The sequence below is a fragment of the Triturus cristatus genome, chromosome 9, assembly GCF_964204655.1.
Source record: "Triturus cristatus chromosome 9, aTriCri1.1, whole genome shotgun sequence".
NCBI lineage: Eukaryota > Metazoa > Chordata > Amphibia > Caudata > Salamandridae > Triturus > Triturus cristatus.
In genome coordinates, this window is record NC_140592.1 from 601,402,139 (window position 1) to 601,474,227 (window position 72,089).

A 72,089-nucleotide genomic window follows, 5' to 3' on the forward strand; every position below is an offset into this window, starting at 1 on the left:
ATTGTTCTGAGCACCATGGTTTGGTGCTTAGGTAGGAAGTGGAAACCTGTGAATGTTCCTCAACAGGCTTTGTATTACAGCCTGGTGGGGAACATGCAAAGTGTGCATGACTGTTTGGCCATCCCAAGACGGCGGGTCAAACCGCCATGCGCACTTAAGTGCCCACCAGTCCTTCCCTTGCTGGCTGTGACAACAGCCAAGCTCTGTCCCGCCCCATAAACCCACATGACAACGGAAAAATAAAATGATAATAACATAGTGTTATTATAATTTTCTTTTTCCTTTTTCTACTGCTCAAAATGTAGTGGGATGGTACACATCAGCCTTAGCAGAGGAGCCACCACTGGTTTTGAGGATTTGTCCTATGCCACAAATAATGAAAACTTTTGAAAATAAGACCAGTTGAAATGGTCAAAAGCCTTTGCATTATCCAGCGAGAGAAGAAGTAGTTGGTTATCGTCAATTGATGCTTAATCTATTGCGTTAAATGCCAGGCTGTTATGGTCCCCAGTCTGCATATGCTTGACAAATCTACCCTGATAAGATGAGTTAAGTGAAGGCTAGCAGAGAAGCGTAATTTTTGCTCCACCCTCACAGGTCATAAAAACACAATATGTATGTGCACTTAGCACTACATACTTTGTGCGTCCTATGTTATTAATATAAAGTGTTGGCCTTAACCAGTACTGAAGTGCATTCACTGTAGAACTAGGAATTCATATACACTGTGTGCCTTAACTTTATTAAATTAAATGGGATTAAAGATGGGATTAAATCATCTTCACACTATCAAATGTATTTTCCATAGAAACAAGAAAGAGTAATGTGAACTTGTGCACCAATTGTTTTGCATTAGCATTCATAATGTAGTTCTTAGTCAAACGTATATTCATGCATTTGAAGTTATATTACTTTTTATTGAAATTGCAATGTGAATTTAATGTTGATTTTATGTACTGACATGTGTCATTCATTTGCCATTTTATGTGCACAAATAACATGTATTAATGTGTGCCATTGAATGATATGCTTAAATTGATTTAAGTAGGCCTGTATTTCTTTCTGCGTAAAATACTGCTTTTCCATTTCTGTATGCGTGTTTTTTTCTTTGCTTGTACGTTCACATGGTTTATTAGTTTGAGAATAGATGTAACACTGTACTGGTGATAGAGAGCCTGTAAAGAGGGCCTTGACAAAGAACAAGAAAACCAGAGTGTTAATTGCAGTAATATATCGAGGTGTTGCAGGTGCCCAGGGAAGATGTCGATCTCAGGACTGGCTAGGGAAAATCTGCTGATGTTGCAGCTCGCAACGTGAAAATGGAAAGGACAATGGAGCCCCTGATGGTGTGAACCAAGGGTGTTACCCAGATACTTTGTGTATTATTAACTGGTGTTCGCACAGGTTGATTTTGGCCACTTTTCCGTTGTACTTTGAGAGGTAGAGACCTCTGTGCTTAATCCTTTGATTCTTTGCTGAGTGTGGCTATGGGTAACTCTCATTTCCCTATCCCTAGTAGACTATTGACCTAGCTTCAGAAATGCTGAAACCTTCCCACACTTCTAAATTTACCTGACTTTTTGAGACTCCTTTAGATTAAATCACTTTTAATAATTTTAGATTCTAGACTAGATGATATTAAATACTACTCCTGTTTAAGAGAGAAGATGGAAGACTCTTCTCTGAGCACTAGATTCTATTGTTAACTCTTTGTATTGCTGTGACTAAACTTCTGATGTGCCTAAGCATCTTTAGGAGGTTTGGCTACCATCCAGTTGCTATTCTATACCTTTACAGCATGGTATTGAGATTACTTTGCATGAACCTAACCGCTAACTTGTAATAAACCTTCTTGACTAGATTGACTGATTCCCGGTCCTTATTGTGTAGCCACATGGGTTACACTGTTAATTAGATGTTTGTGGTTAACTCCCTCCACCTCTCAGTCCACAAAGAAAGATCTGTTAGAAACCTAATGGTAAGAGGTTGATCAGCGCTAAATCACTAGCTATTCTTTATCCTTCTTGCCAGCATCCTTGTGAATATCTTGGCATCGCTATTCAAAAGAGTGATTGGTCTATATGTGCCACAAGATTCTTGGCCCTTGTTAGGTTTAAGCATCATTCAACATGCTCAGAGATTTCTGGGTTGGCATAATTTAATTAACAGCCTTAGCTAGAATACGAAGTAAGATATCAATTAAAGTTTTAAAACACATTTAAAAAGCCAACTGGGCATCGGGTTTGTTGTTTGTAGTGATTTCATAACCTAACAAACCTCTACTAACAAAATTGTTTCTAACAATCCACGTCTGGGGAGATTTCGGGGAAATGTACGCCTGTCAGGTATCCATCTTGTTGAAATGATTCACTCGATTCCTTCCTCTATACTAAGGAGTAAAAGTTAACTAGTGTTTCTGTGTTTCTCTGATCTGTAGTATGAAGTGTCCCCTCACTATCCATACCAGCTCATATATAGCTTCTTACCTTGTAAGGGTCAAATTTTATAAGATAGCCTATCTACTTTATCGCCTCTCTCCTACTATTTCTGTTTGCCTTCAGGAGCTTATGGGCTGCATCTTTAGACAATAAAGTTTCCAATTCCCCCTTCACCTTCGTAATTCTGTAGACACCCTTCTAGTGCATCTAGATTTACATTTGTGTTCGAGTCTTGTTATTTCAGCCTCCAGATCCAATTACATGGCTTCAGATTCTCTGGCAAACATAGATGTGTGTTTTAATTATCTTAGCCCCTCCAGGCTGCCTTGAGTGTCTCATACATCACAGACCAAGCCATTCCCTCTGTCCCTATTGTTTAGGCAATTCTCAGGGGTTTTTCTTATGTTAGCTTTCAAAACTGGGTCTCTCAACACCTCCTCGTTCATCTTCCCCGACTGTGTCTGAGGTAGGATTTCTGTAATCTTGGATACCAGTGCATTATACGACAGCACCGGAGACCTAATTAGGTAGATCTTACTATGTGCGAGTATGATCTACACAGTATTTTTTGACTGGAGACCATCAACTTGCCATGAGGAACTACCTGTCCCAGCCTGCATTTGGCCCGGAAGGAGGCGGGGCGCTGGGACGAACAGCAGTGGGAGCGCTGTAAATTGCCTTCAACCTCCGCTGCATGGGATGCGCTATTCTTTGGCTGGAAGCTATCAATTTTCCATGAGGGGGTTACCTGTCCCAGTCTGCATTTGGCCCTGAAGCAGGAGAGGCCCTGGGAAAAACAGCAGCAGCAGTGGGAGTTTATGAAGCACCTTCTACATCAGGGAGCGCAAGATGCACTATTCTTTGGCTGAAGGCAATCAACTTACGCTAGGCAGTGAAAGATCATAAAAGTGCCTTCTACGTACCGCGGCATGGGGTGCACTATTCTTTGGCTGCAGGCCATCAGTTCAGTTCAAAAGCTTTATTCGGTATGTAAAAATACAACCATATAAGCAAAACGACACACATAAAATACATAGCAACCAAAAATATCTTATACACTGAACATGACAGAAGACAATATGTAAAACATTGTTAAAGTGCATAATGCTTCCTTGAACAGTTCAGAATTAAACTTAGTTTATCAACGAAACATATATATTATATTTTTAGCAAAGTGCACGTTCCGTATAAGTGTCTAATATGTGCAGATGTGCAAAAGATGCAAAGCATAGAAACAGAGCCATAAATACGTTGTTCAGAATTCATTTAAACTACAAAATGCATAAAAAAGTCTGGGCGATACCTAAATGTGCAAAGTACATAACAAAATTTAACTAATCAACACAGACTATGGACTTCCTTATATTTATGCATTTAAGCACATAGGATGCCACGAAAAAACAGGTATCAGGACTTTCCAGAGTTGTTAAAAACTTCATTGCTGATTTGGTAGAACGTATCTTGTGTTTTAAAAGGATAGGTTTTAGATAAAATTTCCTAAAATGACAATAAAATTTACAGAACAATAAAAAATGACAGCAGCTTTGTTTTGAAATGTTATCACAAGGACACAGCATACTAGATTTGATCTTCATATCCGGGAATGAGACTAAATGATGCACAATCCCTAGCCTTAAGCGGGTTAGGACAAATCTGTGGGAGTTATAAGTCACAATCGTAAGATATGTCTGAAAACCTCTCCTTAAATCCAAATCAAGGTAAGAAGCAACAGTTATTAAGTTACTGGACTGATTCTCTCTAGCAGCATTCTTATGTGCTAGAAACCTCAATTTTATGTCTTTCTTGGATATCAGTGCAGCTGCTTCAGGGTTCAGACGAATGTTACAATCAAACAGAAGATTAAACCAGTAGTAAATATAACTCAGCCATGGTATCCGAGACAAATTATCAAGATTCAAACAATCCTTGATGATTGTTTGTGTAAATACTGTCTCAGTTTTAGACCAAATGGAACGCCAAAGTAACAATGGACGTAGTGCAGCTAGGTCCATGATAAAGTCAATACCGGCTTCCATATGAGTTAAAATATTGGGAACTGAGGAGGAACATAGCAGTTTCTTCAAAAACTTATTTTCATCATTCTGTAAACTATTAACAGGATGGTGTCCCCATACTCCTGCCCCATATAAGGCAGATGAAATACACCTAGCTTTATAAATGGCCAGCATGTCTTTCATTCTCCTTTGCCCTAGTTTGGCCGCAAATCTAAAAATACTACTGGTATTTCTATTCATCTTTAACCTCACATTCTCGTCCTCGTTAGTCCATTTCCCATCCCTAGAGAATGTTATCCCCAAATAACAGAAACTGTTGACCGGTTGTATCTTAACTTTGTCAATAAAGAAGGAAGAATTAAATTTCACCCTCTTTCCGCAGGTCATAACAAAAGTCTTAGTCTTATTGATTATCAGTTTCCTATCTTTGGTAAATAACACAAATCTATCTATTAGGCGTTGTAGGCCATTCTGTGTTCGTGATAAAAGAACCGCATCATCTGCGTATAATAAAATAGGAGTAACGCTTCCATCAATCACAGGGGCGTCTGAAGGCAATTTACTTAAAATCGAATCAATTTCATTTATAAATAGTGAAAATAAAAACGGAGCCAAGACGCACCCCTGGCGAATACCTCTTGCGACTTTAAAAAAAGGCGTACATTCTCCCATAGGACCATAACGTACTTTACATGAAAGTCCGGAGTATAATCGGGCCAGAAAGTATACACACTCTTTAGGGGCACCCAGATCTAACAGGGTGTCCCATAAGATATTGTGATCTACAAGATCAAAGGCGCTGCTTAGGTCTGCGAAACAGAGGAACAGATTGCCATCCTTAGCAACAGTGTATTTATGTATAAGGAGGTCTAAATTAACACACTGCTCCAACGTCCCCAGACCTTTCCTGAATCCATATTGTGCCTTTGAAATGATCGAAATGTCCTTGGCCCAAGTCTCAAGTCTATTTAGAATAATTCTGCTCATAATTTTTATAGATGCGTCTAATAGGGAAATGGGGCGATAATTACTTGCCTCAGACCTGGAGCCCTTCTTAAAAAGGGGTATGATTATAGACTGGCCCCAGGTACTTGGCATCTGTCCCTCCACTGTTGCGTTAAATAACCTGGTCAGAATGGGGGCCCACAAATGTAACTCAGACTTATATAAATCCAGCGGGACCCCATCCGGGCCAGGCGCCTTGCCACCTTTGCTGTTACTTAGACCCTCATAGACCTCATCCAGGCCAATAGCCAGGGGCAATCTAGGCCAGGTAAACTCATTATCCTGATGGGAATCTAAAATTAACCTATCCGGGTTAAAAATGTTTAAAAAATGATGCATCCATGATTTACAGTCAACGTGAGAAGTTATTTCAGGCACTATATCATTTTTTTAAAAAGGGCTGTTTATAGTATGCCAATATAATTTACTATCATTTGTTTCGGCCGCAAAGCTGAGATTATTCCAGGCCTCCTCTTGGAGAGCTTTTTCCCTCTTAATAAGTGATGTTTTATAAACAGCACGACAATTTTTAATTATTGTACTGTTTCGAGGTTTGGAGCTCAACGCTTGTTTTAAGGCATGGAGAGCCTGAGTACAGCTTGTGTCAAACCAACCAGTCTTGATTTCTTTTTTCCCCTTATATGGTTTTGTAAGAAGATTGTCAATTGTTTCATTAATTGTACATAGGTGGTCAAGTACAACATGTGAATGTACCTCATCGCCAATGCAATAATTTACTTCCATGTTGCATTTTCTTAAGACCTCCTCCAACAATTCATGTGGGACAACCGTTGTCCATTTAATCCTAAACCCATTAGGTCTTACTGCCTCGATGTTATTGATACAATTGTTGGCATCCATATTTTTGTGACCCCAACTATGCAGTGATAAAGAGATACTGTTGTGATCACTTAAAATTTGCTCGTTAACATACAAGTTGGAGTATGCACAATCATTAGACAGTAAAATGTGGTCAATATATGAGTTAGCTCCTCTACCAGTAAAAGTTGGACAGTTTTCATTAGTACTATTTTTCGTACAACTTAAAATATCCAAGTCAAACTTAGCTAGCATCATATTTAGGGCGGTACCATACGCACAATGTGGGAAATGTAAACAATCGTTTTCCTCCGTATTACCGGATTCCCTTCTTAATCCACATAAGTTACTCATGGCTAAAGGACAAGGACTTATATTAAAGTCACCCACCCAAAGGACGATCGACTGATGGCCTGAAACTGCCTGTGTCCTCACAATTTCTTTTTCTAGCTGAATCAGAATTTTACCTCTGTCAGCAGTGAATACATTATTATAAAAATTTATCAGCAACAAATCTTTCCCTTTGTCAAACTCTAGACATAAAACCTGAGAATAGACATCCACTGAAACACAACTTTTAGTTTTGCAGGAGATTAATTTAGTTGATATTAAAATCAAGAGACCACCTTTGGCTCTTCCAGCGATCGAACTCACTGCATTCAAACTGTGTGCTAAATATCCCTCAATAAAAATAGGTTCCTCGCACCAAGTCTCCTGAAGACATATTATATCATACCCTATGTTAATAAAATCCCTCCAGAAAGGGGAATCTAATTTCCTTTTCAAACCTGCAATATTCCACGTAACAACGCGGTAACCTGTATTGGGATCACGGTTTGCCACTATACAATCGTTTACTCGTTCTACAAGACAGGGATCTGAAATTAAAATGGAGTCTGCGATGGAGGGCAAGGTTACAATCTTTGTCCGTTTAGTTCCTGTGCTCACCATAACAGCATCCACTTTATTAGTTTCAAATGGAGAGGGCGAAAGGACAGTCGCTACTATATTAGACTGCTCACTAATAGCTTGTTTATCGTTCGACTTCCTGATGTTATTAAACAGTCAGTAGTTTTCCTCCAATGAGGACAAGGCAGAATATCGATTAAAAAGGGGGAGGGTGTAATCCCTCTGCCTGCTAGCTGGCTCATTTCCATGTATATCCCCTCTATTACAATGCATCGGGACTCTCGGTAGCAAGTTAGGAGGGTAACCAACCCCCCCCCTAGTTAAACCAGGTTCATAATGCTCATCCTGTTGATGCAGTGGTAGTTGTGGGCAATTCAAATAACTATAAAAATAACCCAGAGGTTTAGCAGAGACTGAATTAACTTGGTTGGGTAAGAGGCGGCTTTTAGGAGGACTGTTGCCACATGCTGTGGGTATTTAAAATTAACTATGATACAGTCCCCTCTGGTAGTTTTCCTGCCTTCCCCTATCCAGCCAACTCTGCGGGTAGACAAGATATCGTTAGAAAATGCCAGCGGAAAACCACAGTTTTTGTTGAGCCAGGCAAGTGACTTGTTTTTTAGAGAGTCATGAGTTTCCTGCCTGGAGTTAAGCATACTGGAGTCGACCTCAGGAACATTAATCAAAACCACTGCGTAAGGTGCGCACTGTGGTGGGAGATTAACAATATGATTTCTCTTGTGATTAATAAACCCAGCATCTCCCTCAAATACAGGCTTCTGTACATTCTGTGAGCGTGTGCATACAGGGAAAGATTTGCCTGATGAAGTGGCTAAAGAAGAAGAGGAATGTACTGATGTTGCAGTGGATGGTACATTTACAGGCCGACTTAACTGGCTGCTGTCCCCCGGGTTCGCAGAGGCTCCCTTACTGTAAATATCAGACGAATGCAACGTAGGTCCCAAGGCACAATCTATTAGATTATGGACCCCAAGGGCCGGAACGGCCGGTTTGGGGGTTATCAAGGAAGAAGGTCGATTTTCATAAGAGGCCAAGAGACCCTTTAAACTGTCTACTTCTGCAGAGACTGAATTTAACTTTACCAGCAAGGGGCTAATTAAAGCCTCCAGTTTTGACTCAATGATAGATACCAGATGTCCTATTGAGGCTGTATGAAGGAAAACCCCCTCAGCTTTATCATTAGTCCCCAGTATATCATTTAACGAATCTGGTGTAACCCCCCTGCTTGGTTGGATTGTACCCTGCTTTTTAGGCTTGTGAGGCACTACCCTCTTCACTGGTGCTTTCCTGCACGCCCGCACTTTCCTCAGCATAGGAGAAGGAGTTGGGGTTGTTTTGGAACAGGATGCTGTAGTCTGTGAGGGGGAAGAGTCATTTAAGGAGATGGGTTCGTCAATGCTTTCAACATTAACCACATCAGGGGGTACATCGACGATCACTTCTACAGTCTCAATGTCAGTGTTACCCCTACAACTTTCTAAAATAGATGTTTCAGTATTTGGTGCTAATGTGTCCACTGAGGGTACTTCAGGGCTTGGTCTGCCCAATGAGAGTCTCCGTTCTTTATTGATCTTATTTACAACTTTTACCAAGTAGTTATCCAAAGTCCTCTTTTCTCCTGTACCAGGTTGGTTAGAAGGCTTGGACTTCGACATCATGACGATAAATACAATAACCTGTGAGACAGGTATATGCGTGGAACTGCACGCTTACGAGTCCGAAGATAATCAAAGATCCGTGGCCCTGCCCTGCCTCTTCCTGCCCCGGACGGCCACAGACGGCCCGCCCTCTGCCCGGGCTCAGCCCGGCGTCGCCCGCGCGCGTCCCGCGACGCGGAGGCTGCGTCGCTCTTTTGAGCGCCTCGTGGCGCGAACGGGACGTCCGCGGGTCCGGTGGCGCTTGGGCTGCTGGGAAATGTAGTTTTCCGGCTCTGTCCCCACTCTGCGGCCGCTGATGTAGGTGGCGGCGGCGAGGGACTGCAGGACAGCAAAGGTAGGTCACCAGCAGGACACTCCACGGAAGGTCAAATTGCACAGAGGGACCCGCTCCACCGAGGCTGCGTCGCTCTTTTGAGCGCCTCGTGGCGCGAACGGGACGTCCGCGGGTCCGGTGGCGCTTGGGCTGCTGGGAAATGTAGTTTTCCGGCTCTGTCCCCACTCTGCGGCCGCTGATGTAGGTGGCGGCGGCGAGGGACTGCAGGACAGCAAAGGTAGGTCACCAGCAGGACACTCCACGGAAGGTCAAATTGCACAGAGGGACCCGCTCCACCGAGGCTGCGTCACTCTTTTGAGCGCCTCGTGGCGCGAACGGGACGTCCGCGGGTCCGGTGGCGCTTGGGCTGCTGGGAAATGTAGTTTTCCGGCTCTGTCCCCACTCTGCGGCCGCTGATGTAGGTGGCGGCGGCGAGGGACTGCAGGACAGCAAAGGTAGGTCACCAGCAGGACACTCCACGGAAGGTCAAATTGCACAGAGGGCCATCAAATTACATTGAGGGACTACTTGTCCCAGTCTGCATTTGGCCCTGAAGGAAACAGGATGAAGAGCAGCTGAAGTGCATGAACGCGCCTTCTACCGTGGGCGGGCTGTCCCCGTGCAAAGCCCAAGCCAAGGGAGGGCCCATACTAGCCTGTTAGAGACCAAAGGAGGCCGAGTTGGGCCACTCCATCTCCCCTTCCCCCGGCCTCGTTGGCTGCAAAATTAAGGTACTGTAATGTCCGTAAGTGGAATTCCGCTTCAAAAAAATTCTGTCTTGTGAACACTGCTCGTGCCGAGGAGTACCTCTTCACTCCCCTTTTGATTTTTTTTTTACTGTAAACACTGCTTATAAGCCTAACGCACGGTAAATGCTATATTTGGGTCTTGCCGGATCACTGCGCGCAAAATACTGGAAACACTTTGGTTTTCATATGCGTAAAATTACGGCAAATTGTGGTCTAGAGACTTGTAACTTTTCCATGGACCTGTTCGTAAATTGGACTCTTTGTGTTACGTTCATTCTTTGGTAGTGAGTGGTCCAAGTATGCGTTGACCTCCCTACACCCTATTTACCCACACGTGAAGACCTAGAACAAACTACAGCTTTGTCTATTGCCCTAAGCTCGTTGCTAGGACTGTATTTGTATGTTAATTTAGCAATTAGCGGTGTGTGTTGTGTAATTGAAGCAGCTTTTTATTCCAGTTTTTCTTTTCCAATACATCTTGTCTTTTAGTGCCGCTTTGCTGTTTTGATCTTAATTGCAGTGAATAAACTTCCCTGGAATAAGATATAGGAAATCAAAAAGCTATTGATTCAGTCCAAGGTCCTCTGAAACAAAACACCTACCAGAGGAAACTAGAAATTGCACACGTAGTGAAACCTGTGCTGATTGAAGAGGTGAAAAATAATATCAGCAACAAGAATTCGCCTCATGGGGTTCCATGGGGCCTTCTAATAAGAAAACAAAAACATGTAACTCAAACACTCCCAAACTGATTTAATTCAAATCCATCATGAACCACAGTAGCTAAGACAACACCTGATGTGCGTGCTACGCTATCAATTGCTGCCTCTAATTAGAATTGTTCGGCCCTGTCACCAGAGCCTTCCCTTTAGCCAATCATAGCCTTTGCAAATAGATTTTTGCTACTTGTAGATTTAGAACCATTTCATTGTGCCCTTGAGGCCATACCCGAGCCCGGTGGCCAAAAAGCGACATCCGGGCACAAGTTATCAACCTCAGACCCAGAGCTTGTGAAGGAGCTGAGGACGGATATATAGAGCCTTAATGCTATGGTATTGGACTTAAATGGATGATGAGAAATTTGCTTGCACTGACAGTTGAATCTGAAGATACCAGAATAGACCATTTGGAAAAGAAGAATCCTGAGGGCATTTCTAAATCATGCACATCATCAAGCACTGTGACAATGAGTGGGGAGGCCCTGCGGGATACCGCCTCTTGGTCAGCGCAGGGTATTGCTATTAGTAGGGTCTCTGCGGCAGCCAAGTCACCGTGCAGTTGACAACTTTCCACAATGTGGGTCAACACTATGCAGCTGCATTAGTCCAATTGGCTGCACCCTGCTCGTCCTACCAGCGTGTTATCCCAAGGTATTGTGGTCCATGCAGTAGCATCGGCGAATACGCCTGTGCCAAAATTGTAAGTGAAGGTAAGTGTCGCGTTAGCCATCCCTGGACACGTGTTTCGAGGTAGTTGCCTCTCGTCAGCAGGGAGTAGGTATGTGTGTGGGGTTGCCGCGTAGGCTGCCGAAAAAGTATTCTCAGGTAAAGTACCTCTCATGGCGCGCAGGTGCTGGTCCATGGGCTCGTCAGCCCCACCGGCTCAAGAGAGCCTGAATATAAACAAAAGTCCAATTGGCCGCACCCTGCTCGTCCTACCAGCGTGATACCCCAAGGCATTGTGGTCCATGCAGTAGCATCGGCAAATATGCCTGTGCCAAAATTGTAAGTGAAGGTAAGTGTCGCGTTAGCCATCCCTGGACACGTGTTTCGAGGTAGTTGCCTCTCGTCAGCAGGAAGTAGGTATGTGTGTGGGGTTGCCGCGTAGGCTGCCGAAAAAGTATTCTCAGGTAAAGTACCTCTCATGGTGCGCAGGTGCTGGTCCATGGGCTCGTCAGCCCCACCGGCTCAAGAGAGCCTGAATATAAACAAAAGTCCAATTGGCCGCACCCTGCTCATCCTACCAGCGTGTTACCCCAAGGCATTGTGGTCCATGCAGTAGCATCGGCGAATACTCCTGTGCCAAAATTGTAAGTGAAGGTAAGTGTCGCGTTAGCCATCACTGGACACGTGTTTCGAGGTAGTTGCCTCTCGTCAGCAGGGAGTAGGTATGTGTGTGGGGTTGCCGCGTAGGCTGCCGAAAAAGTATTCTCAGGTAAAGTACCTCTCATGGCGCGCAGGTGCTGGTCCATGGGCTTGTCAGCCCCACCGGCTCAAGAGAGCCTGAATATAAGCAAAAGTCCAATTGGCCGCACCCTGCTCGTCCTACCAGCGTGTTACCCCAAGGCATTGTGGTCCATGCAGTAGCATCGGCGAATACGCCTGTGCCAAAATTGTAAGTGAAGGTAAGTGTCGCGTTAGCCATCCCTGGACACGTGTTTCGAGGTAGTTGCCTCTCGTCAGCAGGGAGTAGATATGTGTGTGGGGTTGCCGCGTAGGCTGCTGAAAAAGTATTCTCAGGTAAAGTACCTCTCATGGCGCGCAGGTGCTGGTCCATGGGCTCGTCAGCCCCACCGGCTCAAGAGAGCCTGAATATGAACAAAAGTCCAATTGGCCACACCCTGCTCGTCCTACCAGCGTGTTACCCCAAGGCATTGTGGTCCATGCAGTAGCATCGACGGATACGCCTGTGCCAAAATTGTAAGTGAAGGTAAGTGTCGCGTTGAGAGGTACTTTACCTGAGAATACTTTTTCGGCAGCCTACGCGGCAACCCCACACACATACCTACTCCCTGCTGACGAGAGGCAACTACCTCGAAACACGTGTCCAGGGATGGCTAACGCGACACTAACTTTCACGTACAATTTTGGCACAGGCGTATTCGCCGATGCTACTGCATGGACCACAATGCCTTGGGGTAACACGCTGGTAGGACGAGCAGGGTGCGGCCAATTGGACTTTTGTTTATATTCAGGCTCTCTTGAGCCGGTGGGGCTGACGAGCCCATGGACCAGCACCTGCGCGCCATGAGAGGTACTTTACCTGAGAATACTTTTTCGGCAGCCTACGTGGCAACCCCACACACATACCTACTCCCTGCTGACGAGAGCCAACTACCTCGAAACACGTGTCCAGGGATGGGTAACGCGACACTTACCTTCACTTACAATTTTGGCACAGGCGTATTCGCTGATGCTACTGCATGGACCACAATGCCTTGGGGTAACACGCTGGTAGGACAAGCAGGGTGCGGCCAATTGGACTTTTGTTTATATTCAGGCTCTCTTGAGCCGGTGGGGCTGACGAGCCCATGGACCAGCACCTGCGCGCCATGAGAGGTACTTTACCTGAGAATACTTTTTCGGCAGCCTACGCGGCAACACCACACACATACCTACTCCCTGCTGACGAGAGGCAACTACCTCAAAACACGTGTCCAGGGATGGCTAACGCGACACTTACTTTCACTTACAATTTTGGCACAGGCGTATTCGCCAATGCTACTGCATGGACAACAATGCCATGGGGTAACACGCTGGTAGGACGAGCAGGGTGCAGCCAATTGGACTTTTGTTTATATTCAGGCTCTCTTGAGCCGGTGGGGCTGACGAGCCCATGGACCAGCACCTGCGCACCATGAGAGGTACTTTACCTGAGAATACTTTTTCGGCAGCCCACGCGGCAACCCCACACACATACCTACTCCCTGTTGACAAGAGGCAACTACCTCGAAACACGTGTCCAGGGATGGCTAACGCGACACTTACCTTCACTTACAATTTTGGCACAGACGTATTCGCCGATGCTACTGCATGGACCACAATGCCTTGGGGTAACACGCTGGTAGGATGAGCAGGGTGCGGCCAATTGGACTTTTGTTTATATTCAGGCTCTCTTGAGCCGGTGGGGCTGACGAGCCCATGGACCAGCACCTGCGCGCCATGAGAGGTACTTTACCTGAGAATACTTTTTCGGCAGCCTACGCGGCAACCCTACAGGCATACCTACTCCCTGCTGACGAGAGGCAACTTCCTCGAAATACGTGTCCAGGGATGGCTAACGCGACACTTACCTTCACTCACAATTTTGGCACAGGCGTATTCGCCGATGCTACTGCATGGACCACAATGCCTAGGGGTAACACGCTGGTAGGACGAGCAGGGTGCGGCCAATTGGACTTTTGTTTATATTCAGGCTCTCTTGAGCCGGTGGGGCTGACGAGCCCATGGACCAGCACCTGCGCGCCATGAGAGGTACTTTTACCTGGGAATACTTTTTCGACAGCCTACGCGGCAACCCCACACACATACCTACTCCCTGCTGACGAGAGGCAACTACCTCGAAACACGTGTCCAGGGATGGCTAACGCGACACTTACTTTCACTTACAATTTTGGCACAGGCGTATTCGCCGATGCTACTGCATGGACCACAATGCCTAGGGGTAACACGCTGGTAGGACGAGCAGGGTGCGGCCAATTGAACTTTTACTATGCAGCTGCATTGCTGAGGGAAACATGTTGATGACATCCCTGCCCTTAACAGAAAGGCCAGGCAGAAAGGCTGGGAACAAGTCAATGCAACTGATAACAGCCGAAACTGCAAAGCCAGTACTTTCTAATTACATCTAAAGTAGCAACAAAAGGGTTGCTCTGCATGCACATACAAGAGTTTTTTCACACAAACCCAGATTATTATGATCAGTTTACCAAACTTTTCCTCACCATCAATGTCTTAAGACAGACTGATTAAAAATAAAGGCCATACATTGGATACAATCTTTTAGAGACTGTAGATCGATAAGGGAGGACATTTTTAGTACCAAAAGGTGCACAGTAGATAGCTCCAGATCTGAATGTATAGAATTAACTCTTGCAAACAGAAACGTAGCCTATAGCTTGGTAGCTCTTCACAGTAGGACAAGCCCTTTAATGAATACATCATTCAGTTTAAATGCTATCAGAGTAGCAAACAAACAGCTAATAATCATTCTGCTCTAAATGTACAATTCACCCTGGATTCTACTGTAGGGGACCCTGATTAACTGTGCAGCGAGGGTTCTCCATCTTTCACAAACCCTGAGCTCCAAAATAGTGATTAAAGGATGACCCAGCACTCCACATAATCAAGCTAACTCAAATATGATAAGAATAAGACTGAATCGCTAGCAATAGTTTCCTGGAATGTGGCAGATCTGAAGTTACGACTCAAGCTGCCGGATTGGAATGCCTTTGATGAGGAGTCAGACATCAGCACCTTTCAGAAAACATGGTGCACCAAGTATGTGTTCAGGGTATGCTAATTAATGGATTCTGGCCTAAACAAATGCTGGTGGTTGGCCTTATAGAGGATTGCTAATATGGTTAGAGTCTCACTAAACTGCACAATAAGAACTCTGGCGGTCAACTCTAAAGTTATATTGGGCATCCAATTAAGAATAGTGGCAGTAATGTCATCTATAATTTTTATACAAGCGGGGTAAAGGGAAAGAAGTTGTCTGAAATGCTCAAGACACTATAGAGATACTTGTAGACTAGAACACAACTAGCGCATGTCATCCTGGCTGGAGATTTGAATACTACGTTTGATCCCTTGGACAGGGATGACATCAATTTAACTAAAGAGGAAGTTGAGAGATGGGATATTTCCCATCTTGATATAGCTCCAGTCAAAAAGTGGACTCAGGCAGCGCTCAAATTGAAGGCCCTCTCACTAGGGCAAGGCCTTAAAGTAGTCAAATGTAGAGCCGAACTATATAATAGGGGGACTTTTACTTTTAATAAAACAAGTTACATGAGCTATATAAACTATATTCTGATTGATCTCTGATTATGCGCCAAAGTTAGGGACATCATAGTTAATGAGAGGATTGAAAGTGACCACACCCCTCTTTGCCTTTACCTGTCATCAATTTGGGAAAAATGTACTACTGACTCCCATTCTTGCAGTATAACTAAGGATGTACAGTTGGCTATTAACAAGCACCGAATCAATTGGGAAAAGATAGTTGAAAGGCCCAACACATTGTGTCCATTCACTTGGATCTATTAAGTGCTACTTCACACTTGTCTGTTGGCCAACAATGATGACAGCAACCTAAAACAAGGCTTTTGCATCCATTCTATTTTCGATGATGAGGTAGGATCCTACTTTAGAGTCAACAGTGCTTAAACCAATCAATCAATAAATCAGGTGTTTGTTGAGTGCGACTACTAACCCGTAAGGGACTCAAGGCTCAGGGGGGTGCAGGTTCCAGTCCATCACGGAGGGGGACTGTCAAAGAGCCAGGTTTTGAGGTTTCTTGTGAAGATGTGGAGCGATGTTGTCTGTCTGAGGTGGAGCGGAAAGGCGTTCCAGGCTCTGACCGCAAGGAAGGAGAAGGAGCAGCATCCCGATCTGGTCTTTCTGGTGCAGGGGACCACGGCATGGGAGAGCTGGGCTGATCATAGGATCCTTTGGGGAGCGTGGAATTTGAGTCGGCTGTTCAGGTATGCTGGTCCGGTGTCATGGAGGGCCTTGTGTGCATGGGTGAGCATCTTGAAGGTGACTCTAGCCTCGATGGGGAGCCAGTGGAGTGTGCACATGTGCTGGGAGATGTGGAAGTGTCTTGGCAGGTTGAGGACTAGTCTTGTGGTGGCGTTCTGGATGTTCTGTAGCTTACGGGTGAGGTTTATGTTTATTCCGGCATAGAGTGCGTTGCTGTAGTCGAGTCTGCTGGTGACCAGGGAGTGAGTGACAGTCTTTCTGTGTTCGAGGGGGATCCATTTGAAGGTCTTATGTAGAAGGTGGAAGGTGTGGAAGCAGGAGGACGAGACGGTGTTGATCTGGTGGTCCATTTTGTGCTCGGAGTCCAGGATGATTCCCAGGTTGCGTTCGTGGTCCGTGGGGGTGTGCGGGCTTCCGAGGGCAGGGTGCACCAGGTGTCGTTCCAGGCTTCGGGGTTTGGGCCTATGATAAGTACTTCTGTACTCTGGCAAATATACTCAGCATAATATCAAGTGGCTCAACAAAGAGTACAGACAGGACAGAAAACAGTTAGCATTGGCCATTAGTTAGAAAGCCCCAGCAAAAATAACAGCCTTGAGGAAGGTGTACAAAGAAACTCAACACAAAGCAAAGAGGGAATATGAGGAGAAGAGATGACCTTTGACCTCTTGGCCAGAGACCTACTCTCTCCTTCAGCAGCTCCACTTTTGTGCCACTGCAGCTGAACTCCCCTCACCTTAGCTGGTAGGTGTTCGAGGCCCTCCTCCACCAGCAGGCTCCTGCCTGTGCCTCATCCTTGGTGGTCCAGTGGTTGAACCTTGCCCTTCTGCTGGTTGGCTGTTGTCTGTCCTGTGTTGTGCCCATCTTTCTGTCTGTCTCTTTTTTTTTTTTGTGCCTTTAAATTGTCTCTTCTTATTTGGTTTTATTTTGCCTGTTTTATACTATTTTTATACTGTTGTACTGTTCCCTTCATTGTGCCCTCCATGCCCGTTTTCACCACCCTTTCCTGCCGCTGCTGCCTCCGTGGCCTCTCTCCCCGGCCGGTTTCCGCTCCTGCCTCCCAGTTGTGCTTCCCTCACCCTCTCCTATTTAATGGCAGCTGCTGCACCGCGCCTAAGGCAATCCAGTCTGCGCCCGACCACAGCCAGTGCCAGGGACCCTGGTTCTCCGACCACCCACTGCTATGACACTGCTGCCCTCCAGAAAGAACAACAACTGCCAGCTGTCCACGCCGAACACCACCCATGGCCAGGTCTCCTTCTGTCACTGCTGCCAAACCTTGACCACCCTCTGCACCCCCACGGCTGCTGCCCCTTTGCTGGACGCCAACACCACCGAAGCCCAGAGGTACATCCTCCTAAACGTACGCTCCCTGCACAGACACACTGTAGAGATCTGGGACCTACTCGACATCCTCTCGCCAGACAATGCCTTCTTCACGGAAACTTGTTCCAACTCCACCTCCGTCCCCGACATCGCCACTGCCATCCCCGAGGGATACAAGATCAAGAGGAAGGACCGCCCCAACTGCCCAGGAGGAGGACTCGCGATCTCACTCAAGAGCTCCCTCCGACTCACGACCTACAGTTTGACCGACAGCCCGCCCACCACCGAACACCTCCACTTCCAGATCCAGACCAGCCCCAAAACAACCCTAAGAAGCACCCTTGTCTACAGACCTTCTGGACCTCGAACTGCGTTCACCACTACCATCGCCGACCTCATCGCGCCACACGCCATCGCCTCCATGGACTACACGCTCATCAGGGACCTCAAACTTCCACCTCAACAATCTCAGAGACCCCAACTCCACCACCCTCCTTGACAAACTCGCCAACCTCGGACTGGGACAACTCATCACCATCCCCACCCAAAAGGCAGGACACACCCTCAACCCCATCTTTACAGGGGGGAACAACATCCAGTTCAGCTACACCACGCAACCCCCCTGGATGGACCAACACCTCCACGCCAACAAACCCACTGCACCCAAACCTGCACCCAGCCCTCCATGAAGGAACTGGAGTAAGGTCACCGAGGAGCAGCATAACTCCGTCAACTGCAATGCCCCCTCTTCCTCAACCGATGCCAACCTCTCAGCCAAAGAACTCCTCAGATGGAGTACCAACTGTGCAGACGAGCTCGCACCCCTACATAACCCCTACCGACATTGCCCCAGAAAGGCCACCTGGTTCACCACCGATCTCCAAGAATCCAGATGCACCTGCAGACGTCTCGAAGTACTGGAGAAACAGCAAATCCTCTGAAGACCGCGCCGCCTACAAAAACACCATGACAGAATACCATCAATGCATCAGATCCACCGAAAAGACCTTCATCCAAAACAAGATCCTCGCCAAGTCCAGCAATTCTAAGGAACTCTTCATCATCATCCAGGAATTAAAGAAAAACCCCAGCAAAACCACAGATATCACCCCCTCCCAGGACCTCTGCAACAAGCTCGGCTCCCACTTCCATCTGAAAATCAAGGGCCTTTATGACCTCTTCAACAACCAGACACCTGACTCTGAAACCACTGCCTCCTCCAGCAACGCCACACAGCCCACCATCTCCTCCTGGACTCCAGTCACCACTGAAGACACCGCATCAACCATGAAAGGCATCCACTCAGGAGCCCCCATAGACTGACCCCTGCCCCCAGACATCTTCCACAGAGCCACTGCCGCCATTGCACCAGAACTACGACGCACCATCAATGCCACCTTCAAAACCGGCATCTTTCCCAATGAATGGAAACACACAGATGTCAGACCCCTACTCAAGAAGCCCTCAGCATATCCCATGGACCTCAAGAGCTTCCGAACCATCTCCCTACTCCCCTTCGCGGCCAAAGCCACTGAAGACAGTCAACGTCCAACTAATGAAATTCATCGAAGAAAACTCCATCCTCGACCCCTCTCAATCTGGATTCTGCTGCAACCACTGCACAAAGACCGCTCTACTCGCTGCCACAGACGACATCCGCACCATCCTCGACCAAGGACACACCGCAGCCCTGATCCTACTCTACTTCTCTGCAGTCTTCGACACCGTCTCCCACCACACACTCACCACCAGACTCCACAATGCCAGCATACAGGGAACTGCCCTTGACTGGCTCCGCTTCTTCCTCACCGCAGAAACCAAAGAATCAGACTTCCACCCTTCCTCTCTGAACCCACAGAAATCAACTGCGGAGTACACCAAGGATAATCGCTTAGCCCCACGCTCTTCAACATCTACATGCCCCCCTTGCCCCCATCGACAGACAGCACAGACTCAGCATAGAATCCTACGCCGAAGACACTCCGCTCATCCTCTCCCTCACCAAGGACCCCATCATCACCAGACTCAACATCCAGGAGGGAATGAAAGATGTTGCATCATGGATGAGCAGCAGCTGCCTGAAGCTCAACTCGAAGAAGACAGAGGTCCTCGTCCTTGGACCCTCCCACTCTGCATGGGACAATACCTGGTAGCCAGCAGCACCCCCATGGATCACAGCCGAAACCTCAGCATTGTACTCAACTCCACAATCTCCGTGACCTGACAGGTTAATGCCATCACCTCCACCTGCTTCAACACCCTCCCCATCCTCCAAAAGACCTTCAAATGGATCCCCCGAATCAAGGAAGACCATCACCCATTCACTCATAACCAGCAGACTGGACTACAGAAACGCCCTCTACGTCAGGATCAACAAATCTCTGCTCCACAAACTCCAGACCATACAGGACACATCACCCAACACCTGTGTAACCTCCACTGGCTTCCCGTTGAGAAGAGAGTAACTTTCAAGATACAAATGCCTCCACAACACCGGACCCCCATATCTCAATGATAGAATCTCCTTCCACGTACCCAAGTGGAACCTGCAATCCGCCAACCTCGCCAAACCCCCACGCATCCAAAGAACAGAAACAGGTGGAAGAACCTTCTCCTACATCGTGGCCAAAACCTGGAACGAGCCCCCCCATCGACATCAGATGCGCCCCCACCGTGCACATCTTCAGGAAGGCCCTCAAGACCTGACTCTTCGACTGACCAGAGCAGCTCCCCCACCCCCAGCACCTTGAGTCCCTCACTGGTGAGTATCACACTTAAAACTCCCTGATTGATTGATTGACTTCAAACATGTACTAGGAAAATTCCACAAAAATTCTGGTCCATCATGGCAACCAGATATAGAATGGTCACTGCAAAGTTCTCAAACCACATTCAACTGCATGTTTGGTTTAACCACTTCTCAGCATTTTACTCTGAACAACAGAACCTCCACTTTGTAGGGTAACCACTGTGTGATGGTCATATTGAGGATGCGAGCATCTGACATTGAACATAAGCAATGTAAACGCTGCCCTTATTGCCATCGTACATGGAAAAGAACCTGGACCGGATAGCATTGCATGTGATATCTTTCTTCATGACAGATATCATGCCAAGTATATCTTGGTATTGGCAGATGCAGTTGAAAGGGGAGCACCAATTCCTTGCTCCTGGAATGAAGCTGAGGTAGTGCCTAACTACAAAGAGTGGGATAGGGATCTGCCTATAAATTATAGACCTAAACGTTTCATTGACACCCTCCAAAAGGTGTTCTGCTGTGCAGTGCTGGAGAAAATCGAAGAATGGATAGAAGACCATAAAATACTTTCTAATGTACAAGCTGGGTTTGGAAAGAAAACTTGCACAACAAACTAGGTTTTTCGGTTCCTGCCTTTGTATTGGAAAACAGTACAGATAGGCAGAGGACACTTATGCTTGGCCTTTACCGATTTGAAATTCGCCTACAATCATACCCCGACAGCAGTTGTGGCTGGTTATATGGGATATGGGGATTCCGTTAAACATTCTTTGAAACTTAATATGGCTCCACAAGAGAAACTTTGCAAGAGTGAGGTGGGGTGAAGAGGGTAAACTTACAAGCCCTATCTCCATCAAAAAGGGCGTCCAACAGGGTTGCGCCTTGACACCTCTCCTGTTCGCTCTATACTTGAATGACGTGGTACAGCACCTATCACTGTGCACTAACAATACCCCTTCTCTGGCTGGAGTAAAAATTCTCACATTACTATTTAGAGAACACCTTATTAGTGTACCAAACACTGAGTGGATTACAGTGCTTGTTGAATATTGTGAGGCACTTTGCACCATGCGAGGACTAGTTGTCAATGCATCAATAACAAAATACATTATATTAAACCAACATAAATCATACAAGGGAAAGATGACAAGAGGAGGGGTTCAGCTAGAATATGTAAATGCATTTAAATATTTAGAGGTCAAGTTATCGATCAAAACATCACAAAAGCACATGTCGATAACAGCTCCTTTAAACAAAAACAAGTCGTGGGCGCACTATTGAAAGAAAACAGTGCATCCTCCAGTATACCATTCACTCCAGTCTTACAACTCTACAACTTGATCCCATGGGCACTGCTCTTTGTGGTACTAAGCTCCGGGGCTTTCACAGCTTATCTGGAATAGCCAGAACTGAGAATACATTTGAAAGGTCTTTAGTGTTCCTCTTTCCTAGTGCTCCATTGCACCAGTTAAATCTAGTTAGGAGTAAACTGATCACTGAAAAAGCAAAAATTGGACGTGGAGGTTAATGCCACACCAGAATTATCTGCTTCTGCTGAGGCCCTCCAAGAGGTAGTAAAGCTAGACAGACTTCATAAAATAGGCTGGCTTAATTACATCAAAAAACTCTGAGTTCTCTGGGCCTATAAGATATTTGGGAAATCTCGCCTAACGTGGGGTTCCCCCTTAAAAAAAAATTAAAGAAATATATTGGTCCTGGATAGCTCAGAACGATGCACAGAATTTAGGCATGGGTTTGTTGTCGATAGAATTTGCTGAATTTATGACCACAAGCACTTATGAACAATATTTGGACCTCATTATATCAATCAATAAATCATGGCATTTGTAAAGCACACTACATACCCGCGAGGGTCTCAAGGTGCTGGGGGGGTGAAGCTGCTACCGTTCGAAGAGCCAGGTCTTGAGAAGTCTTCTGAAGGTCAGAAGGTCTTCGGTCTGCCGTAGGCAGATGGGGAGGGTGTTCCATGTCTTGGCGGCGAGGTGGGAGAATGATCCACTGCCGGCGGTCACACTTTGGATGCGGGGGACGGTGGCGAGGGTGCTGTCTGCGGAGCGGAGCTGGTGGGTGGGGGTGTAGAAGCCGAGTCGGCTGTTGAGGGACATTGGTCCAGTGTTGTGGAGTGCCTTGTGCGTGGGTGAGGAGTTTGAAGGTTATCCTCTTGTTGACAGGGAGCCAGTGCAGGTCTCTCAGGTGGGGTGTGATGTGGCTGCAGCGAAGGATGTCGAGGATCAGGCGTGCGGAGACGTTCTGGATGCGTTGAAGCCGTTTCAGGAGTTTGGCTGGACTCTTGCGTAGAGTGCGTTTCCATAGTCCAGTCTACTACTAATGAGGGCCTGAGTGACCGTCCTTCGGTGGGGATCCACTTGAAGATTCTGCGAAGCATGTGGAAGGTGTTGAAGCAGGAGGAGGAGACGGCGTTGACCTGCTTCGTCATGGAGAGAGTGGAGTCGAGGATGACCCCTAGGTTGCGTGCGTGGTCGGTCGGTGTTACTAGTGCAGTCGGCCACCAGGAGTCGTCCCAGGTCGAGGGGGTGGATCCGAGGATGAGCACCTCCGTCTTGTCCGAGTTCAGCTTCAGTCGGCCGTTCCTCATCCAGTCGTCGACGGCCTTCATTCAACAGATCTGGGTTTGATCCATCACCGTTCTTTAGCCCACTCTGCCACCCCAGTTCAGACATGGCCATATGCAAATCAGTCTGACCCTTTTGTACCGCTTTGTTTGCCATAAGTTGGCAGGGTATGCTCAGACGTTGAGTCCCTTGCTCACTTTGCCACTGGATTTAAGCAAGCCTGGCTGAAGACGGCTGAAATGCCAGAAACCGGTCCTAGGAAGCGGGGGTCTCAGTGGTTGCCGGGATGGTGATGGCGTTGAAGCTGTCGTGGATGTCTGCTATCTTGCGATGGAAGAAGGTGGCCAGCGAGTCGCACAGTTCTTGTGAAGGTGGGATGTCGTTGGTGTTGGAGAGTTCCTTCACGATGTTGAAGAGCTCTTTGCTGTTGTGTGTGTTGTTGTCTAGGCGGTCTTTGAAGGAGGTCCTTTTGGCGGATCTGATGAGGTGGTGGTGTCTGCGGGTGGCGTTCTTGTGGGCTGTGTAGCTGTATAGACCCACTAGAAAGAAAATTATACATCTAATTTAGGTTTGGATCTCTACGTCTCAATGCATTCACAGTTAAATAGCCAGTCACAACTATCTCATCTACTTACTGCCCTGTTTGCAACACGCACACTGAACCCGCAGCTCTTGTCCTGTTTACTTGTGAAGCCTACATATGACCCAGGCTCACTTGGATCAAACCAGTTTGTAGTCAGCTGGTAGCTTCCAACCATGCGTAGCGCTAAGAATATTAACCCCTTGTGTGAGTGTCGGATGGCTCCCAACCTGAGCCATCTGACCCCACAGTGCTTGTGGGTGTCGGATGGCTCCCAACCTTCCACACTCATTTCACTTGAAATCCCTCTATTGCGGGCACCAGAGGGATTTATTTCAGCCCTAAACAGCCTCGGGACCTGGGGAAGGGCTTCCCCAGCTCCAGAGGCTGTTTGGCTTGTTTCAGAGAATTGACGATCAGCGCGCACGTGGCGCTAACTTCATTTCTCTGAAACTGAAATGAGCCAATAGGCTCATTTCATTTTCACTTTCTATGTGCTTGCAGGGCTATATCAGCCCCCTGAGCACGTAGGAAGACAGGAAAGGTATCATTGGAAAGGGAAGTATCTGCTGCTTGGGGATTGCCTCAGGAGGGTGATCCCCAAGCACGGATCCACCCACTGGACACCAGGGAGGACGGAGGGGCGCCTTGGGCAAGGGCCTTTTCTCCACCAATTCTTTTGTGGCATATTCAGTCGTCCTGCCCCCCCTGGGGGCAGATGGGGGCAAAAGCCCCATTCTGCCCCCAGGGGGGCAGGAAGACCCACTAGATGCCAGGGATTAAAAAAAAATTATATTTAGGGGTGGGGGCTGCCTGAGATGGGCATGCCAATGACCCCAACCCCCACAAAATTCCACAGTCTTTCTGCCCCCCGGGAGGCAAATACGGGCAATAGCCCCCGATCTGCACCCGGGGGAGCAGAAATCACACTACGCACCAGGGATTTTTTAATGGTTTTAGCGGTGGGGGCTGCCCAAAATGGGCATGCCATTGGCTCCACCCCCAAAACAATTCTACAGTCTTTCTGCCCCGCAGGAGGCAGATGGGGGCAATTGCCCCTGATCTGCCCCCCAGGGAGGGTCAAAAGCCCACTAGGCACCAAGCATTGCTTTTTTTTACATGAAGGGTCGGGGCTGCCCAAAATGGGCATTTCAATTCCTTCACCCCCCAAAAAAACACCCTAGCCTGTCTACCTCCTCAGGAGGCAGATGGGGGCAATAGCCCCTGATTTTCCCTCTCGGGGGGCAGAAAGTCAACTAGGCAGCAGTAATTATTTTTTTTATACGTATGGGTGGGGGCTGCCCAAAATGGGCATGCCAATGCCCCCACTGCCCTCCAAAACTCCAGTCTTTCTGCCCCCACCAGGAGGGCCAAAAGCCCACTTTGCAACAGGGATTTTTTTTTTTTTATGTATATAGGGGTGGGAGCTGCCTAAAATGGGCATGCCAATGCCCCGCCCCTAAAATAAATTCCATAGTCTTTCTCCCCCCACAGGAAGCAGATGGAGGCAATAGCCCCTGGCTTGCCCCCGAGGGGGGGCAGAAGGCCACTAGGGACCCTGGATTGTTTTTTTATACATAGGGGTGGAGGCTGCCCAAAATGGGCATGTCAATGCCCCCACCTCCCCACTAAAAATGCCCCCACCTCCCCACTAAAAATTCCACAGTCTTTCTACCACCCAGAAGGTAAGTGGGGGCAATAGCTCCTGATCTTCCACTCTGGGGAAGAAGGCCAACTAGGCACCAGGGATTGGTTTTTTTATACATAGGGGTGAGGGCTGCTCAAAATTGCCAAGTCAATGCCCCCTACCCCCCAAAATTTGCCTCAGCTTTTCTGCTTCCCCGGGAGGCAGTTGGGGGCAATAGCCCCTGATCTACCCACCCAGGGGGACAGAAAGCCCACTAAGCACCAGGGATTATGTTGATTGCTTTATACGAAGGGCTGAGGGCTGTCCAGAATGGGCATGCCAAGGCACCATCTCCAGAAAATTGCCTAGTGGGCTTTCTGTCACACCGGAGGGCAGAGTAGGGACTATTGCGCCCCTATGCCTTCCGGAAAAGGCAGAAAGACTGTGGCTAATTTTTATGGGGGGTGGGGACATTGGCATGCCCATTCTCGGAAGCTCCACCCCTACGTATAATAAAAAACATTCCCTGGTGCCTGGGGGGCTTTCTGCCCCCCCCCCAGGAGGCAGATGGGGGCAATAGTCTCTTATCTGTCCCCCAGGGGCAAAAAGTCCACTAAGCACCAGGGACTTTGCTGTTTTTTATATGAAGTAGTGGGGGCTGTCCAGAATGGACATGCTAATGGCCCCACCTCCCAAAAAAAAAAAGAATTGCCACAGTCTTTCTGCCCCCCAGGAGGTAGATATGGGCAATAGAGCTTTATTTGCCCCTTCAGGGAGGTCAGAAAGCCCGCTAGGCCATAGGGATTATATATTTGTATTATACATAAGGGTGGAGGCTACCCTAAATGGGCATGCCAATGCCCCCACACCCCCATAAAAATTAGCCAGTCCTTCTGCCTTCCCCAAGAGGCAGATGGGGGCAATAGACCCTAATCTGTCCCCAGGAGGGAACAGAAAGCCCCCTATGCACCAGGAATGTTGTTATACGTAGGGGTGGGGGCTGCCTAGAATGGGCATGCTAATGCCCCCACCCCCAAAAATGTATCACTGCCCCCCCCCCCTGGAAGGCAGTGATATTTTTTGTCACACCTGCCCCCAATCAGGGCCAGAAAACCACTGGAAAGCAGGGAGAGTTTGTGTGTGTGTAAACTGGAGTTTGCTGATGGTCTGCGTGCACTTGGCTAATGGTGTGGGTGGACACGTGCATCATGACAGTGTGTGTAGGCACTTGCCTGGTGGTGTGTGTGGAGTGATACTGGGCTCGCTGTGGGCATGGATGGTGCTTGGCTGCAACTCCTAGACTGGCCGTAGCGGGCACCATGCATTACTGAGGTGTGCCCGAGGGGTGGAGGCTAGTTTTCTGGCCATGGGGGGTGGTTTTGCAGAAGCACTGCAATATCAGGCCCCAGTAACAAAAGCAGGAGTGTTGCTTTTTACTAGCACCCCTCCCAGGGCCGGTCAAGCAGCAGCCTGCCAGGGCTGGTTGCTGTTCCCAGTCTGGCCCTGCTCAGCTGGTGGTATGGGGGATGGCGCTTGGCTGGCAGAGTGCATGGGTGGCACTTGGCTGACGGTGTGCGTTGATATTTCTTGGCTGACTGTGTGCAAGGATAGCATTTGGCTGAGAGTGTACGTGGATGGCGTTTGGCTGGTGGTGTGCATGGATGGCGCTTTGCTGGTGGTGTGCATGGATGGCGCTTGGCTGGTGGTGTGTGTGGATGGCACTTGGCTGGTGGTGTGTGTGGATGGGTGTGCGCGTACTGACTCTTGGCTGGCAGTGTGACTTACATGGATCCTCCAGCGTTTCCTTACACAGAATCCCCTGAAAACCTCACATTTTCTTATAAAGTCACATTTTCCTCACATTTCTTTGTGGGTAAGTTGTAGCATCACTGTGCAAGCACAAATTTCCTACTACCTGGCATTCCCCTTGGTCTCCAGAGAAAAATGATTCCTCACTTATGTGGGTGCCCAAAGTAGCGTCAGCCTAAAAAAGTATAAACAAATTGCCCTTTTGGACCCGCTGTGGGACCCCCTCCATCTCTACACGTTTTTGGCCCTTCCGTGTCATAGGCACTTGGCCCATCCACACAAGTATGGTATCATTAGGTCTCGCCTAGCATTGCAGCACGAATGTGCTGCCATCGCTTTGCAAGGCATGCAGTATACACTATAGTGTGGAAGCTCCGCCCACTTTCTGGCCCATCTTCTTCATTGCCTTAGGTTATAAATGCTGCCCTCTGATTGGTTTTAAACTTGTTAGTCCCTCCCCATGACAGCCATGTCAGTCATTTGTATCCTTCCATGGCTACTAGCCCCTTCACTGCACGGACTACTTTCTTCCCATGCCCCCTCTCCCCTCCCGCAGTCCGACGCCTTCTCGCAGCTTCCCCCACCCCTCGTGCCTTGTCACTCGGGAATTAGCAGCCACGTGCACGCAATCCCTGCCTTTCAATTTCCAGGCAGCGCGTGTCTTTGGCATTGCTGTGTTATAGCATGCACTTTACAGTGCCCCGGGGGCACTAGCAGGGACCAACTACAGTGCTCCTGTACTAGCACGCAGTCTACTTTACCCCCCGGGGCACAAGAAGGCATATACTTCTGCGTGCCTTTCTTGTTAAAACTGTAGTCGTGTGCAAGGTGTATTCGTTAATGGCAGGTCAGGAGCGTTGTGCCGACCTGGTGGCTCATTGGTGCGTTGGCTGCAGCAATGAGCATTCATTATTAGCCCAGATTCTGTGGCTGGCCGGGGATACCCACTGCATTCACGTGACTTGGTGAGGTCACGTAATTGCAACAAATACTCTATCGGTAACTCTCGCTGATTGCGCGGCAGAGCGAGCACCAGTTTTGTTTCTTTGATTTCATTACTTTGCAGCTGCCCACCACGCCGCAATCATTATTTTGGTTCCCCCGGCCAGACACCGGCGTTCACTGAACGGATCCGTCACAAGAGGCAGCAGGAGCAGATGATTAATAGAAAAGATCCGGGGCAGCTGAGGTGTTATCATGCCACCGCTTGCACCACACATGCTTGCCTTGGCCTGTAAAGCTCACCCGACCCCTCCAGTTTCACCTTCTGCTGACCTGCCGTTGTGAGCCTGCTGCTGCCCTGTTCTAGAGATTACTGCTCCCCACTTACGGGACTTTGAGTCTCGGAATGTGCACCAATGACTACAGCCATACATCTTGTGCAACGCACACAACCACGCAGTCTGACTTGCATCCACTCTGAAGTATCCATTTGAGCACATTTCATGTGCGAAACTAGCTCCCGTTTACATGTTCTAAAGTAAACAGAGCGAGCCCAGCATGCACATGCATTATGCAGGCAGCGCTCAGTGGGTCATCTGTACCAGCAGCGGTATCTTTCAAAGGGGGTTGGAGCTCCGCCCACACACTTTTCTAGGTGTGGATGGTAATTGCTAAGAGCAATTACCATCCACTTAACCATTAAAGCCCTTGCTGCTTTCAGTGCCTGCCTGCCTGGCTCTCGTGATCTCATAGGAAAGTCAGGCAGCCAGACACCTTCCAGATTGTGATGCTACATTGCATTCACCTTTTTTTTCACTGTGAGTAGACTAAGCAGGGCTGACCTAGCGCCCTGACCTGCATTCGGGGGGGGGGGGGGGGAGGGGGGGGGCGGTCAGAGGTCTCAAATACCACTCACTTATGACGCGGCGGAAGCGTCATATTTTCAAGCAGCACCGGCAGTGTAGGGCCTCAGACCTGTATTTCATGGGGCTGCCTGCCGATCACTGCACAGGCCAGCAACACCCTTTTTCAAGTCGTCACAAGGTGACGAGTAAGGAAAGGGTGGGGTTACTACCTACTGCCTCGGGTCACATGCATCCTGTAAAAAGATGCTCTGCTCATGCTTCAGCACGTGCAGAATATCCATTCACAGCATAGATAGCTGCTCATCGTTTTGTACGGAGCCAAACTAGGATGGGGAGCTGAGCCTACCACTTGTCAGGTAAACTGGGCCAGAGGCCTTGTCTGATGTCTGCCAGCCTGTGTATGATTTGTTTTTTAATAGGGCCAATGGGAGAAGGGTGTGAGTGTTGGTGGCAGGGGATATCGTTGTGGCCACAGACTGAATTTGAGGCTGCGGGCTCAGCATCCTATGGTTCTGCTTGGGCCCTGGGCAAATCACTTAATCTCCTCCTGCCAAATCATGCTTGTGACCTTGTGTAATGTAACTGGTGCTAAGGCACGGAACGGTATACAGGGAGGTAGGCCATTAGGATGATGGAACATTTAAAAGAGTGGCGTCGGGAGAGAACGAGGATATGAAAGAGAAGGGCACAGGGGAAAAAAACTAGAAAATGGAACGGGAAAAGACAGGGTGAATTGTGTATGTTGTTCTGGGGATCCAGGGTGCAAAAGCACATGTCCATTATTCATCCGCCCTGAGCCAGGCCGCTAGAGGGTCCGAACAGTCTCTGCACGAGAAGCCCTCATTGAGCAAGACACAGGAGATTTTATTTCTTAGGCCGCACACAAATGACCCTCTTTGTAATGCCTGAGTCTGCCCCCATATCCAGGGAGTGCTGCTTAAGAGGTGACAATTAGGTTTTTCAACACCATTTGCTCACAGCAAGTAGGGTATAAATCTGTATTCCTGAACACAAGCGGCTGTCTCAAGGACGCATGTCACGGGGCCACTTAGGACCTGTGCATGATGAGCTCACACGGGGTCAGCAGCGACTGGATCAGCTTGCTTAACGTTTCTTGTGGTGCTAGTAAGCATGAAGAGCACATGTGCTAATGGACCATGTTGGGCTCTTCATTGTTTTTCTGAAAGATATGAATCATTTGTTAAATGAGCTGACCTTGGTGCTCTTTCATCTCATACATTTGAACAACACTACAATTTTCTGGGGCTGCGATGTTTTGATATTTAAACACAAAAGGTGTCCCTTATTTTGCATGTGGTTCAATACTTGCAAACTTAATTTATTCTTGTGAACTCTGGTCGTTGACTTTACACTTCTCCTGGAAGTGTATGCAGCTATTCTATTGTTTCTACTGGGAAAGTATATTTAATTTTTTACCCATTCCTGTGTTTATGGCCTGACAAATGATTTGCAATGTACCGCCTACGTTTGGCAGCTTTCGGTAAAACGCAGTTTTATCCAGGTTGCAAGGTTGCAGGACATAAACAATGGGTTCAGGCTGTAAACTTCGGGGAAGGAAACCCTGCCTTGCCTCTGCTCTTGTGATCACGGCTTTAGCAGATGTGCAGCTTCCATTCTGAGACTCATGTTGCTGATGGAAAGTTCAGCAGGTACTGACAGCACCATGAGTCCCAGTATGGAAGTGCATCGGTCTATCGTTCTGCTCTGCTATGGAAGCTGAGGTGGTGCTGGAACAATTTACAGAGTAGGGGTGTTGCCATCAATGTTACATAACTAAAATTAAAAGAATTGTGAAAAAAGGGTAGCACAAAAAACAAGTCTCACAAATGCCTTATTAATCTTCTTACTTTCTCAAATTTGCCTTAAAACGCATCATTTGCCATGTCACCATGCCAGTTGAGGTCGCTTACTTGCAATTAACACTCGTCCCCAACTTTTAAGCCTCACCACTTCCAAATGTCACTAGACACAACTGGCACGCACTCTGCAGAACTAGCCCCAGAGGCACATGCTCAGCATGTAACTTGTACGCCAGCCCAGCAAAGGAACGTAGCTCAATGGACAGTGCTACTCCACAAGATCTAGAGCCATACCAGGTTTAACCCTTTCGCTGCGGCGGGAATTCCGCCGCAGCGCTGGGGGGGGGGGTTTGGGGGCAGCGTGGTGGCGCGGTGCTCATGACGGAACCACTCCGTCATGAGCCATGGTTGAGCTGTGCTCATGACGGAGTGGTTCCGTCATGACTCCGCCCACTGCGCTAATCGCCCGCACAGGCGGGGAATTAGCGCCGCGTCGGCGGCGCGGCCGCCGACGGCCGCAGCATGACGGAGCCACACGGCGACCGTGGCTCATGACGGAGTGGTTCCATCATGAGCAGGGGGGGTTAAGGACAACCACTGAATATTAGAATGATTCCAATATTGATGGTTTATATGCACTGCAAATTCAAGTGGATATCATGAAAATCTGGTATAGTTCCGGCCCTCTTTAATCAATTTTGGACACCCGTTCAGAATTATTTTAAGTACTGAACTGACAGCATTTGAAGAACCAGTTGTGCACTTGTTTCCTTTACAGCATCAGCCATATGTGTACAATGTCCACAGCATGATCAAAATGCATGCATACTGTGCAGAATAATCTGTGTTCGTACCTTGTCCACAAGTAGCCTATGTTTACCCTGTGCACATATCTGCATATAGGCACTGCCAAATTGTTTGCAGATTATAGAGTATTTTGCCTTTGTTTAATAAGTCTGGCGTTGGGCAATACCTTTTTGATTCTACTAAATTACACATATATAATATTCTCTTATAGATGCTCTCAGCCTGCCTTCTCATTCTGTTTACACTCCTACACTCCCTCGCCCCATTCCAGCTCTAATTCTCCTTTACCCCATTTCACTTTCGCTGCCCCCTCTTCACTCTTCTGCTCCTTTCGCTCCTCTCCTTTTCCGCCCCTCCCTTACCTTTCTTTCCTCGCTTGCACCCAGGGCCGGACTGGCTACCGGGCATTTTGGTCAGCTGCCAAGCTGGGGCCCGAGTTTACTGCCATGGGGACTGATTTAAGTTGATGGGGACCTGTATTTGCTTCTAAGTAAAGAAAGCAAAACAAATGGTTTTAAAGCATACTTTAAAATCATTTGGTTTTCCATTCTTTACTTAGAAAGGTACTGTAGGCAGTCCGGCCCTGTTTGCACCCCTTTTCCTACTTCCTCTAACTGTGAACAGTGCAGGTGATGGCCGGCTGCATGCTCAGAGGAGTCAGAGCGGGGAAGAGGGCAGGGGGCTTAGGGTGGCGATCCTGCCAGGGGCCCGCATTTACATAAATAACCTAGCAAGTGTGTGTGTGTGTGTGTGTGTGTGTGTGTGTGTGTGTGTGTGTATATATATATATATATATACCAAGCATCATTTCAGGACTGTGAATATATATATATATATATATATATATATATCGCCACAGGAACTCCTCCCAAAAGAAAGAGCAGAGGCCACATCGGGGAACAAGGGAAGCTGCTTTATTTAAATTGTATGGCGAATGCATTTCGGCCTGGTTCGGCCTTCGTCAGCGCCGTGATGTGACAGGGGGCTGTTTCACTCTGTGCTTAAATGTATCTTGCCGCACTGCGATTGGTGCAAAGTCCGCTCCCCCCTTCAGGTGTTGTGCTCACCTGTCACAGATCCTGATTGTATGGACTGCGACTCCCAGGGTGCATCTGGCAGTTCCCAGGTAGGTGGTGCATAGAGTTAACTTAGAGTTGTCCAAGTATCTAGCGGATGGCAGGATATTCCTTCACAGAATTAATAGTCCCCTGCTAATTAAAATACAGTGTGCCGCCTCGAGTCCCCTTCGACCGCTTCAGCCTTCTTGTTGAATTTCGAGTAGGCGGGGGCAAGATGCCGATGCATTTCGCCCTGACCGAGGTGAGTATCCTCGCTGCACCGCTGCGTGTTCATCCAACGCTGAAGGCGTGCCTGGATCCATCAATAACTTGAAGAAAATTGTGCCGAAGCAGGAGCCAGTAACATCCAGGCCACAAAGGGAAGCGGGTGCCTCTGTACCGCGTCTCTGGTTGACGCGTATAACATCGCCACAGGAACTCCTCCCAAAAGAAAGAGCAGAGGCCACATCGGGGAACAAGGGAAGCTGCTTTATTTAAATTGTATGGCGAATGCATTTCGGCCTGGTTCGGCCTTCGTCAGCGCCGTGATGTGACAGGGGGCTGTTTCACTCTGTGCTTAAATGTATCTTGCCGCACTGCGATTGGTGCAAAGTCCGCTCCCCCCTTCAGGTGTTGTGCTCACCTGTCACAGATCCTGATTGTATGGACTGCGACTCCCAGGGTGCATCTGGCAGTTCCCAGGTAGGTGGTGCATAGAGTTAACTTAGAGTTGTCCAAGTATCTAGCGGATGGCAGGATATTCCTTCACAGAATTAATAGTCCCCTGCTAATTAAAATACAGTGTGCCGCCTCGAGTCCCCTTCGACCGCTTCAGCCTTCTTGTTGAATTTCGAGTAGGCGGGGGCAAGATGCCGATGCATTTCGCCCTGACCGAGGTGAGTATCCTCGCTGCACCGCTGCGTGTTCATCCAACGCTGAAGGCGTGCCTGGATCCATCAATAACTTGAAGAAAATTGTGCCGAAGCAGGAGCCAGTAACATCCAGGCCACAAAGGGAAGCGGGTGCCTCTGTACCGCGTCTCTGGTTGACGCGTATAACATCGCCACAGGAACTCCTCCCAAAAGAAAGAGCAGAGGCCACATCGGGGAACAAGGGAAGCTGCTTTATTTAAATTGTATGGCGAATGCATTTCGGCCTGGTTCGGCCTTCGTCAGCGCCGTGATGTGACAGAGGGCTGTTTCACTCTGTGCTTAAATGTATCTTGCCGCACTGCGATTGGTGCAAAGTCCGCTCCCCCCTTCAGGTGTTGTGCTCACCTGTCACAGATCCTGATTGTATGGACTGCGACTCCCAGGGTGCATCTGGCAGTTCCCAGGTAGGTGGTGCATAGAGTTAACTTAGAGTTGTCCAAGTATCTAGCGGATGGCAGGATATTCCTTCACAGAATTAATAGTCCCCTGCTAATTAAAATACAGTGTGCCGCCTCGAGTCCCCTTCGACCGCTTCAGCCTTCTTGTTGAATTTCGAGTAGGCGGGGGCAAGATGCCGATGCATTTCGCCCTGACCGAGGTGAGTATCCTCGCTGCACCGCTGCGTGTTCATCCAACGCTGAAGGCGTGCCTGGATCCATCAATAACTTGAAGAAAATTGTGCCGAAGCAGGAGCCAGTAACATCCAGGCCACAAAGGGAAGCGGGTGCCTCTGTACCGCGTCTCTGGTTGACGCGTATAACATCGCCACAGGAACTCCTCCCAAAAGAAAGAGCAGAGGCCACATCGGGGAACAAGAGAAGCTGCTTTATTTAAATTGTATGGCGAATGCATTTCGGCCTGGTTCGGCCTTCGTCAGCGCCGTGATGTGACAGGGGGCTGTTTCACTCTGTGCTTAAATGTATCTTGCCGCACTGCGATTGGTGCAAAGTCCGCTCCCCCCTTCAGGTGTTGTGCTCACCTGTCACAGATCCTGATTGTATGGACTGCGACTCCCAGGGTGCATCTGGCAGTTCCCAGGTAGGTGGTGCATAGAGTTAACTTAGAGTTGTCCAAGTATCTAGCGGATGGCAGGATATTCCTTCACAGAATTAATAGTCCCCTGCTAATTAAAATACAGTGTGCCGCCTCGAGTCCCCTTCGACCGCTTCAGCCTTCTTGTTGAATTTCGAGTAGGCGGGGGCAAGATGCCGATGCATTTCGCCCTGACCGAGGTGAGTATCCTCGCTGCACCGCTGCGTGTTCATCCAACGCTGAAGGCGTGCCTGGATCCATCAATAACTTGAAGAAAATTGTGCCGAAGCAGGAGCCAGTAACATCCAGGCCACAAAGGGAAGCGGGTGCCTCTGTACCGCGTCTCTGGTTGACGCGTATAACATCGCCACAGGAACTCCTCCCAAAAGAAAGAGCAGAGGCCACATCGGGGAACAAGGGAAGCTGCTTTATTTAAATTGTATGGCGAATGCATTTCGGCCTGGTTCGGCCTTCGTCAGCGCCGTGATGTGACAGGGGGCTGTTTCACTCTGTGCTTAAATGTATCTTGCCGCACTGCGATTGGTGCAAAGTCCGCTCCCCCCTTCAGGTGTTGTGCTCACCTGTCACAGATCCTGATTGTATGGACTGCGACTCCCAGGGTGCATCTGGCAGTTCCCAGGTAGGTGGTGCATAGAGTTAACTTAGAGTTGTCCAAGTATCTAGCGGATGGCAGGATATTCCTTCACAGAATTAATAGTCCCCTGCTAATTAAAATACAGTGTGCCGCCTCGAGTCCCCTTCGACCGCTTCAGCCTTCTTGTTGAATTTCGAGTAGGCGGGGGCAAGATGCCGATGCATTTCGCCCTGACCGAGGTGAGTATCCTCGCTGCACCGCTGCGTGTTCATCCAACGCTGAAGGCGTGCCTGGATCCATCAATAACTTGAAGAAAATTGTGCCGAAGCAGGAGCCAGTAACATCCAGGCCACAAAGGGAAGCGGGTGCCTCTGTACCGCGTCTCTGGTTGACGCGTATAACATCGCCACAGGAACTCCTCCCAAAAGAAAGAGCAGAGGCCACATCGGGGAACAAGGGAAGCTGCTTTATTTAAATTGTATGGCGAATGCATTTCGGCCTGGTTCGGCCTTCGTCAGCGCCGTGATGTGACAGGGGGCTGTTTCACTCTGTGCTTAAATGTATCTTGCCGCACTGCGATTGGTGCAAAGTCCGCTCCCCCCTTCAGGTGTTGTGCTCACCTGTCACAGATCCTGATTGTATGGACTGCGACTCCCAGGGTGCATCTGGCAGTTCCCAGGTAGGTGGTGCATAGAGTTAACTTAGAGTTGTCCAAGTATCTAGCGGATGGCAGGATATTCCTTCACAGAATTAATAGTCCCCTGCTAATTAAAATACAGTGTGCCGCCTCGAGTCCCCTTCGACCGCTTCAGCCTTCTTGTTGAATTTCGAGTAGGCGGGGGCAAGATGCCGATGCATTTCGCCCTGACCGAGGTGAGTATCCTCGCTGCACCGCTGCGTGTTCATCCAACGCTGAAGGCGTGCCTGGATCCATCAATAACTTGAAGAAAATTGTGCCGAAGCAGGAGCCAGTAACATCCAGGCCACAAAGGGAAGCGGGTGCCTCTGTACCGCGTCTCTGGTTGACGCGTATAACATCGCCACAGGAACTCCTCCCAAAAGAAAGAGCAGAGGCCACATCGGGGAACAAGGGAAGCTGCTTTATTTAAATTGTATGGCGAATGCATTTCGGCCTGGTTCGGCCTTCGTCAGCGCCGTGATGTGACAGGGGGCTGTTTCACTCTGTGCTTAAATGTATCTTGCCGCACTGCGATTGGTGCAAAGTCCGCTCCCCCCTTCAGGTGTTGTGCTCACCTGTCACAGATCCTGATTGTATGGACTGCGACTCCCAGGGTGCATCTGGCAGTTCCCAGGTAGGTGGTGCATAGAGTTAACTTAGAGTTGTCCAAGTATCTAGCGGATGGCAGGATATTCCTTCACAGAATTAATAGTCCCCTGCTAATTAAAATACAGTGTGCCGCCTCGAGTCCCCTTCGACCGCTTCAGCCTTCTTGTTGAATTTCGAGTAGGCGGGGGCAAGATGCCGATGCATTTCGCCCTGACCGAGGTGAGTATCCTCGCTGCACCGCTGCGTGTTCATCCAACGCTGAAGGCGTGCCTGGATCCATCAATAACTTGAAGAAAATTGTGCCGAAGCAGGAGCCAGTAACATCCAGGCCACAAAGGGAAGCGGGTGCCTCTGTACCGCGTCTCTGGTTGACGCGTATAACATCGCCACAGGAACTCCTCCCAAAAGAAAGAGCAGAGGCCACATCGGGGAACAAGGGAAGCTGCTTTATTTAAATTGTATGGCGAATGCATTTCGGCCTGGTTCGGCCTTCGTCAGCGCCGTGATGTGACAGGGGGCTGTTTCACTCTGTGCTTAAATGTATCTTGCCGCACTGCGATTGGTGCAAAGTCCGCTCCCCCCTTCAGGTGTTGTGCTCACCTGTCACAGATCCTGATTGTATGGACTGCGACTCCCAGGGTGCATCTGGCAGTTCCCAGGTAGGTGGTGCATAGAGTTAACTTAGAGTTGTCCAAGTATCTAGCGGATGGCAGGATATTCCTTCACAGAATTAATAGTCCCCTGCTAATTAAAATACAGTGTGCCGCCTCGAGTCCCCTTCGACCGCTTCAGCCTTCTTGTTGAATTTCGAGTAGGCGGGGGCAAGATGCCGATGCATTTCGCCCTGACCGAGGTGAGTATCCTCGCTGCACCGCTGCGTGTTCATCCAACGCTGAAGGCGTGCCTGGATCCATCAATAACTTGAAGAAAATTGTGCCGAAGCAGGAGCCAGTAACATCCAGGCCACAAAGGGAAGCGGGTGCCTCTGTACCGCGTCTCTGGTTGACGCGTATAACATCGCCACAGGAACTCCTCCCAAAAGAAAGAGCAGAGGCCACATCGGGGAACAAGGGAAGCTGCTTTATTTAAATTGTATGGCGAATGCATTTCGGCCTGGTTCGGCCTTCGTCAGCGCCGTGATGTGACAGGGGGCTGTTTCACTCTGTGCTTAAATGTATCTTGCCGCACTGCGATTGGTGCAAAGTCCGCTCCCCCCTTCAGGTGTTGTGCTCACCTGTCACAGATCCTGATTGTATGGACTGCGACTCCCAGGGTGCATCTGGCAGTTCCCAGGTAGGTGGTGCATAGAGTTAACTTAGAGTTGTCCAAGTATCTAGCGGATGGCAGGATATTCCTTCACAGAATTAATAGTCCCCTGCTAATTAAAATACAGTGTGCCGCCTCGAGTCCCCTTCGACCGCTTCAGCCTTCTTGTTGAATTTCGAGTAGGCGGGGGCAAGATGCCGATGCATTTCGCCCTGACCGAGGTGAGTATCCTCGCTGCACCGCTGCGTGTTCATCCAACGCTGAAGGCGTGCCTGGATCCATCAATAACTTGAAGAAAATTGTGCCGAAGCAGGAGCCAGTAACATCCAGGCCACAAAGGGAAGCGGGTGCCTCTGTACCGCGTCTCTGGTTGACGCGTATAACATCGCCACAGGAACTCCTCCCAAAAGAAAGAGCAGAGGCCACATCGGGGAACAAGGGAAGCTGCTTTATTTAAATTGTATGGCGAATGCATTTCGGCCTGGTTCGGCCTTCGTCAGCGCCGTGATGTGACAGGGGGCTGTTTCACTCTGTGCTTAAATGTATCTTGCCGCACTGCGATTGGTGCAAAGTCCGCTCCCCCCTTCAGGTGTTGTGCTCACCTGTCACAGATCCTGATTGTATGGACTGCGACTCCCAGGGTGCATCTGGCAGTTCCCAGGTAGGTGGTGCATAGAGTTAACTTAGAGTTGTCCAAGTATCTAGCGGATGGCAGGATATTCCTTCACAGAATTAATAGTCCCCTGCTAATTAAAATACAGTGTGCCGCCTCGAGTCCCCTTCGACCGCTTCAGCCTTCTTGTTGAATTTCGAGTAGGCGGGGGCAAGATGCCGATGCATTTCGCCCTGACCGAGGTGAGTATCCTCGCTGCACCGCTGCGTGTTCATCCAACGCTGAAGGCGTGCCTGGATCCATCAATAACTTGAAGAAAATTGTGCCGAAGCAGGAGCCAGTAACATCCAGGCCACAAAGGGAAGCGGGTGCCTCTGTACCGCGTCTCTGGTTGACGCGTATAACATCGCCACAGGAACTCCTCCCAAAAGAAAGAGCAGAGGCCACATCGGGGAACAAGGGAAGCTGCTTTATTTAAATTGTATGGCGAATGCATTTCGGCCTGGTTCGGCCTTCGTCAGCGCCGTGATGTGACAGGGGGCTGTTTCACTCTGTGCTTAAATGTATCTTGCCGCACTGCGATTGGTGCAAAGTCCGCTCCCCCCTTCAGGTGTTGTGCTCACCTGTCACAGATCCTGATTGTATGGACTGCGACTCCCAGGGTGCATCTGGCAGTTCCCAGGTAGGTGGTGCATAGAGTTAACTTAGAGTTGTCCAAGTATCTAGCGGATGGCAGGATATTCCTTCACAGAATTAATAGTCCCCTGCTAATTAAAATACAGTGTGCCGCCTCGAGTCCCCTTCGACCGCTTCAGCCTTCTTGTTGAATTTCGAGTAGGCGGGGGCAAGATGCCGATGCATTTCGCCCTGACCGAGGTGAGTATCCTCGCTGCACCGCTGCGTGTTCATCCAACGCTGAAGGCGTGCCTGGATCCATCAATAACTTGAAGAAAATTGTGCCGAAGCAGGAGCCAGTAACATCCAGGCCACAAAGGGAAGCGGGTGCCTCTGTACCGCGTCTCTGGTTGACGCGTATAACATCGCCACAGGAACTCCTCCCAAAAGAAAGAGCAGAGGCCACATCGGGGAACAAGGGAAGCTGCTTTATTTAAATTGTATGGCGAATGCATTTCGGCCTGGTTCGGCCTTCGTCAGCGCCATGATGTGACAGGGGGCTGTTTCACTCTGTGCTTAAATGTATCTTGCCGCACTGCGATTGGTGCAAAGTCCGCTCCCCCCTTCAGGTGTTGTGCTCACCTGTCACAGATCCTGATTGTATGGACTGCGACTCCCAGGGTGCATCTGGCAGTTCCCAGGTAGGTGGTGCATAGAGTTAACTTAGAGTTGTCCAAGTATCTAGCGGATGGCAGGATATTCCTTCACAGAATTAATAGTCCCCTGCTAATTAAAATACAGTGTGCCGCCTCGAGTCCCCTTCGACCGCTTCAGCCTTCTTGTTGAATTTCGAGTAGGCGGGGGCAAGATGCCGATGCATTTCGCCCTGACCGAGGTGAGTATCCTCGCTGCACCGCTGCGTGTTCATCCAACGCTGAAGGCGTGCCTGGATCCATCAATAACTTGAAGAAAATTGTGCCGAAGCAGGAGCCAGTAACATCCAGGCCACAAAGGGAAGCGGGTGCCTCTGTACCGCGTCTCTGGTTGACGCGTATAACATCGCCACAGGAACTCCTCCCAAAAGAAAGAGCAGAGGCCACATCGGGGAACAAGGGAAGCTGCTTTATTTAAATTGTATGGCGAATGCATTTCGGCCTGGTTCGGCCTTCGTCAGCGCCGTGATGTGACAGGGGGCTGTTTCACTCTGTGCTTAAATGTATCTTGCCGCACTGCGATTGGTGCAAAGTCCGCTCCCCCCTTCAGGTGTTGTGCTCACCTGTCACAGATCCTGATTGTATGGACTGCGACTCCCAGGGTGCATCTGGCAGTTCCCAGGTAGGTGGTGCATAGAGTTAACTTAGAGTTGTCCAAGTATCTAGCGGATGGCAGGATATTCCTTCACAGAATTAATAGTCCCCTGCTAATTAAAATACAGTGTGCCGCCTCGAGTCCCCTTCGACCGCTTCAGCCTTCTTGTTGAATTTCGAGTAGGCGGGGGCAAGATGCCGATGCATTTCGCCCTGACCGAGGTGAGTATCCTCGCTGCACCGCTGCGTGTTCATCCAACGCTGAAGGCGTGCCTGGATCCATCAATAACTTGAAGAAAATTGTGCCGAAGCAGGAGCCAGTAACATCCAGGCCACAAAGGGAAGCGGGTGCCTCTGTACCGCGTCTCTGGTTGACGCGTATAACATCGCCACAGGAACTCCTCCCAAAAGAAAGAGCAGAGGCCACATCGGGGAACAAGGGAAGCTGCTTTATTTAAATTGTATGGCGAATGCATTTCGGCCTGGTTCGGCCTTCGTCAGCGCCGTGATGTGACAGGGGGCTGTTTCACTCTGTGCTTAAATGTATCTTGCCGCACTGCGATTGGTGCAAAGTCCGCTCCCCCCTTCAGGTGTTGTGCTCACCTGTCACAGATCCTGATTGTATGGACTGCGACTCCCAGGGTGCATCTGGCAGTTCCCAGGTAGGTGGTGCATAGAGTTAACTTAGAGTTGTCCAAGTATCTAGCGGATGGCAGGATATTCCTTCACAGAATTAATAGTCCCCTGCTAATTAAAATACAGTGTGCCGCCTCGAGTCCCCTTCGACCGCTTCAGCCTTCTTGTTGAATTTCGAGTAGGCGGGGGCAAGATGCCGATGCATTTCGCCCTGACCGAGGTGAGTATCCTCGCTGCACCGCTGCGTGTTCATCCAACGCTGAAGGCGTGCCTGGATCCATCAATAACTTGAAGAAAATTGTGCCGAAGCAGGAGCCAGTAACATCCAGGCCACAAAGGGAAGCGGGTGCCTCTGTACCGCGTCTCTGGTTGACGCGTATAACATCGCCACAGGAACTCCTCCCAAAAGAAAGAGCAGAGGCCACATCGGGGAACAAGGGAAGCTGCTTTATTTAAATTGTATGGCGAATGCATTTCGGCCTGGTTCGGCCTTCGTCAGCGCCGTGATGTGACAGGGGGCTGTTTCACTCTGTGCTTAAATGTATCTTGCCGCACTGCGATTGGTGCAAAGTCCGCTCCCCCCTTCAGGTGTTGTGCTCACCTGTCACAGATCCTGATTGTATGGACTGCGACTCCCAGGGTGCATCTGGCAGTTCCCAGGTAGGTGGTGCATAGAGTTAACTTAGAGTTGTCCAAGTATCTAGCGGATGGCAGGATATTCCTTCACAGAATTAATAGTCCCCTGCTAATTAAAATACAGTGTGCCGCCTCGAGTCCCCTTCGACCGCTTCAGCCTTCTTGTTGAATTTCGAGTAGGCGGGGGCAAGATGCCGATGCATTTCGCCCTGACCGAGGTGAGTATCCTCGCTGCACCGCTGCGTGTTCATCCAACGCTGAAGGCGTGCCTGGATCCATCAATAACTTGAAGAAAATTGTGCCGAAGCAGGAGCCAGTAACATCCAGGCCACAAAGGGAAGCGGGTGCCTCTGTACCGCGTCTCTGGTTGACGCGTATAACATCGCCACAGGAACTCCTCCCAAAAGAAAGAGCAGAGGCCACATCGGGGAACAAGGGAAGCTGCTTTATTTAAATTGTATGGCGAATGCATTTTGGCCTGGTTCGGCCTTCGTCATATATATATATATATATATATATATATATATATATATATATATATATCTACTGGCGGTCGCCAGTAGATAGTTATAGTTAGGACCGTGTTTCCATAGGAAATCCGCAACATTCTATTTGGAATAACTTTGGCGCCGATTGACGAATCCTCGCGAAATTTTCAAAATAGGTGGGGCGCTCCGCTCCGCTCCTACCCTGAAAGTCTCAGGGGATTCGTCAAGCGGGGGCTGAGAAAAAAGGGGGTCCCAAAACGCGTTTTCCCCATGCAATTTTCCATAGGGACCTTTAGTCCAAGGTACAGCCCGAACGGCTGAACAGAATTACTTGAAATTTGGCAGAGAGGTAGTCCTCAGGTCAGGAAAGTGCCTTTTGCAGGTCTGGTGTCAATCTGTTCAGAAGTTCCTGAGAAAATCAAAAGTAAAATCATATATATATGTGGGCGGAGCCTAACCACACATCTCATCCTGAGATCTGATTGGCTGTCAGCACTTCATCCAAGAAGTGTTGGCAGCCATCTTGGGACCAATATACATGATAGCACCTCATTAAAAAGCATTGCAGTTAATAGAAGGTTTTAAGACTTTAGTTGCATTATAAATCATTTGTTGATGGTACCATACTCATTTTAGGAATTGTGGGATGTTCTAAGGTGATTTCACCATGTGAAAAAGCCTTCTGCTGGGATATCATGATTGAGAGAAAAATATTTTCTCATGCTTTTCCCACAGAGGTTTGGAAGGTGATCTATAAGCTAAACTGAGAGCTTATTTTCTGTAAATTCACATTATCTTTCTCAGTCATGTGAGAATGAATTCTGACATTCTCAGTAAAACATGTACATCCAACAAGGGCAGAGACTGTCAGTTGATTCCTTTCTGTTCTACTGCAGCTTCCCAGAGTGTTCCAAAGAACAACTAGAGCGCTAACAGTCCTACTTATGATAAACGTATGGCACACCTGAAGCCATCTTGCTTGAATTAAAGTGGTAACTCTTAAAACATTAAATTTAAAAAGGAACAAAATGAGGGGGTTCATTTTTCCATAAAAAGTATGATTAGTGCTGCAGAAAGAAAAATTAGGGCACATTTTGAGTGACTTCTCAAATCCTCTTCTATTTCATTAAAAAATTCTGACATGCAGACTGAAACATGCACTTTCAATACCAGCAGCAGTTTTCCCTGGTGAGCAGTAGCTTTACTACAGTGATTTAATGAGCAAAAAGAGTGCTAACATTCTGAATTTATGGCAAATGTGTGACACATCTGAATGCCTTCTTGATGGAATCAAAGTAAAAACTGAAAGTATTTCCTACTGAGGAGACTGCAGTAAATGAGGAAATTAGGAAACTTCATAACAAAGAAGTCTCCCAAGATGGCCACCAGAGACAAAAGAGCCCAAATGTAGCCCAAATATCACCCAGATGTAGCCCAAGTATAGCCCAATGACAGAATGTCCCAGAGTGTTCTTAAAAACAACTAGAGCGCTTACTGTCTTCATTATGACAAAAGTATGGCACACCTGAAGCCATCTTGATTGGAATAAACTGGTAACATTTAATTTAAAAAGGAACACAATGAGGGGGTTCATTTTGCCATAGAAATTATGATTAATGCTGAAGAAAGAAAATGAGGGCACATTTTGAGTGACTCCTCAAATCCTCTTCTATTTCATTAAAAAATTCTGACATGCAGACTGAAACATGCACTTTTAATACCAGGAGCAGACTTCCATGGTGAACAGTAGTTTTACTACAGTGATCTAATGAGCAACTAGAGTGCTAACTTTCAGAATTTATGGCAAATGTGGGACATATCTGAATACCTTCATGATGGAATCAAAGTAAAAAACTGAAAGCATTTCCTACTGAGGAGACTGCAGTACATGAGGAAATTCGGAAACTTCATAACAAATAAATCTCCCAAGATGGCCACCGGAGACAAAAGAGCCCAAATGTAGCCCAAAATCACCCAGATGTAGCCCAAATATAGCCCAATGACAGAAGTGTGCAAAACACTTATTATTTTGTGTTTTTGCAGTGTTATATAGTGCAGACTTGTCAGGTATTGGGGTGCTTTACATGAGCATTGGTTACATCACACAAGAACAAATTCATTTTGGTTGTAGACATGGGGAGACTAAGTGATTTGACCAGAATCACAGAATGTCGAGCTGAAGCAGAAACTCCAACCTGGTTCCCCAGTTGCAAAGTCTGCAGTTCTGGAAGTAACACCACATCCTCCCCCCTAAGTGCAACATTTAATCAAGTGGCCAACTGGATAAAAAAACATAAAGATAACAAATAATTTAAAAGTGCTTTGTCGCTATTTGAAAACTCAGAAAATATGTCCTTATTTTAGTCTGTTAGAGCACTAACCATAATTTTGATGCCAATAAGACCCTCTCATATATGTAATTTCTAAAGGAAATGCTCTAGGTATTACAGATTTGATTACATCAAGATGACGTCAGGCGTTCCACACTTTTGTAATAAATATAGAATGTTAGCAATCTAGTTGTTCATTAGGATACTGTTGAGAGGCAGAGGCGAGGGGCACGGACTCTGAAAATTGAAGGCAGGTAGGAGGGTGCAAAGGCAACAATTTAACCACACTGAGCAGGCAGGAAGGGCCGTGGCAGCACAACAGACTATGGAGGGCAGTGGAAAGGGGGGCAGGGGCAACAAACCAACAATACAGGACTGGCAAGATAGGCTGTGGCAATATAATAGACCATTGTGGGCAGAAGGAAGAGGCAATGGTAGTACAACCATACATGCCAACAGACCCGATTCAGCCAGGAAACGTCCAATGTTTTTAAACTCAAATGGGCTTTATTTGATCTGTCCCCTGTCTACAATCTCCTCTTTTTCAATGTAACTCAAAGGGGAAAATCAATACCCCAGTTTTTTTTCAAAATGTCCCTCTTACCAAGTGCAAAATGTTCGCAAGAATGGTACATTGGATCATGGAAGAAAATGGGGTAGGGACATGGACTTGGATAACAGAGGGCAGGAGGGACATGGAGAGGTGCACCAAACTGACCCTGCAGGGCAGGCATCAGGGTTTGCAGCAGCACAATACACCACACAGGGCATGCGGGACGGGAGTGCAGCACAACAATCCATAGAAAGCAAGAGGGAGGGGACAGGACCATGCACATGGACAACAGAGAACAGAGGGGCAAGAGGCAATGGTAGCTAGCTGACCATAATGGACAGACAGGAGAGAAAGCTGTAGCATAACAGACCATAAAGGGCAGGAGGGACGGATCAGGGGCATTACAATGGAACAGACAAGCCAGGAGGGAGGGAGTAGGGGTCTGCACATGTAAACAGAGGGCTGGGGGCAAGGGGGCAGGGCAGGAGCAGCAAGATAGCCATGGAGGTCAGGCAGGATGGGCACTAGAAGCAAGACACACCGTGAAGAGCAACAGTGAGACTCTGATGGCATACACACAGACCATGGAGGGAAGGTGGGAGGGGGTCAGGGGCAGCTAACTGACCACACAGGGAAGGTGGGAGGGGCCATGGCAGCACAGAAGACCATGCATGGCAAGTGGGAGGGTTAGTGGCAGCACAATGGCTATGATGGGCAAGAAGGAGGGTGCAGGGGCATGCACAAAGGACGATGGAGGATAGAAGGGAGGGTCAGGACCTGTGCACAGACAAGAAAGTTCAGGGGAAGGGGCCTCACAACAGACCGCACAGGGCAGGCAGGAGGAGCAGTTGCAACACAACAGACCAGGGAGGGCCGAAGGGTGTGGCAGTACAATGGACCATGTAGGACAGGAGGAAGAGTATAGGGGCATGGCATGTGGACAGGCAGGGTGGAGGTGGCAGGGACAGGTTACAGTCATCTGACAATGCTAGGCAGGTGGGATGGGAGTGGCAGCTCAACAGAACACTCAGAGTAGATAGGAGTGGCAGGCCCATGGAACATGGTGGGCAAAAAGGATGGAGCAGGGGCATGCACAAAGACATCGGAGGGCAGGGGGAAGGAGAATAGGGGCAGCAAGCTAAGCACAGAGTTTAAGCAGGAGGTCAATGATGGGGCATAGAATTGGGCAATGGAGGGCAGGAGGAGTGGACTGGTACATCATACTAAATTGAGGGCAGTGGCAGCACATCAGACCATGCATGGCAGGAGGGAGGAGGCTAGTCCATGGATTCACACAACAGAGGATAGGGAGGAGGGGGATGGGGCAGCAAACTAACTGTTCAGCGAAGGCGGGTATTAGGAACTTTATTGTTTTTAAAACGTGTGTCTGTGCGAACTACTTAAAATATGAACAAGTATGCAGAATAATCTCACTTTTATATAGGAAGAAGAGGACGTTTGTGACTGTGACTCCGGGCTCACTTGGCAGAAACACCCCCTGACCCTCCACCCCCTATCGCAAAATGTAATGCCCGTGAAAAGGGTAGGTGAACAGAGTGTTATATAGAACATAGTCCTGAGAGCACGATTGAAAATGAAAACTAGATATAGTGTATGGTATAAACTATGCACCAAAAAGTGTGATATAAGATGAACCGGGCGTGAAATATAATATGCAATACATTGTGCGCAATGACAGATTCATTGGAGAGCGCGAGATAGCAGAGTCACTAGCGTGTGCTATGCGATATGCGCCTTGGAGTGTAATATGCACAGGGCAGTGTTGTGTAACCTAACTAGTCTCTAAAGTTGTAATATAAAATATGTGCTGGGGAGTGTAACGTTGAATATGCACTGTGACAAAGATATGGATCCCAGATTGTAATATGTATGGCATAGCACTGTGCGTTATAACATAGGCATCGAGGAAGGCACGTTAGATGGGGCAATATAACCTGTGCGAAGACAAGTGTGGCATGACATATTCACGGGGTGGTGTTACAGTGCACATGGGCTAGAGAGTGTCATAGCATATGCACTAGCTGGTGGAATACAACACAGAGGTGTGTGGCACTCGGCAGGCAATGGTGGGTGTAACACAGCATTGGGCTCTGCCAGGAGCGCGCTGTGACTCTCAAGTGATGTTCGTCCCCTTTCCAGAGAGTAAAATAAAAAGTATTACACATCCGGCAGTGGATGTGTGTTTTATTAACCGTGAGGGGGGTTTCTTGCATAGTTTTTGTCGAATTTTTGTCGAATCCCCTTTGAATGGCTTGGTATGCATGTGTATTAAATGTGCCCGTCAATAGCTACCCATGTTTGTATAAATAAACGACAAGGGTGTCTACCGGGATTAGGCACGGTAGGGCATCAGACATGTCAGAGCTTCACTAGTGGTGTAAATACATTCCACGTGGATTCATTGTATGCATAGTCGCCTTTTAATGAATATCACGCAAATCGTCATGGTGATAGGTACGTACGGTTTGTCCAGCATGTCCTAGGTGTGTCTATAAATATATATTTTTTAAAAATAATAAAAAACAGTGGCCGGCCCTGGGGATTGGGGTCAAAAAAATATAATTAGGAGACAGGCCCTGGGGGATGGGGTCATCAGGGCCAATAAATTAGAATAAGAAGGGGAACCACACAGCCCCCCTTCTTAAAAAATTAAAATAAATAAAAGACTGGCATCGTGCCGGCGGCCACGCTCCCTCCTTGCAGCACTCTGCAAACGCGCCCCCTGGAGAGTTGTAAGTTGGGGAATTAATTCCTCTTCAATACTGAGGGTCCCTGAGGGCCAACTGGCCCAACAGGCATCTCCAGTATGCGCCAGGGAGCTGCGCTGCAGACAGGTGTTCTGAGGCCAAGCTCCTTTTTACACCTCTCTGCAACGCAGCTCTGTGGCGCTTACTGGAGGTACCTAGTGGTCTAGTTTGACCCTAGGGACCCTTAGGATTCAAGGGAACTTAATCTCTCAACTTAGAACAGCCACAGGGCGCGTTTACACAGTGGTGAAGGGAGGGGACGGGGCCTGAGGTGACGTGTGCAAACACGCACTATGGCACGTTTTAAATTGGGGATATAATTTCCCTTCAATACTGAGGGCCCCTGGGGGCTAACTAGCCCACCAAGTGCTTCCAGTAAGCGCCACTGAGCTGCATTGCAGAGAGGTGGTCCAGGCCGTGCCACTTTTTACACCTCTCTGCAATGCAGCTCTGTGGCACTTACTGGAGTTACCTAGTGGGCTAGTTGGACCCTAGGGACCCTCAGGATTCAAATGAACTTAATCTCCCAACTAAAAATGGACACAGGGCGTGTTTACACAGTGGTGAAGGGAGGGTACGGGGCCTGAGTTAACGTGTGCAAAAACGCCCTGTGGCCTGTTTTAAGAGGTAGTTTTAATCCCCCTGCCCAATTATATACTAGGGGCTTACAGAGGAGGTCATGCTAATCACAGGGGGACCCCAACGCATAATGTTCCCTAGTGTATGTAGGTGTTTTAACTGTATTCTAAGTGTCTTTTAACATAGCACTGGCTCTAGGACTGGTTAGTCAGACTCAGTTACCACCAGTATCCGTCTGAAAAAGTTGAGGGTACAGGATAATTTTGCAACAAGGATTCTTTCTGCTCTTCTTTTTGTTCTTTCTGCATGTTATCCTTCTTCCTGCACTTTTCTTCGTCTTTGAGGACTTCTGTTGCTTCATTCTGCACTTCTGTTTTCTTCTTTCTGTGCATTTTTTCTTCTTTCTTCACATGTCCTATCTCTGTAGGCATAGTTAGAAATTAGCATTTAAAAAGCCTTTGAAATTCACAGAAAAAAACATAGGTTTGAGGCACGTTATAGTTAGCTGGACTTTTCACTTGTACAAAACCATTGAAATTCCCCCGTTATAGTTAGTTCAGCTAACTATAACTCGAGCGCCCGCAATGCACTGCTGATGACGTCACATATTACATCACTCATGACATGGTCAGTGACATCACTCATGACATCACTGATGACATCTCAAATGTCATCACTGATGACATCACTGCTGACATCATCCTTGTGATAGAGTGGCAGACATCCTCTCACCCTAATATAACCTTTGATACACACATTCAAAAATAGAGACTAAAATGTTCAAAACAATGGACATACCAATACCAGTTACAACAACCTCTTCAGTAATTCTAAGATCCACATACACATCCACTCATTCACCAACACTCCTATACAGTCACCCATACATGTTCTCACTCATCATATGTACTCATACACCTATACATCCTGTTACACAATGCCACTCATCCATAGAGTTACTCACACACATAGTCACTCATGCTAATAAAGAATCAAACATACATTTACTTGCATATACAGTTATACACACACCACCACACTTACTTCTAGGGAAACTTACACATACTTAGTCTTTTAAACAATCATTTATAGAAACACATACTTATTCATACAGGAACTCTTTCAATCTCTCACTCTCACATATACTCACTTATATACACCAATAGTCACATATACTAGTTTAAAACATATGTAGTTACTCATAAAGACACTATTGAGACAGTCATTCACTCACTAACACACCCATACACACACTCATCCACCCATACAGTCCTCCACACATGCTGTCTTCAACACATACAAACAGTGAGTCACTCATTCATGCACCTATGCACTACGTAATACCCCCCACCGAACCATGCAGACACTCAGACTGATACTCGAAAAACCAACTAATAACCTATATAGACACCCATGTAGCTACTCACCAACCCATGCAGCCACTTATACACAAAGTGAGAGACTAATACAGATATTTACATATTTAAACATTACTCACTAAGCCATGTATTCACTATGATACACTTAATCAGTCAGTTACACAATCAATTTTTCAAAAACAAATCATCCATTTAGACACTTATATACCCATTTATTCTTCCATCGACCTTGAGATATACATATATAAAACATATTTAATTTTCAGAAAAACACACATTCACTGGATGATGTCATCAGGGATGTCATCAGTGATGTCATTTGAGATGTCATCAGTGATGTCATGAGTGATGTCACTGACCATGTCATGAGTGATGTAATATGTGACGTCATCAGCAGTGCATTGCGGGCGTGCGAGTTATAGTTAGCTGAACTAACTATAACGGGGGAATTTCAATGGTTTTGTACAAGTGAAAAGTCCAGCTAACTATAACACCCCTGAAACCTATGGTTTTTTCAGTGAATATATATATATATATATATACATATGTATATATGGGTAAAATGTCAGCCTACCGTTAACGACCCTCTAACCTTGGGTTTTAAATCAGTGAATATATATGTATATATATATATATATATATATATTATCAACTGGCAGTCGCCAGTAGATAGTTATAGATACAACCTAGTTTCCATAGGAAATCTCAAAATTCTATTTTGAATAACTTTGGCGCCGGTTGACGAATCCTCGTGAAATTTCAAAAACTAATGGGGCGCTCCGTTCAGCTCCTATCCTGAAAGTCTCCGGCTGATTCGTCAAGCGGGGGCCGAGAAAAAGGGGGGGTCCCAAAACGCGTTTTCCCCATGCATTTTTCCATAGAACCTTTAGTCGCAGCTACAGCCCGAACGGCTGAACAGAATTACGTGAAATTTGGCAGAGAGGTAGCCATAAGGTCAAGGAAGTGCCTTTTGCAGGTCTGGTGTAAATCTGTTCAGTATTTCCTGAGAAAATAGCATTTAAAAGCATATCAACATATATACGCGCGCACTGTGCGCGCACTGTGCACGCACCCTGCTGTGCGCGAGCGCAATTCTGATTGGTTGTTAGATGTCGGTAAACATTCGAATCGGTCAAAACCAGGAAGTGTCGGCCGCCATTTTGTCTCTCGCAGTCTGAGGGGGTGAAAAAAAAGGTGGAGAACGTGAAAAGGGGGCAGAGTGGACAGTTCCTGACCCCCTAGCCTTGGTCAGGGGGTCACAGAAGGACCCCCAAGGGCGTGGGTGCTCGGTGTGCGAAAGACCTGAAAGATAAACAAATAAATAAATACATAACTTAGCATTTAAAAAAACTTACAAATTCACTGAAAAAACCATAGGTTTCACACACGTTATAGTTACGAATTAGCATTTAAAAAACCTTGCAAATTCACTTAAAAAACCATAGGTTTCACACATGTTATAGTTAGCTGGACATTTCACTCGTAAAAAAACAATGAAATTCCCCCGTTATAGTTAGTGCAGGCAACTATAACTCACGCGACCGCAATCCTCTGCTGATGACGTCAGATATTACATCACTGTATTTAGACACTTATTTACCCATGTCTTCTTCCATTAATCTTTAGCTATACATATATTACAAATATTTATTTTTCATAAAGACACATATGTCATCAGTGATGTAATATCTGACGTCATCAGCAGAGGATTGCGGTCGCGTGGTTGCGGTTGCGGTTTTTTAAGTGAATATATATATATATAAATATTCACAGTCCTGAAATGCTTGGTTCCAGCAATAAACAGGTACGGACCACTGCATGCTTGTTGAATTTAAAGTGCAGTTTTATTGCATCGATCTCAGCTACATTTGGTACAGCAAGTGCCCGGCATGACGCGTTTCGACAGCAGGACGCTGTCTTGATCACATGACGCCCTAAGGGCCAATCAGCAATAAATAATCATCAAAGTGAAAAAACCTGGTGAAACATGCCGATTTTTTCTAAAAGCATAGAGCTAAAAGAAACACTATAGCAATTAAAATACAATCCTGATATGGTGTAAATATAATTACTAAAAAGGGCAAAATAATATATTCGAATATAAAAAAAGTGCTAGTGCAATGATTCATGAATAACAAATCAATTCCTCATTTAAAACCAGTTATTAAAATCATAACTGCTAATTTAGTCTGAGAAATACCGTGTAGATGCTGTTATAGTCATAAATATATAAATGCAAGTGCATTACTAAATTTAATCATACCGAGTACTAAGTATGCTGAGTGCAAATAAGTCCTGATCATCACCAATCATGTGAATGGTTTCATTATAAAAATTGATTACTATTGTTTATGTGATGATCAAGAGAAATGTCAATATAAAGTGCAAGTGCATAAATATGACATTAAAATATTGCAATTAATACATAAATGGCGCGAAAAGGAAACATTCAGTAGGTTCAAGGTGGATTAATGTATAAAAAGAAACTCTAAAATTGCTCATATAAATACCCCGAACTCCAGCCCCATAAAAGCCAAGCAAAATCAAGCATGGCTGGGAGAAAAGCACGCCCACATCGCCACTCCTCGTAACTGCTGATACACTTCTTTGTTAAACAGGAAGTAATTATTGTTAAGGCAAAGTTTAATCATATATAACAGCATTTCATTGTGATGATAAAACTCCATGTTACGTTTAGATAAAAAATTTCTAACAGCTGTTATTCCATCAGTGTGATGTATACTGGTGTATAATGAACATATGTCCATAACAATCAGAACATATTAATGTTTCCACTTTATTCCTTGAATTTTGGATAGGAAGTGACCTGTGTCCCGTATATATGATGGTAATATGTCTACAAACTCATGTAGAAAAAAGTCCACATATTTTGACATTGGTTCTAATAATCCTTTCTGCGCAGATATAATGGGCCTTCCAGGTACTGGCGTTGTGTTTTTATGCACCTTTGGAATAAAGTATAACACTGGAGTGATAGGATAGTCATTTTTAAGAAAACTAAATTAATTTTTGCTCAGTAGTCCTGCTCTTTTCCATTGAGATAGTTCTTTAAAGGTAGATTCCTTTATATTCTTTAAATCATTGAATGTTGCTTTTCTGTAACATGTATTATCACTTAAATGCTTGTCTGCTTCTTGCATATAAAGTTCTCGGGGCCAGAGAACTATATTTCCCCCTTTGTCTGATTTATTTACAATAATGTTGCCATTGTTCTGTAATTTACGCATGAGAGCAGAATATTGTTTTTCTTTGTATTTTCTTTGCTTATCTTTGCGTAAAATGGTTTTATTGAGTTGTTTCAGATCTTCCACAACACAATCACTGAAGATGTCGATGGCATCTTTGGGCATCAATATATATATATAATATATTCACACATTTTCCCCAGATATGAGGCCGCACTCCGTCCCAGGTAGGATAACTATACTTTATTCAGGCAGCTTCTCATTCCGTCATGGTGTCCCCCAGCCTGACGCGTTTCAGGGAATCCTTTCCATTGCGTGCAACTACACTGTCCCCAGCACGCTATTAAAAAGTTATTGGCCTCCGGTGTGACAATCATTTAGTTCATTTTAACAAAGCAGGTTGGGACCTGCAGTCCATTCTGTGCACCATTTACTCCCTCCAGTGGGTCGAGTGCTCATGTTTTCTTTGCAGGGACCATACTTAACAGCCCTCCATTGAGCCCCCGAATAGGACACTGCCTGTCTAATTTGAAATACCTGCTCCGCCAATCACGAAGGGAAACAACTTCTCCCTGCGCAGACCCAGTTCATTCAAGGGCGGTGCGTAGCCTCCATGGCCTGGAAGCGCAGTTTTTAAATTTCTTCACACATTTTCCCCAGATCCCAACATGCTTTGTTAAAATGAACTAAATGATTGGCACACTGGAGGCTAATAACATTTAAATAGCGTGCAGACGACAGTGCAGTTGCACGCAATGTAAAGGTTGCTCATGTTTGGCCTCTGAAGAAAGGGAAATTTCAACTATTAGTTTCTATAGAAAAACCTTGAAGGATCTACACAAATGACACCTTGCTGAATTCTGAATTTTGTCTACTCTTCAGAAATGTATAGCTTTTCAGGATCCTGTATTGCTTTCACACCCATTTCTATCAATAACTGTCTGCCTGTCCCTGAAAGCTGAGAAGATGGTGATTTTAGCACCACAAACCCTTTGCTGATGCCATTTGCAGGGATAAAAACTGGCGCTTTCTTCTGCAGCACCTGTTTTCCATTAAAAAATGTTTTGCTGTACTTTGGCTAATTTCAGGGTCCCCGCCAGGGGAATACACAAACCCTGGGCAACTTTAGAATCCTCAGAGTGTTGGAAAAAAGGACTCAATTTGACCTGGATACCTTATGTGGACAAAACGTTACAGGGGCCTAAGCTCAAATTTCTCATAATAGTCAAAAAAGGCTTAGCACAGAGGAGGGGGTGGAGGCCTAGCAGTGAAAGGGTTAAGAACAGATCCCAGATTATTTTTTGCCTCTGCAGTAGCCAAATTTCTGGGAAGAATGTAGTTTAAAAGGCATAAAGTTATGTTGGCCCAAACACAAATATAACAGTTTAGGAACCAATGATTGTGCTTGTGAGGAACTAATCAACAGTACCTAAGTGCAGACCTCAGGCTGACTTTATAAAGTGGTGCATGGACCTTATTGTTTACATAGCGCACTGAAAAGAGATATTTGTATAACGATTAGGTTCTGCCCTCATTTTTTTCCAGGAGTTGTCCTTTGGTCTTAGATGAACCCATTGCAAACCGCAGCCTAGAAATTAGCACTTGAGTCTTCCAGCAGCAAGGCTGTCGCAGCTTGACTGCTAAAATAAAACGTAAACTGGTCGGCCTTCTGATCATCAATGCCCGATAGCCAGGCTAGCTCCATGCTTGGAATTTTCAACTATTGTAAGTAGTACTAGCCTAAACCAATTGTAATGTTAATTCAATTTTATTGATTGGAATATATGACAAAACCGCACTTTGCACATTATGCTTGGGTTGCTACGCTACATATTATGTCCGTGTACTGGCATTTAGGCTGCTAATACACGATTCCAATTTAGTAATGTATTTCACCCTTGTAGAATTGGATTTCATTGATCACCGTGTGGATGAATTTGTTGAACATTTTATATGCTTTAGGTTTAATAATTGTTTCACATTTAATACTCGCAAGAAAAATTAATTCCTAGGCATTCTACCGGCATAATTGCATACATATCATTCTCGACTGCGCAACGTCACTGAGTGTTTGACTGTAATTTTATATGTAACTTTTAAGGCTTCTTGCCGAATTAAGTTTGAATAATAGCTATGTAGAACAGGCTAGCGAACAGTAGCAAATACACTTTTCTAGAATGTGTTCTGTGAACATTAAAAAGGAAGGTATGGTTCTCACAGGGATGATTGGACCTACAAATAGTGTTAAAATCAAATAATTTATCCCTATTGACAGAGAGGAGGGAACATCCTCCAGACACCGTTTAGAACCCAATCTATACATTACTGGGTCAATATTGATCGCTTTCAATATGATTGCCCTCGAGGAGAACAGCCGAACACCTCAATGGGCCGAAAGAGTGAGGTTTGAAGGTGAGCAGACAGAGTAAGCACTCAGGGAGCATAGGAGACGAAAGTGCAGCAAAAAGTTGGAGCCTGTCTATGAAAGCACAACTTTTTAAAGGAGGCAGGCAGCTGGTGAAAAGCATAACCACTCAATATCTAAGTAGCTAGTCCTGCATTGTCACTAAAATAAAATTCCAGAATTAAACAAGCGCTGAAACACAAGTGCCACGGCCACGAAAGAACATATGGCCCCTGCGTGTCTGCGCCTGTGATGCTCGGTAAACAAATGGGAGGGGTGGGGGGAGGGCGGCCGAGAGCACACACAGCGTGTCCCTTGCGGGAGCAAGCAGGGGCACCATCTGTTTGAAAGTTAATTACAAACAGATGTCGCCAAAGCTCGCTCCCGCAAAGGAATCGCCAAACGTGCACGCGTTGCCATTGAAAGCAATGCAAAGCGTGCACATTTTTGGGCGAAAAATCGAATCGATTTGAAGAGGTCTCCTCCTAAGCAGTGCATGCGCGCTGCGTAGGTGAGACCTAAAAAAGCATGTGACCTGGTGTTATTTAAAAAAAAAGAAAAACGTAATGCCCAAAGATACTGAGATATGAAGTCATCGCGTAATACCTATTTACCACTTTGGTTTAGGCACTATACACGGATTGTGTACGTTGTGGCACTTCTGGGATAGGCTGGCCCTGTAATTGCTTATGTATATTGCTTCATACACTTGACAAATCGCCAGAATGCATTAACAGGTGGGTAACACATGCTTCGTATAACAAGTGCTTGGTTGGAAGTATTGAGTTGCAGTATGGGTCATTTGGTCACTTTGATGTGTGAAAGATCAGAGTGGTGCTATAATCCTGTCTCGGGTCGCAGCATGAACTAATAGTTGTGGGAAAAGAGTGAGATACAGAGCAGACACCGTTTAAATCATTAGATTGTGAGTTAATGTGAAGATTACTGAAAATATTACGATTGTAAGGCTGCTGAATTTTCTGCATGATCATGTATTTACTGCATTTGCTGCATTATCATTCATCTGCTAAATAATTTATGGAATTTAACCCAACAGATGTAGTTTCCAAAATGTATTAACGATGCAACAAAATGTGTTATTAAGTATTGGAAATTCCTTTGCAAAATTGACTCGCTACCTTTAAGTTGCTTGTTGCATTTGGGTATTAAACGCGTACTGATAGGATGTACCCATTGCAAAGACAGTGTTAATGTATAAAAACGACAAAATAATTTAGTAACGCTTTCACAAAATGTGCCACATTATGCCACATAATGGGCCCTTTGTTGCTGCTTAATGCCCTCCTTATTGTGCAGTAGTCACAGAATTGTTAAATCTCATTAGAACCAATAGCCCACTTCCTGCGCAGGACAGAAGCTCTTTATGATCTTGGCGGGATTGGTGAAAGGCAGGCCTGTAATGAAGTCAAGATACACCATTGTGCTTTGAAGTTCCAATCGTAGTGATGTTTTGCAGATATCTTGGTATCGGTTGCATGTTCTCTATATGAAGTGAAATGGCATAGGAGGGTGGATAGTGACGACCGAAACTTATGGGCAGCATTCATGATATGTCCTAAGTGCAGGTTGTCATCATGTTTATGTTCTGTGGAGCCACCATGCGGGAGGGAGAAAAACAGAACTCGGGGGCATATTTACTAGGATGGCGATAAATAATGGCAAAGCGCGCTTAGAGCTTGTTTATTTATCGCCGTCTATCGCAGGAATTTATCACCCTGGTAACGCGTTAATAACGCGTTACTCCAGGGCGATAATATTCCAGGGAAATGGGCTAACATCGCTGGAAAACCAGCAATGTTGCACCCAAAACGGAGATAGCCTTGGTGATACGACCCTGTGGTCGTATCACCATAATCCACCTCCCATGTTAGCTATGCCTTAGTCAGGAATTTAACAGACGTTAAATTCCTGCGTTAAGGCATAGTTAACGGGATTTAAAATATCGCTACCCCTCGTTGATGATATCACGAAGCTGGGTTTGCGATATTTTCCCATGGTGTTTTGTCAGGCATGCCTCCTTTGCATCTCATTAGAGATTCAAAGCGAGGCGTGAACAAAACAAGAGCTGAAACAAGGAAACACATGCTAGCGTGTCCTTGCAAATAATGCAATATAATTATCGCCGCTTTTCGGCCGAAAACGGCCGCAAAAGCAGCGATAATTATGTCACCAGCCCTTGATGATATGCCCCTCGGTGTGTACAAGCTATATCACACTTGGTTATGCATTTATTTTCTTCTAAGCCTCTATCCTGTGCAGCACGCTGGGCTCTAAGTGAGTGGGATAATCCGGGTCCCGAACCTGGTAGTAAAATAGTTTTCAGCTAGTGGTATTTTTTTATGGTATTGAATAGGACAGCTGCCCAACAATAACGTTTAACAAAAAAGACCTAAAAACAAGCACTTACAAAGCCTAAAGGATGACAGGCTAATACCAGGCCTAATGGCTTTGCCAGTGCTTATGGGTAATTGGTAAGTAGCTTGCTTTAATACATGTATCTGAGATTAGGTGGTGTTCACTCTGGGTGTTTATGTGTGATGTTACCAAACTTCCTTGGCATTGTCTGTACTAGGGGTGGGGGCGCAAGGCATGGCTAAGCACTTAAAAGGTCCCAAAGGCAAGACTTTTTGGCTTTGCCAGTGCTTGTTATATGCTTCTCGATGCCTCCCTCTGCTAAACTCTTGCCTCTGCCATGGCGGTCGCTGGTCTCCAGAAGAAATGTCTACAGCATTCTCGTCTGGTTCTAGATTCAAGAGCTTCTTGTTTTAGTGGAAAGAGTGACAGGTTTGTCATTTATTGTAAAAAGCCGCTTGAAAGAATAACCTCATCCGTGTGTGAACAATGTCTGAGAAAGTCTTTGCCTGATTGAACTCATTTCTTTTTTAAACTCCTCTATAAGAAGGCGCATATCTCATTTTGCACCTGGACACCCATATTGCTATTGAAAGTTAGTTCGCGTGTACCCAATTTGCTTTGGCCCATGTATTTATTTGAGCTTGAGGGTCTAAGTTGGTTTTTGGGGGTGTTCAGCATATCTTTAATGGTGGGTACTTTTGGCATCTTAGCCCTCACTGCTGCCTGCTGCCATATCTGTGACAGTGTTATTGGCCAATTTGCTTAAATAATCAGTGCCATTCTCAGCACAACACTCAGAAATTCACCTTGATGTTACTCGATCAACTCTGCAGCTACTGAAGTGCACTCAGAATCGTGCCTTGTGTCTAAGCGTAGTTATAGGCTGCGTCCCCCATGCAAATGTTGCATAAATCCATTCAACAACTACTCTCCTTTCATCAGTTCAAGCCCTGTAGCATTTCTTTTTATTATTCCTCCTAACTTTAAGAAGAGCCTGCTCTGCTCACCTGGCATGCACTGCAGGGCCTTGTTATGGCAGTAGGACAGGCTCTCTTGTTGGAGCTAAGAGGTGCCTCTCACTAGCCTGCTCCCACTTCTAAGCCACTGACTCTTTTACCCACTCCTCTGCCTACTGTGCCCTGGAAGGTCTTAAAGTCACAGAAGCCCCTTGGCAAGCAGCCCTTTTTTGCCTGCTTGTCCCTCTACAGCGATAACATTTAGCTCTGAAAGCAGAGGCCGCTATCTCAGTGTCGGCGCCTTGCTACTCTCCTACTGCTTTGCCCCATTTCTTCAGCCTTGGTGGAGTCACTTACTTTGGCAGAGATGTTGTGGAAATCAAATTTTAACTGTAGAGGTGAATTATAATCACATGTGTAGAGTCCACCCACATATAATCCTTGGTCGTGTTATCATGACATGTTAGAATTGTGAAATATATTAACTTGAAATATGTGTTTAGGCCATTTAAAAGTAACATGGAGAAAATTAACATGGAAAGTAAATGTAACTTGCAGAAAACTTTAAGGTGAAGAATTCATGATGTAAACTGACAATTATTCATGTACTAAATCTGTTTATTAATCGTGTCAGTTTAAATATAGGTAAATGCATTAATTGAAAGTGCCTTATTTCCTATCCAAATTCGTGCAGCTTGTGTGATGCTTTCTTATGCTAGCTAAACTTTGTAGGCCTGAAATGCAGTTCCTTGAAACTCTCGCTTTAGTATTAACAAGCTGAATTTCATGTGCGCTGGGGAGTTTGTTCTTTCTCATATTTTGTGTTGCAGGGGAATGAAGCGTTTTGTTAGCTAGAATAATGTCTTTGTCTTACTAGTCAGGCAAGGAGAGAAGAAGTTACAATCATGTCCCTTGAGTCGATAAAGGAAGGTAGTTGTGCTTCACACATGAGAAGTCCTGGGAACCAAGGACAAATTGTTGCGAGAGAAGAACACCGTTGTCCCATGGTAAACTACCTTTAGGACTGTACCTAGAGCAGATGGCGTGACCCACAATGAATCTTGAGATAGCTACCTGCAATAATGTAATGTTGGAGGTAGGGAAAGTGCCCTCTTCTTCTTCTTCTGCTTTCGGAGAGAGAGCATCCGAGAGCTCTGTCTCTGTAGCTTTGTGCTACTTGACCCATTGACTGTGGAGACACTTCTTAGGAAGTCTCCGCAGGCTGACACCTTTTACCCCCCTTCCTGAAGATGCTTAAGTAGGGATGTCAGTTTAGTGTAAGAGTAGAGATGGATTCATGCTTTTCATTCACCAGACCTCGATGCAAGGAATCTTGGACTCATGCTTTCTGATCCTCGCCATTCTGTTTCATTAATTAATTGTATTGTTTATGCTACATCGCCTTAATTGGATACACAGATTTGGCTTTATGCTGATTCCAATGTACTTTTACACTCTCATCTTGAGGTGTCTTTATGTTCAGTTATTTTTGGCTTTGTAAAAAACTCAAACTAACTTTATGTAATTGTCTGTGTTACTATGTGTCTAAGAGGATTATTGGTTGATTGATTGGCTCAATAACACATTTCTCCCCTCTCTGCTTTCATGCTGCTAAAGGAACCATCATATTGTGTCTTTAAAACAGATTCAGAACTTATGGGCCCTGCCCTTTCAGTTGGTAGCAGAGTAGGATGGTTGGCATGTGAAGCGAGTGGAGAATCCAGAATTAGTCTAGAAAAGTGGAGCTTAGAGCCCCAAAATAGAGCCCAATGACCGAGAACGGAAGTCAACAGAATCTGGCAGACACTGACGGAGTTTGATGGTGGGCAAGATCAGTGGCAAGCGGAGGAGTGAGTATTAATAGGGAATATGTTGTGTGTTAGATTGCAGGAATTATTTCATTGTGTGATGTCTTGCGGAGTTGGTGTGACAGTCACCAGGATAAGACGAGCCAGATGGGGAGGAAGATCTTTCACGCACTTGGTACCTAAACTCTGGAACTCCATGCCAAAAGAATGAAGGCTTCTTACGGACGAGCTTAGCTTTAGAAAAAAACTGAATGAAGACATGGATGTTTCCTGAATAAGTGAATGCTAACCATGGCCTCCTGTTCTGCAGCGCTGGCAAGCCTTCGGGCAGCTATGCGCTATATAAAACCCATAAACATAAACACAAACATAAGTGAATGTGGTTTTGGGCCAGACGTGGTCCAAGGATTGAGATTTGAGTTTCAGATCCCGGGAGATATATATATATATATATATATTCCTACCAAGTTGCCCATAGGCAGAGTTGCACTCGACAGCAGTAGAACTCTGCAGGGTTCTTTATTGACAAAAGAGGCATTTGCAATCAGATGAAATTTTCTTGCCTGAGACGTTTCGTACCGGCTGGTCCTTGTTCACAAGCTCAGGCAAAATTTGACGAAATTTGCTAAGGTGCCATTGTCTGCATTCTTTTGAATAGTATTGCCCTCTAGTGGAGCCTCACCGGTGAGTCCATTTTCTTGGCATGCTGGGGCTTGTTGTTCCAGAACAATTATTATACCCTCTAGTGGTTGCTGCCAATTCCTTTTAATTTATATGATCATTTTTCTCCCTCCAGTGGGCCTCCAAAAGTAAATGCCTGTTGAAAATATGCAACCGCAGTCCCGCTTTGAAGTTCAGAAGAATTCTGACCTCTTGGATGATTGAATTCTATCGATCTTTTAGGTGGCAGACAATTACGGAGTTTAAGAAGATTGTGTGAATGAATGCATATGGAGAAATTGTGATGGAGAGTGAGCCACTGTGAGGAGTGAAGGTGAAGTCAGAGAGTGTCGTGCTGCGATAGGTCAGTTGGTGTAACGCCGCACTGGGATTGGTTGGTAGTCATCGGGAAGTTGTGGCTGGAAGAGAATTGTTCCTTCGAAATATTTTGAATAACAATTTGCAATTGAAATCATGTTATGTTTTAGGGTGTTGCGAGACCTGTTCAGGGGTGATGAAGGAGTTGTGACTTTAGTGGGCGTAGAAGCGTCACTTGAGGATACTCCAGCACATTATATGGTGACAAAAGTAGGGCTTCATATTATGATTTGGCTCAAAAATTGGCATAAGATCACTGAAATGGAGGGTGAATTTTCATGTCCATGCTTTGATTCATTTCGGCTGGATGTATTGCATTCATTAAGAGGAGCAATGTTTGTACTGCGATCTTTGCCTAGACCAACACAGTTTTGAAGCGTTAGATGCCTGGATGCATGCAGCACATGCTAAACACAGGGAGGGATACGAAGGTAGAATGAAAAAAAGTGTGAAATCATATCGGGACGCACAGCTTAAGAAATGGAGAGTGCGTACCAAAGAAGGGGAACGTTTATATCCAGTGCAGGTGGAATAGATTGAGTCCCAGAACAGGAGCACAAAGGTAAATGGGAGTAACAGTAGTGGCAATGAAGACAACTTGTTGGGTGGATTGTTATCTGAGCAATATTTGGGAAGTGCAGAAATCGTGGGAAGCACACCAGCTCAAGTGGGTCCTGGTACATGTGTTGTGGGAAGGATATCTGCAAGAGTTGGGGGGACAGGATTGTCCACCTTGGGAGGTATGGAACAGAAAGGTTACCGGAAGCCCTCACAGTACCAGTCAATATTGGTTCTGTTGTCCCTAAGTATGACCCATGCACAGTGGGAAGCCTTAGTCAGAGTCAGCCCGTACAGATTGAAGGGACTAGATTGGGAAGAACAGGAAGCATGAGCAGAAATTGTCCATCTCTAGTGCCTAAGAAATCTATTACCCCTTTAGCAGCTACTGCTGATCCTTTGAGAGTACGCTTTGGTTCTAGTACTATACCGGTCTATATCTATGGCAAACACTAGTTCAGACCTACAGATGTGGGAAACTCCAGTGGGAGGACCAAGTGGTGTAGGCTGCGAAGCAAGTACGAGTCGGGGAGCCGCTGGAGGTGATGGAGCAGGGTTTTGAGAAAATAAGATTGAACCCTCAGAAATATACATTAACAGTGTGCAGTGAAGATTTTTTATTAAAAACGCTAAAATAACGGGAAATGCATATTTAAATTAATGCATATACTAATGCATGAAAACTAGGCTACATTTGCTCATGGCTTTGAATAAAATAAAAAGACTAATGCTACTTTTATGCATATTAATAATAACTGCTAGGAATAACTCGGGTTGTGCATGGGTTATTGCACTGCTGGGATGGTTTCCATTGGAATTACATAACATGAAAATAATAAATGTTTGTGTTTGATTCTTGTAGAAAAAGCAAGAATGGGCCTACTTTCCTACATGCCAGTTTGGGGTTAATATTTACTGAAAGAAAATAAATGAATTAAAATGGGCTTTGAATGAGGAGAGAACACAATAGCATGAAAATGTCCTTCAGGATGTGCTGACTGTCTGCCAAGGTTGCAGAAAAAAAATACTGATAAAAGTGGAAGCGTGCAACTTCCTTCACGAGATGGCAGAGGCAAACAATAGAAGTGTAGAGACTTGCAACATGAAGGAACTGAAAGAAATATGTACTATGATTGTATTCAGAATTGTTTCCTGAGAAGGATCTGTCGTAATGTTGAAAGTCTAAGACAATAAACCAGTGAATTAAGTGATCACGATGAGAGTGGTGTGACAGAACACCCCCATTTTTAGCCAATGAGAGACAGAGTTTGGTGGTATATTGAAACAAAATGTGGGTTGGTCATTTTAGTTTTGGGGCATAATTGAGGTGCCCTGGGGGGTGTGGTTTGGGTCGGCTGGTGTTAGCTAGCGGGAGATCGTCGCTGTCGTCGGTTTTGCCGCTTCCTGATAGAGGCCTACCTGTTTCCTTATTCCTGACTTAATCTTTGCCACTCAACTCTTTTCGAGGGCCTTGCTGCCCTTTATGACCAAAGGGGTAGATTTTCCTGATTCTCATTTGAGTTAGTGCAAATTCGAGTTATCAATTATACTATCATTTGCAAATATATTTGGTCTCTGAAACTTTTCTCTCTTCGCCTATCCACTCCTTCAATGCTCTGTTTACTTGACATGAGTTCGATTTATACATTGCTAATGCTCTCTCTCTGTGATAATCTGTGTCTTTGCGTTGTGTAGCTGTACTTAATGAGCATTCATTCATTTTTTTTTAATGATAAACAAACTGAATTATACATACTGAGTCTGTTATTATTTAGTAGAATAGAATGACTACATAATTATTATCATCAACTGTTCAACTTTAGATCAGAACGCTACAATAAAGCGACATGCAGGTTCAATAGTGTTCGTAGTGAAATAAGTATAAACTTGCATCACACTGAACCCCAGTGTGAAGGGATTAGTTGGGTAGTGTAAATGTGCTTATGTTTATGAAAAAGTATCGAACCCTGATCGCTGGATCAGAAGTCAGCATGTCTTAGATGTTTGAGACTTAGAATCCTGCCTGAGAGACCACAATAACAGCAAGGAGGGTCAGAGTAGTGGTTCAAATCAGGGTACCATCAATGCTGCAGTGAAGGTTAAGCTATTGGATGTTGTGAGGTTGAAGGCCGAGGTAGATGAGATCATCAGTGGGAATTTACCTTTGGATAGGTTAGAGACCTGTGAGCCAGATGACCTGTTATTTATAGCAAAAGATGTCACCCGCAAGGCAAGACAAATGCATGAGAAGCTATCAAAGTTGCCTCGGAGCTACGGAGTGGACATGTCTCGAATGAAAATGTAACAGGAAAATCATAGGCTTAACTACAGTGACCCTTTGACAGAAGAAGTGCCAGTGAAAATCGGAACATTTCAGGATCGCCATCAGTTTGTGTTGTGTGATTCGAGTCCAGTCTGTTTGCTAAGTCGTGACCTTTTGTGTAAATTAAATTGTACCCTCTATTTCACACTGAAAGGAGTTGAATTGCAGATAAATGATGAGGACATTGCATTCAAGTTGGCTAATCAGAACCATTACACAGCCATGTTTCCCTTACTGACAGTGGAAGAAATGCTGCTGGATTTGCGAGACAATGGTATGGGACTACTCTGTGGAGGAAATTGGACTGATTTGAGGAGTCGAGACAGTCTTCATACAGAATAAACCTAATGCAGAGATCTCGAGAACACCTCAGTACAACCTGACCCCAGAAACAGTGGCAGGAATTACCCCTGGAAGTCCGTGTAACTCGCCCATCATAGGACTGCAGAAATCGAGCGGGAAATATCGCATTGTTCAGGACCTTAAAAAGGTCAATAACATCATGATGCCATGATGTCCTGTGGTACCAAATCCATTCGTGTTCCTGTTTCAGATTCCTTGCAAGGCTAATTGGTTCACAGTGATTGACCTCTGTCAGGCATTTTTCTCCATCCCATTGCATGAGGAAAAGCCAGTTTTTATTTGCTTTCCGTCAGGAGAATCGTGTCTTGGAGTTGTGTCGTATCCCACAAGGGTATATTGAAAGTCCATCTATATTCAACCAGGTCTTGAAAAGAAACCTTGAGAGTTTGATTCTGTCACAAAAATCTGTGCTAGTCCAGTACATAGATGACCTCCTCATTTAATCTGAAACACAGGAGGCTTGTAAAGACAATACTATTGCCTTACTAAACCATCTGGCTGACAATGGGCATAGTTGTCTCCGACTAAACTTCAGTATTGTCTGACTGAAGTACAGTGTTTGGGTTATCAAATAGAAAAAGGCAAGTGGAAGGTGTCACCAGAGCAAGTGGAGGTGATCATGAAAATGAATCCGCCTACCAGCCAGGAGGAGGTCAGGATGTTTTTGGGTATGGTTGGCTACTGCTGACAATGGATTTCAAATTTATCCTTGATGGCAAAGCCTTTGCAGATGCTGACCCACAAGGATGTGAGCGATCCGGTACCTTGGGATGACAACTGTTTGTTTGATTTCCTGGAGTTGAGAGAGTGCCTATGTCGCACTACAGCTATGGGAATGTCAGATTAGAACAAAGCATTCTCATTATTTTCTCATAAGTGGTGGGGTTGTGCTCTTTCTGTACTAAGCCAGACACATGGAGGTGCTGGTAAGACCATTGGCCTACTACTCAGCTACATTAGATCCTGTAGCTTCTGCGTTGACCGGATGTCTTAAATCAGTTGGTGCAACCGGTGTGAGAGCATTGTGATGGGTCATCCACTTACTGTATATGTATCGCATTCAGTTGAGCTCCTGATGACCAGCACCAAAACACAGCATTTGACAAATAACAGGCTCACACGATATGAGCAGGTGTTGCTCGCTGCAGAGAGCATGGCTCTGAAGTGCAGATCTATCTTAAATCCTGCTACCTTCCTACCTGTTCCAAATGCTGATGGGGAAGATTGGTAAGGCCGTGGCTGGGTATTGCTGAGCTTTGCACCAAGCTGAGATCTGACATTGCTGATGAGCCATTGTCTGGCCCTGATCAAGTCCTTTTTGTTGATGGTTCATGCCTACGAGACAAAGAAGGTATTTTGTACCATCTCTGGAGTGGTGGAAGCTGCTTGCTTACAGGGAGTATACTCTGCAGTGGTAGCTCAAATCATTGCCTTGACCTGTGCATGATGAGTTTCTGAACAGATCTGAGTCACCATCTATACAGATAGCCAGTACGGTTTCTGTGTGGTTCGTGACGTTTAAAAAAAAAATTTTTTTTCAAAAACCTTTATTGAAAAACTTGCACATCAAGTTACAATATATGCAGACGGAAGGTCCGCAGTCAAAGAGAAGAACCACATCTGTTACATGCATTATAGGGAAAATCTTACATAAGCAGCCCATTACATTACACAGAGAGAAGTGTCATGAGATGAAGCAGGAAGCGCCCGGGAGAGGCCCAGCGCTGGTGTAAGAGGTCGCAAGGAGTCAGTAGAATGTGTGGGTGGGGAGGTTGCATTTCACGAACCATCGCCGGCGGCTGCCACGGGTGAAGAGCGGCGGCAGTGCGGGAGAGGCTGCGGAGGGCAAGGCGCTCTTGTGCTGGAGGTAAGAAATAAGGGGACCCCAAATGTCGATCGGACGGCAGGTTGCCGGCACCAGGTCCCAGAATTCAGACAGAAGTGTCTGACAACGCACAGCGTCTTCAAGCCAAGCGCTAACATTGGGCACAGACCTCCGACCCCAATGGATGGCGACCCTACGCCATGCAAGAACAAGCAGCATAGCGGTCAGCCGGCAGGAGGCATCTGGTCAGTATTTCACAAAGCCTGAGAGACAGAGCAGTGGGTCTGACGTGACAGGCATGGAGGTGATCTCAGTGATGGCGGCGCACACATCGTGCCAGTATGCAGAGACCTTTGGGCACAGCCAGGCGAGGTGGGCGAAGTCTGCAGCGGGAGCGGAACATCGCAAACATCTGTCGCTGGGAGTGAGGCTCATTTTGTGCAGCTTAGCAGGAGAGCGGTATAATCTATGCAGGTATTTAAAATGCATGAGGATCAAGCGGTTATTAGGAGGCAGACTCCAAGCTGCGCGGGCGCGGGTGTGTTTCGTGGCTTTGGACGGCTATGGGTGCAGAGAAGGTTTTTAATGTCATCAGGTTATCCCATTAGAAATGGGGACTATGTAAGACAATTGCGGTAAGCATTGCAATTACCAAGAGAAGTGTCTGTCATTAAGTGCGCAGCCCACGGGAAAGGGTACAATTTTATTACCATGGTGATCCGGTACGCTGACAAAGTTGCTTGCCATTGTGCTACACATGCAAGTATTTTAAATGAGGGATATGATGGCGAGAGTGCAGAAAAGTCCGAACTCAACGGGATGCTAGCTGTTGCAGACACATGGGATGAAGTCAGGCGATTGCAAATTGAAGCCACACCCCATGAACTTGCAGGTTGGATCAGAGCAGGTTGTGAGAAAGGAGAACATGACGTGTGTTTCAGCTGATGTCAGGGCAGTGTTAGCTGATTGTCTGTTAAACCCAATGGCAAGGCAAATTCATGGAGCAGGTCACATAGGAAGGGATGCAATGGTGAGATTGTTCAGGCACACTTGGTTCAATCCGAGGTTTTGCGTGGTTGCAGAAGCAGTGTGTCGTCGGTGTGTCATGTGCCAACAGATGAATTCTGGTAAAAAGACAGTTGTTGCCTTAAGGCATATCGGCAGATGGGGTCCAATTGGATCCAATTGGACACTGTTGAGATGCCTGTGTGTAATGGATTGAGATACATACTGGTTGTTGTATGCCTCTGTTCTCAATGAGTGGAAGCTTATCCAACTAGCAGGTGTGACAGTCTCACAGTAGCAAAGTTATTGTTGTGGGAACTCATTCCTAGATTCGGATTTCCGACAACATTGGAGTCGGATAGAGGAACCCACTTCCATAGCGAAGTAATGAAATTGCTGTTTACCGAAGACTGCTTTGCAGTTACAGGCCAGGGACATTTGGCATAGTGGAGCAAATTAATGGAACCCTAAAGGCGAGACTGGCAAAAGGGTGTGCTTCAACATCTATGAAATGGCCCAATTTGTTGCTCTTGGTTATAATGAGCTTGCACAGCATTCCTCACATGAGAACTGGGTCATCCCTGAATGAAATATTGATGGGAAGAGTGATGCACTTGCCACCCCTCTGCCTGCCACTGCATTGATCAATATTACAGATGCCTTGATCCTTGACTACTGTAAAGGATTGGCTGATGTGGTTCGTTCTGGGTCTCATCAGGTCAAAGTTACAACTGCACTGACTTCAAAAGGCCTCTGCCATGACCTGAGCCCAAGAGATCAGGTGCTTGTCCAAAAGCATGTGAGAAAAAACTGTCTTGACTCTCTGTGGCATGGTTGTTGGTGATAAATACTCCTGTGAAGTGTGGAGGAGTACCAAACTGGATCCATGCTACCCATACCCGGTGAGTCACAGGTCATCTCCCAGAGGTAGATCCAGCAGTGACTGAGGGGTCACCAGAGAGGGCAAGCCAAGCTGTGGAGGTTCCTGAAGAGGATGCATACCCACCAGATCAGGCTGAGGGGGGGGCAAAGCTATACATGACCCTGGTATAGACTCTGAGGGGGACAGTAAAGTTGCCAGTGGTATATAGTCTGACTCAGCAGAAGAGAATGGTGTGGAAATTGGTTGTGTGCAGTCAAGGAAGAAAGATGCTGCAGATGAAATGAGGCCTGTGAGACAGAGAAGGAGGAACCGAAGTCTTGCATCTGAAAGAGAACTTGCACCAATAAGTGAATTTTCCAAGGCTGATCTGAGTGAATCCGTGCAAGCCACATGAAGTGTGAGGAGGTCCATGATGGACTTATCTGGTTGCAAATGCTTGGGACAGCTAGGTCTGAGATTTCAATACTGATTGTCAAGATCCTGCTGAGTGTTCCTGGAATCAAGGCTAATGCAATTCTGTCATTGACTGTGCATTTCCCACCAAGGTTGAGTGGCTTACGGACTCTGATTCTGGAGGGCATCGATGTTCTGAGCTTTGGAGCTCCACAGTCTCTTCAATAGATTGCAGCTTTGAGAGCTAAACTTGTTACAATAAGTTATTTAGGAGAGTGGCTCTGATCTCATAAGGGATGTAAATTGAACTTTTAAACTGTAAACAAGTTGCTTGAAAGAATATAACCTAGGCCCAAGTGGAAGAAGAATAAAAATAGGGACTTTTCCCTCTAGAAGAAGAAAGAGGGCTAAGGAAGTCTTCCAAGCTGTGTAAATATTGTACAAAGACTAAAAGAATTTTCCAAGATCCGAAGAAGTTGCTCAAAGAGTTTGTTGCACATGAATACGAGGCAGAGGAAAGAGACTGTGTGTTTATCCTCTTGCAGCTGCAATCCAAGCCACTTTTGAAAATGGAGTCTGGAAATTCGAATCAAAGGCACAAGTGTATTATAGGTACACTCCTTGTAGGAGTAATCATAGTAATAGCTGTAGTCCTCACCTAGTACGTTTTAAGTGCCCACAAGATTGAGGAACAGGGAGTGGGGGTACATGGGACATCCAAAACTACCACTGCTGCCTCAAAAGAGGGTACATTAGGATTTGATAAAGGCTCAATAGAGCAAACTAGTTGGTTTCTGCATGTAGATTTGTTTAAAGGTGATTACGCGTTGAATGCTTATGCTAAGTTGCTTTATGAATACATGAATCCTATTGAAGTGAGAGATTGTTATGTGTGCATTCAGTTGCCTGCTTCAGTTGAGGAAGGGATTAGATACCATCACTTACCCGTGACATATGGCATAAGTTGTAGCTTGCCTCTTAGCATGTTTTATGGAAAGGTTCATTATGAGTACTACTTCTCAAATTACGATGTGGTACTCTCAGAAATACCAATTTCTGATGATTCAGCACCCCATATTTACCAAAACATGTTCTTATTTTAAAAGATAGTCCAGCACAATTCTCATAATATTCCTTACACACAGTGCATATAATTTACAATATACAATACACAATATCCTTTAGATGTGTTTTGAAGAGAGTTCTTTATTAATTTTCTTCTTTTAACTATTCCCTTAAAACAGTAGCCAACGTGTTTCGTCCTCACGTATGTCTTCAGGGCTCTATCTGAGATCCTTCTTGGTTAAATGTACTATAGTGCTGCAAATATCATCTGTGCTGTACTCATTTCTTATTTAAAAAGCTGGCTGATTGAGTTCTCTTGTTTGAGATAAGGCACGGTGGTCCTTTTACAAGGCCATTACATCAACATTTTCAAATGTTCCCATTTGCGTACAAATGTCCGATATTCAAAATAGATTTCAAGTCTTGGTGATAGTGCCAGAGATCATGCGCTCTAAGCATATGTGGCGTCCTGCAGTGTGTTTCCAACTTTGAATGGACCAAGGAGGAGTTGGCTCACAAGGCTAGGGGCAGCTATGGTCCTATAGCTCTAGATTGGGAACAACGAGGCAAGCTTTGCATACGACAAGACTATATTTGAGGGACAGTGTGTGTGTGACCATATTTTTCTAATCGGTGGTCCTTGGAAGATGTTTCTGCAAGAAGCTGTACCAGTGATGCCAGGAGTATAGTTTGTGTGTGGAAAGAATGCAATTGTTTGGCTTCTGAACAACTGGTATAGTACTTGTTATGTGGCAGTTGTTTTTTCCAAATACATGTCATGTGGAGGATTTGGAGGGTTTAGAAGGAAAATAGAACCATAGAGAAAAACGTGGACTGAGTGCAGGTGAAGTTGTGGGAGACATATTTGGAGTGATGATACCTAGATTAGGAGTAGAGCTAAATGACATCAAGATCAGGAAGTTGTCTACCATTGTGGATAAGTTGTCGATTAACACAGCTCAGTGGTAGCTACTCGTAGATGGGGAAAGCGTGTTGATAAGGGCGATGGTGATGCAAAACAGTCTTGCGTTAGATGTGTTAATAGCAAAAGAAGGAGGACTATGTTGGATGTTGAAGGTCCAACAGTGCAGTATTTAAATACCTGATGAAAGTTAATATCTGAGGGGATATATAAGCAACATCACTGAGATACATGATCAGATACATGATCTGGCAGCTGAGGGAGTTTGGGATAAGTTTGGAAAGGGTTTTGGCGCAGTTGAAAGTTGGTTTGCCAACCTAGGAAAGGGAATTCTTGGATATATCTTGAAGTCAATTGTAAGTAGTCTGTTTTATCATCTTAGTAAGTATGATAGGAGCATACAAATGCATAAGGCGAGGCAAATGGAGAACTCCTGAAGGGAAAGAGTGAGAAGGACGGAAATACTGCGGGTCAGTCATTATGGGAATTTGTAGTGGTTGGAGGAGTTCAGACGGAGGAGACTCATAACGACATTGGTTTAGATCGGTCTACTCTACAGGTATTCAATGGTGTTTTGTGATGACTCAACGTCATCAGAGAGTGGGGACTGATGTAGCAGAAGTCACATTTTAATTGTAGGGGTGCAGTATATCACACTTGTACAGTGTACCCACATATAATCCTTTGTTGCTATATCAAGTTTAAAAGCTTTATTCGACAGCATGTCATAAAAGCAGTAAACATCCTAACAATACTATAAATACTATGTTAAAATACAATATATATATATATTTTTTAAAAAACACATTAAATCGTGATGCTGGCGAATAATTTTTTTTTTTAAAACATCACCTTTACAATAAGATCAATTAAAAAGATAAAATCTTAGTGATTTAAAATTGATCATGCATCTTTTGGTGTCAGAGATTCATTGGCCAGCTTCTAGAGATCTTAGGGTGCGGGAGCGAATTATCCAGGCCCATCCTAAAAACTTTGCAACAGCAACAGCCAAGCAGGGAGTGCAATCGGATTCAAGTATTCTTAGGGCCTCCTTATACCTACGCGTTCCCAAATTTGTGCACACTGGTTTTAACCATTTATGACGTGGAATAGTATACAAGGGGCATACAAACAACAAATGTCCTATGTCCTCAATCAGATCTTTGCAGTGTGGGCACTTATTGTCCTGGGTAGATGACCATCTATGGGTAAATGCTTTTACTGGGAGGGACCCGATTCTAAACTGAAAATACAGTTTTCTAACAGTTGTCCTTTCTATAATGTCCCAATATGCCTCATAAGAGGGTATGGATTTAATGTCAAGAAAACGACCCGTTAGGTTGGCATTTTGGCCACAACTAAAGGCAGATGTTAAGGTCATATCCCAGTACAGTTTTTTAAGAATTGA